The 60,948-nt window shown below is 40.5% G+C and overlaps 1 protein-coding gene across 3 annotated transcripts; it reads right to left on the reverse strand.

Moving 5' to 3' along the window:
- Positions 1 to 39,320: 39,320 nt before the first annotated feature.
- On the reverse strand, positions 39,321 to 59,954 carry PARVG (parvin gamma). 3 transcript variants are annotated; one of them, XM_052690732.1, is made up of 13 exons: positions 59,792 to 59,954; positions 55,221 to 55,322; positions 54,668 to 54,732; positions 51,871 to 51,973; positions 50,837 to 50,977; positions 50,321 to 50,436; positions 49,032 to 49,087; positions 48,194 to 48,216; positions 46,686 to 46,744; positions 46,512 to 46,580; positions 45,463 to 45,564; positions 41,566 to 41,638; positions 39,321 to 39,582 (listed from the first exon to the last, which is right to left on the reverse strand). In XM_052690732.1, the coding sequence occupies exons 2-13, from the start codon at positions 55,297 to 55,299 to the stop codon at positions 39,503 to 39,505; spliced, it is 966 nt and encodes a 321-aa protein (XP_052546692.1). In that variant the 5' UTR covers positions 55,300 to 55,322; positions 59,792 to 59,954; the 3' UTR covers positions 39,321 to 39,502. The 3 variants fall into 3 exon arrangements, with proteins under 3 accessions (XP_052546692.1, XP_052546690.1, XP_052546691.1); XM_052690730.1 differs by having other exon boundaries at positions 46,686 to 46,747; XM_052690731.1 differs by lacking the exon at positions 59,792 to 59,954 and adding an exon at positions 58,824 to 58,842 and having other exon boundaries at positions 46,686 to 46,747.
- Positions 59,955 to 60,948: the final 994 nt, after the last annotated feature.

Consider the following 60,948-nt stretch of genomic DNA (forward strand, 5'->3'; position numbering starts at 1 on the left):
CTCTTACTTCTTTCAGGAAAAGTCTCCTATGAAAGACCGCATTAGCTCAGAGTGTCAGAAAGTGGCCGCTGCAGGCAAATTCAAATAACAGGAAAGCTGTGATTAGAAGGGTCGTATTGTTACTGAGAATTTGCCATACTGATCACATACATCCTTGCATACTGATAATTAAGACACTGATACAGATTTCATGAAAATTTTGTAGCTCATGGCAACTGGTGGTCAGTACTGCAGGAGGGATTAGTGTGACAGAGCTGGGAAAAAACGGGCTGAGGCCCAGAGAGGTGCCAGGAGATGGGGTGGCCTACACCCTCATATGACTCTGACATTGCATATCACTTCTAACTATCATCATTTCAAGGGGAAACGAAAAAAAGAAAAAATATTTACTATATCCTAAAAAAGAAATTTAGGATCACTCAAATGCTCAGAAACTCAGCAAAAATTGAGTTATTTGTTTTTACTTTTACTTTCCCATTTTTTAAACATCTGGCATTTTCTATGTGCTTAAGGGTTGAGAATTGAATTTCTTCTTTTCTCTTTCACGTTTAGATAAGCAGTAGTTATCTAGAAACACACTATCCAGCCCAGTTATTTTTTGGTAAAGCAGTAGGTTACAGAAGGTTAAAAACAGCATGGAAAGAGTGCATAAGGGTCTCATCACAGGAAACCAAAATAACATGGCATGCACAAACAGAAGTGAGCAATGGGGACCTTTGCTATAGTATTGTGCCATCACGGATTAGCTTAAAAAATCACAGTGACAGCAGAAAGAGAGAGGAGAAATAGTTTTGAGATAATCTCTCCTGTAAAATGACATTTAGTTTAAAACATAAATTCAATCATTTCCTTTTCCATTTTCCAAGGTGACAAAGGGCAGTCAGAAGACCCCCACACTGGTGGGTACGGAGGCACGGTGGGATTGGTATTTAACATCACCATCTGTACCTATATTGTATATTTAATGCAAAAAAATCACTCCTTGCAGGTTAGGGTGCCCTGCTGGCATTTCAGATACTCACTGAGACTGAGTGCATTTACAGCAGAAGCCTCCTTTCTCTCCCTGTCTGTAAAGGGAGCCACAGCAGTTAAGAAAGGTACAGATACAAAAGGTGCCTAATGGGGCTGAGGTCCCACATGCAGTCTGGAAATGTTTCCAGGGTCTTGAGACCAGTCAGCCATCACCCAGAAGGTGCTTCCCAAGTTCTGTGTTGGGAGGAAAGGGAAGCCAAACACATCTGAAAAACTAGGACTCCCAACACAGGAGCCATTTCATAAAACATCATTCCCTTCAGAAAAAAAATCAGTAACATGTGACTCAAATTGTTTCTGGAACAATGTTTTTGCACTAGCATCCTAGAAGAGTTATTGATATACTTCAGGATCAATAGACACCTTCAGAATTTCCTTTGTCCACAAGCTGCTATGAGCTCTGGAAAGCTACACTGTAGAAATGTTCAGGTTAGATTCCACAGGCGTGATTACCAGCCCTGACCTTAACTGACAGATCACTTCACTGGAAAAGATACGGCTACTCCACATCTTCAAGCATTTGTTCTTTAAATAGATAAACTCTGCAGTTTTTTTCAAAAGTTTTCCAACAGAATATACCAAGTTAGGACAAGGAGATTTTTTAAAACCCGCAGCTCGAAATAAGGGAGATATTCCTTGCAAGATTTTCCACTCTTCTGTCTTCAAGTTTCTACATAAAAATCTAATCTCACTGTGTAGTAATTGCAACATGCACAACATTTATCACTGAAATTTTCATTAGTTAAAATTCATTCACATCAGTAAAAACACAGATGGCTCCTAAAAAGCAGCTTTTTCTATGCCAAATGTCCTATCCATCTTCATCACACACTTTGCAGGCAACTTAACAAAATTCCTGCAAAATCCGGGTTCCTTTGTGGTGCTAATGTGAACCACATGATAATGTATATGCTGCCATTAACTGTAGGACTACTGCAACTGTAATTCAGAGTGCTGTCAATTAGGGTTTTGACATTAGAGGGGTATCTCTACAAGCTATTAGTCAGTTTCATAAATCAGTTCACCAACATTTACTGCATCTGTGAGGGTATAATGAAGAGTGCTTAGCTCATGAGTTGCTTTCAAATTGGAAATACTATTACATTTCATGAAAAGTCTTTTAAATTTGTAGTTATGGCACAGTGTATTTGTCAGCTTACACAGTTTTGCAGGCTGGTTGTTTGACAGGATGCTGGTAGAAGACATGGCTTTTCTCAGCTGCCTGGCTGAAAGGACTGCTCTCTGAGCAGAAGGCCCTGACAGAAGGACTTAAGCTCCTTCACCTCCCTGCTGGTGGCCTCTATGCACCTTTTGCTTTTCTGTAGAAGCCTGGCAGTGAATTAAGCTTTCAGAACACCAGCTGCTGGGTGACTGGTTGCAGAGTGACGCAGCTACTAAGGAAACACTTAAAACATCCATTACTCTTACAGAGCTAATGAGAATTAGAGTGGAAAACTGAGACCAAATCATTCACACACCATGTACTGGTATATTTATACAAATAAGCAGCAGTGGTTGCAGTTCCACCTATTTAGGCTGCTCCTAGCAGCTGCTTTTTGTTAATGGGTGCTTGAGAACTAGGCTGAAGGACTATCTTAGAATGAGAAATGATGTACAGAATGATTAATCTTTTTTTACTTGCTTACAACACTTGTCCATGTAAACAAACATTTTTCTAAAGCACACGCATACTCCCATTCTTCCTTCCATCTAAAATACTAATTTCCTCAAGAGGTTCTAGCCACAAAACATTAGACTACCATCCATCAAATTTCTCAAAGTGCTACTGACCAGCCAAAATTATTTCTGCTATTCTAAATTAGCAGCAGACTGATTAATACATGTCAGGCTGAAATGCCAACTCTACAAAGAATGAATGGCCAAAATTGACACTAGGTGGATTGTCACCATACTTACTGGCACATCAGTGACAGTAAGGATGCCATCTACTCTCCAAGATTCAATATTTAATAGAACCAAAGGACCAGACCTGAGAAGTGGATTCCATTTTCCATAAAGAAGTTTTTCACCTTTGTGGTTTGTAAGACAGATTTTTTATTTTTTTTTTAAGACAAAAACCACTTCACTTATCAATACTTAGTCTGAGGCAGAAGTACCTCAGTGAAATTTCACACTGTAAAGAAAGGGACAGGGTAGAAGTTAGTTAATGGACTTGTTACTAAAAATGTGATAGAAGTACTACTCCCCCTCCTATTCTATTTATCTATTAAGCATAACAGGAAAGCTTGTGCAGTAGGTATTCTAATGCAAATGGCGGCTTATGAATATAATATAATCCAATGAAAACACTGCAAGCAGTAAATCTCTTTAAAAAAGGCTCCCTTTGTTTCTTTGAAAAATTGTTTCTACCATTAGTACTAATGTGCTAAATATGAGGCTGCTAAACACAACACATTGCACATCAATCACTGAGACTCAATCTTTTGGTCTACTTTAAGAGAATGTAACTTCACAGATTTCAGAAGATAACCTGGAAAAAATCCTTTGCCTTATATCTTCACATCAAAATTAAATAGTGAATTGGTTCTAAAAAAAGAAACTCATTCAAGAGCAAACCTGTGTTAAGCAAGACAAGCACACAATTGTCAGCAACTGAGATTATCATACAGACTAGGAAATCCCCCTGCATCAAAGCCTGGAAAAGTAAGACCAAAACTGCCCTGAATGGCACTGGCAGCTTCCAAATTCTCAGTCTAGTGAAGAAACCTAAGCGCGTGCCCCACTAACTTCTGTTCAACTACTGATTTACTGCAAGGTCAGCATGTGCCAGGCCATAACAGCATGTGGTCCCTGAACAAGATTAACCACTCACTGAAATAATTAGTGAAGAGATTTAACCTTTCCTCCAGTTCATGTACTGTCCAAGAAACAGCCATAAAACATTTAGAAATTTTTCATGCAAAGAAACACAAGGTCGTATGTTCCCACATACAGAGTGCATAGGAGGTATGAGCACTGCTATGGCATGGCATGCTCTCTGTTGGTGATTTGTAATTCATGCTGTATGCCTGATTATTTGAGTCACGGGGCAGTATTTCTCCCGAGAGGTTTCCAAATGGCCAATTAGCACTTCTAGAGCAAATATTTGGGGAAAATATTCTATTGCCTACACATCTGTTCATAAGCTTTTTTTTTTTTTTTTTAGAAAAAGGAGTGCTTTCTACAAACAGTAGACATTAAAGAAAATCAAAATATAAGAAAATAGTTTCAAATCTTGCAAGTCGGTATGTCATCGTGCTTTAACTTCAAGTAATAATGATAAGCAACTAATAACAACAGCATGATTGGAAAATATAAGAATCACAGAAATTGACATCATAGTTGTGGGACAATTGGAATCAGAAATTGAAATGATGCACTGCAAAAAAAAAATATTCTATGGAAAAATTATTTAGTATGTTACTTTATGCCTACAATAATGATAGTAAAATCCTCTATATTTTTCCTTGTTTTCTCTTTTCCCCGTGAGTCTAAAAAATTATCTAGTTTGAACATTAATTTCAACCAAAGGGATGCTGTGTTTTAACCAAAGACGATAAAAAGGATTAAGGCTTTATGAAGTCAGAGAAGAAACTCATTAAAGATTAAATTCTGCCAGCAATCCATCATGCTGCCTTCAAGGCAATTTGAATTAAGGTATTAGACTTTGGGACTATGTCTTTTTATCCAGCTCACACAGTATCATTTCCAGCTCTTGATTAGAAGCTATCCATGCTCATTTCTGCCTCCAGTGGCAGGGAACCACTTCTGCCTCAGGTATCAGGGCACAACCTTGGAGAGCTACCTTCCCTGGTGAGGCATTGTAGCAATTGGACAGATCAATGTGATGGGAAAGGTGTTACAACAAAGGTGCAATGGCAGAAGGACCAGCATGAAAGAAAGGTGCTATATAGAAAGGGAAGAAGATTGCTCACCCATATCAAAAGATAGCAGGTTCACAGGGGAAAGCTTCACCACTGAGGGATCTCCAACAAGAAACCCTTCCCCATTGGCAGTCAGCCCTTAAATGAGGTCTAAGAGAGGTGCAGCCAGTCTCCACTCCTTCTGGTCACACAGCTGAATTGGCTTCATCTGTGCTCCCAGGACTGACCCAGTCCTTTCCCCAGATGCTCAGCCAGTGGTTCAGGCCATGACTCAATATTCCCATACAGGTATAAACCAGCACATGACCCTTCACCACAACCCCCTGACTGCAAAAGGAACCAAGTACCCTGATACTTTAGGAAACACCTCCCACTTGCATTGGGAACGATACTGTGTAAAACACCACAACTTTGGGCATCTCAGTCTTCAGATGTCTCACTGCAAAGTGAGACTGACTACATGCTGTTCAAGACAGCATCTATATTAATTAAAAAAAGCAAGCTGAAGAGACATAATATCAGAAACCCAGCCAAAAATGCTGCAAAAAAAAAAAAAAAAAAAAGCAGAATGTGTAATTTGCCTCAGTTCAGAAGGAATACATAACAGAGCTGGGAATTGAAAGCAGAAAGCAGATCTTCTGGCCTTAACTTTGAAAATATCTGTCTTCAGCACTACCTTTCCCAAGTGAGACTTGATAGAAAAGCAGCTGTTTGATTTGTTCTTCCTTTGAAAGAAAATCTCACTGTAAACAAGATGATAAAGTGAGGCAGGACCTAATCAGGAATGGGCAGCATCTGGGAAGGCCATCCGTCAATCCTGCTGCTCTAGGAGCTCCCTAAGGACGCAAGGGAAGGCACTTGCTCTCCAGTCCGTGAATCTATCTCAAAGGTTAGCTTATCCAATAGCCGTGGTAATTGGATGAAGTGAATTCCTAGGGGGGCTGGGAAGGGGTGTTGGAGTGTGGGTGGAAGGGTACAATTTAGCTTCAGTAATAACGCATGTAGCTGAGCTTCAAAAGCCACGCTAATCTTCACAGAAAAGATGAAAAAGCCTCGATAATAAAACAACTTTAGGTTAAAAAAAAAAAAAAGAGGATGTCCATTTTAAGACAACCTAATTTTTTATGAGACTAGCGCCATCCTGTTGTTTACAACATTAAAGAGGACAGCCTCATAACAACAAAGTCCTTAGCTCCTTTTATGTTTTAGCAGAATTGCAAATTCAGTAATGTTACGATCTTACTACAACAAAACTGCATCTGCAACTTTTTTACACGAGTCAAGAGCCTAGAATAAATCAAGGCGTAGTCTGGCTCCATTTGCACTGAAAACTCTGCATAACACGTATTCTTTCATATGCAACTACCTACTACAGCTCTGGGAAGCAGTCTGTACAGTCACAATGCATTTAAGAACGAGTCTGTATCCTGAAACTTCTGGTCCTTCCAAGGGAGCCTTTTTTTTCCCCAGGTCCTCATAATCACAATTTCCAAGACATTCTGTTCTTTTTCAATTATTCATTTATTTCCTTATATATTTAGGGAATATATATTTGAAAATGTGACTACAGCAGTTTTTCTTACTCCATTGCTATCTTTCATGATATTTGTTGGACTTTAGCACCTTCTTTTCAGAAATCAGATGAACTTTACAGGTTTTTATCCAAAAAAATCTGAATTCTCTTACAATGTTTCATATTAATCACATCAGGACCAAAACACTGTGAAGAGGCTGAAAACAAAGAGAGCAAAGATTTCACTGGCAACAAGACATTACTATATAATACATAAATAGACTCAGATATTTGGAGATACTAGAGTACCCAGCTTTCAGAAACAGACGATTTCTTCTTTTTTAAAAATTTCAGACCTAAGCAAAACAGAATTAATGCCAATACACTGAACTTCCTCCTTGTGATACAGGTTTTACTACAAATAAGAAGAAGAGGAAAAATACAATTAGTGATGAACATCCAGAGAGATAACTTTTTCTAGAGATTGCCTAAGGAGAGGGCAGTGGAAATCATTGTACAAGGGAAGCATGACAATGGTTCAAGAAGCAGCAGGCCCAGCCTGACTAGGTTTGCAAGGAGCAACTCTTCAACACAGAGAGGTCTGTGTTTGGAAAGGATGCGGAAGCAAGGCACATTTTCAATAATAAGGCAGATTCTGGAAAATATCAATTAAAAGAAATAAAAAGAAATAAATGAAGAGCATTCAAAAAGATACAGCACAATGCTGTGTCTACCATTTGCATCTCCTCTGCTAAATGGTGGTGAAAGTGGAGGATCATGGCCAACTGAAGGAACAAAAAAATGCAAAGACTCATTTGCAGGAAGAGAATAAAAATGAAAAAGCTCTCCTTAGAGCTGAATAACATGCCAGATTGCCCAGAGAAGGCGGGGGGGGGGAGCACTCCTAGAAAAGCAGAGACAAAAGTGTTACGCTTAAAAATGAAGCAAAGAGCAGAATGAAGATTACACTGCCCGCACGGAGAGATAATGAGATGTCACTTCCAGTACAGAAGTCAAAAGAGGTCAACTGAAAGAGTAAGCAGAAGCCCAAAGAAAATAGAGGCAAGCTGGTGATAGCAGAGACAATGTGAACAGAGTATGTAAATTAATTTCTTACAATCTTGATCACATGGATCATGGGAAACGGTGTCAAGGAAACCAAATTTTATTTTTTAGCAGGATATAGTAGGAATGAGGACAAAACAAGCTAGTAACAAAAAAGTAAGAAAAAGATTATGTCCCGTCAAACTTCACCACAGACACTGTCAGAAGCCCAAGTGGAAATACTTACAGAGAATAATGTGAGAGTGTGAGGAAAATACCTACTACATGATGTTGAATAAAGGACCGAGAAGCACTTTAAAAGGTCAGATCTGATCTCCAACTGTGGAGAGAGTATCAGTTAGAGCGGCAATATAGACCCAAATACCCAAATACTTAGTCTGAAAAAAAAAAATCAAGAAATCATAGAATCATTTGTATTGGAAGGGACCTTAAAAGATCATCTAGTCCAACTGCTCTGCAATGAACAGGAACATCCAAAGCTAGATCAAGTTGCCCAAAGCCTGGTCCAGTCTGACCTTGAATGTCTCCAGGGATGGAGCATCCACCTCCTCTATGGGCAACCTGTGCCAGTGCTTCACCACCATTATTGTCAAAAAAGTTTTTCATTCCATCCAATCTAAATTCTCCCATCTTTTAGTTTGAAACCATTTCTCCTTGTCCTGTCACAATGGACCCAGATAAAGAGTCTGTCCCCTTCTTTCTTATAGACCCCCCCCCCTTTAGATACTGAAAGGCTACTTTCATGTCTTCCCAGAGCCTCCTCTTTCAGGTTGAATATTTTTTAGCCCCAGCTCTCTTGGCCTGTTATTGTAGGGCAGGTGTTCTTCTCCTTGAATCATTTTTGTGGCCCTCCTCTGGACACACTCTAACAGGTCTACGTCTCTCCTGTACTGTGGACTCCACATCTGGATGCAGCCCTTTGGGTGAGGTCTCACCAGCACAGTGTAGAGGAGCAGGATCACCTCCCTTGACCTGCTGGCCACACTTCTATTGATGCAACCAAGGATATAGTTGGCTCTCTGGGCTGTGAGGGCACACTGTTGGCTCATGCCCAGCTTGCCATCTACCAGTAGCCCCAAGGTCTTTTGGTCAGAGCCGTGATCCATTCTTTCACCACTCAGTTTGTATTGGTAGGTTGCACCCAGGTGCAAAACCTTGCAGTTGGCCTTGTTGAACCTCAGGAGGTTCTCTTGGACCAACTGCTCAGCCTGTCTAGGTCTCTCTGGATGGCATCCCATCCCTCAGACATGTTGATTGCACCACACAGTTTGGTGCCATCTGCAAACTTGCTTAGGTGCACTTGAACCCACTGTTGATGTAATTGATGAAGATACTAACAACGGTCCCAGTATCCCTGATGGATACCACTCATCACTGACCTCCATCCAGACACTGAGCCATTGACCACTACTCTTAAAATTTTGTGTGACATTGCCTTTTTCATTTGAACATCATCGCTCTTTAAATATTATTCGAAGTGGCTTGCCAACTACATCACCCAACTCTCTCAGGACTCTGGGATGCATCTCATTTATAGACGTCCAGGTTCCTCAGGTAGTCACAAAGCTCATCTTATGTTTACAATGGTAGGAACATTGCTCCTGTCATCCTCACCTTCCAAAACATTCACTTGAAGGATTTGTGAAGAGCAGTTGCTAGTAAAGATTGAGGCCAAAAAGTTGTTGAGTACCTCAGTCTTCTCTTTGTCTGTTGTTACCAGCCTGCCTGTATGCTCACTGGATGTGGGGGTGTACACTTTCTTGGACTTTCCTCTTCTGGACCTGAAAAAACTTTCTTGTTCTTCTTTACATTCCTTGCCAAGTCCAGTTTCAGTTGGGCCTTGGCCTTCCTGACCCCATCTCTACACAACCTAGCAGCATCCCTGTACTCCTCCCAGCCTACCTGTGCCTCCTTCCACTGCCCCTGCATTTTCTTCTTGCTCTGTTTGATAGCAGGCCCCGGTTCAGCCATGCCACTCTCTTGCCTTTCTTTCCTGACTTCTGATACCTGGACATGGGGAACTTCTGTGAACTAAGGAAAGCTTCCTTAAAGATGTGCCAGCTCTACTCCCCTCCCTTGTCTCTGAGAGCAGTTTTCCAGAGGAGTTTGTTGGTTAATTCCTTGAAGAGCTGGAAGTAAATATATATATTCTAAACAGACTTAAGAAAGAAGAAATATCAAAATTAAATCTGACAAGGCTCAAGAGGAAAAGAAAAGTAGTATTAATTAAGGACACTGGAACACTTGACTCGGTGCCCTGAGCTAGAGGTCAGAAAACAGGTTCTGATCCCAGGTTGGTCTCAGACCTGTCAGAGATTAACCTCTGCCCTTGGTTTGGTTTTACTGCTTACACAGTAAACTCTCTGGAGCTAGTACTACTCCTCACACACCAGACATACAACACTCCATTGTGTAACATTAAAGTAATAAAGTAGGGGCAGAGGAATGAAATAAAGAAGCAGATGGTTTACTGACTAGAGAAAACCTAGAAATAAGATTTTTTTAATATTTTATTTATTTATTTTTTAAAAGCAAGAAACAGAATAACCAGCCCAGAAGGAGAAACACTGGAGAAAGTAACAAAGGCTGTGGATGTTATCACAGCACATATGTCTTGACAGTGAGTAAATGACTGCAACAATGCAGAAGATGGAAGAGAGAAATTCATAAGAGTGTGGGAAGATGAGGAACACTGGCAGATATAGGCTGTGTAATGCACAGCCTGATGCACATGAATATTCACCGGTCCCTAATGGGGACAATGCCAGGCATGTGTCAGGCTATCTATTTGCTTTCATTTACTTTCAGTAGAAAGTCTCAGAATATTTCTTCTCCTGGATAAGCATTTCATGCACACATCCCACATGGTTGTACCAGAGGATACAAAGCCCTCACACAGTGTTTCTCTTTTCCAGCCAGATAAGCTTAGCTTTTAAACAGGTTTCCTCTGTCAACAGGTATTTCACATTTTTTTATATATTATGCATGTGCTCATTCAATCATTATTTTTTACTTGTGGTAAAATCTTCTTGAAAGAGAAAATGAACATGAACCAACTTTCGAATAAGTAGGGGAAAAGGCAGATAGATGACAAATATTCTGTATATTTATGCTTTAAGCTGCAGCACCATATGGAGAGATCCAGGCTCACTTTAAAGGAGTTCTCTGGCTGTGCAAGCTGCCTGCCAGCCTGGTGCACAGTGTGGCTCATCACCCTGCCGTTAGCAGCAGTGGTACTGGACTGCTCAGAGCCTGCTCATCTCATTCAGGCTGCAAGCAGACTGAATACTGAGCTGACACCAGGTTTAAAACTGCGTTCACAGTGTTTATTTTCTTTTAGAATGAGTGGTTACAGGCAAGCAGTTGACAGTTACAGGCAAGCAGAGTTGATGGGAAGGTCCACTTAACAGGTAGAGGCAAGAGCCTGGTAATTTCCAGCCATGTTTACACACAATGGGAAGAGTTTTTTCCTGTCTCAGCATCAGCCAGAATAGATCCTTTGAGAATGCCCTGACAGAAATCTTTCTGTCTCTGGGCTATATAGCACAGGACACAAGAGATGTGCCTCAAGCCTCCACTGTACAAAATCCTATGTACTTTCACAGGCAGGAAAGGTATCATGCAATATTCCTTAAGAATTATAATTAATTACAGTAGTGCCTTTATGTTAAACCTGTGCTTTTCTTTTGAGCTCCTCTGTGCTCCTTTCCTTCTCCAGGAGGCTGAGCGCTCACATTGTCATGGCCCAAGTGACATGGACTGAAAAGTGCTCAGCCCTAAGGGAGCACGCATAGATCAGACATTCTGCATGATCCCTTCACTATTTCTGACTGAACTAATGCAGTTTGCTTTTTCTCACAGGAAATTCATGGAAGTATTTCTTTCTGTAGCTTTAAAAGTTCTGGATACCTCAAGAGGGCTGGATACCTCAGTAGAGCATATTTAAACATCTCTGGCATACCTCAACTAGTATATCCACATCAGAATAATGTCCTGTTCAAAATTTAAAAAAAAAAAAAAGAAAATGGAAAAAAAAAGAAAAAGGAAAGTCATAGCTTGCAGACAAAGATCAGGAAAAAAAAAAAAAGAAAATATAGTCCTGAACATTGTTACAAGATAACATCTTGACTAATGGTACAAAACAGCGCTGTCACACTTGAGCTGTTGCTGATCCTTAACTGTATTATTAAGAGTGAAAAATTAAGAAGTCAAAGGAAAAGCTGGTGAAAGCTTCTAATTTAAAACCTTAACCACAAAGAAAAACCTAACAGTTCTAGCCCTATATCATATCCTTGTGAAGGAGCAACACATCCCCTTGTAGGGAACAATCAGCATGCTGAAAAGACTGAATGAGTCACAGAATCACAGAATTGTAGGGTTCGGAGGAGACTTCTGAAGGTCATCTAGTCCAACTCTCCACTAAAGAAGGTCCTGTAGACTACATTGGGGAGGAAAGCATGAGCAAACAACCTGCTGTGATATGAGCACTTGGTATAAAAGCAATCCTCATCTAGAGATTGCCACCAGTATGTACTGCAACCAAACCAGAGCAGACAAGAAGTGTCTCTCTAAGTTTCAGAAAGCTTAAACAGTTCATGGAAGATGGATTATTGTGGAAATAGTAAACATATGCAATTTTTCTTTTCCCAAGTATATCACCATCACAAGGGAAATATCAGTGAATGATGGAGGCTGGTGAAGGCCCAGGCTGGTGCCTGAATACATGCAGCAACGGACTGTGAGGCCATCAACCAAGGCGCTGTAATGCCAGTGAGAGATAACTGTGACCCCCGATATATATAAATTTGGGTACTAGCAGAGTCCAGCATGGGCTCATACCCGGACTCCAGTCAAGGATATCTGTGAGACTTGGATCACCAAACAAGGCCTTGATTGGGTTGTGCTGTGGGACTGCCAGCAGCAGCTCTTGCCTCTCTCTCTCTTTTGTAGTTTGTAAAAACTTCTGCCTGCTGCAGCACCAACAAGAGGAAAAGCCTTCAGCCCTCAGTTCTCCTCAGCTTGCAGCAAAGCTGGGGGCCATGGATGTGGCATCAGACTGGACCTGCTCCATCTGCGGGCAGAGTTGGGTTGATGCCACCTATGTGACCCTCTGTTTCCACCAGCTCTTCTATGGTGGCATTTCTGGCAGGCAAAGAAGAACATTAGTTGTGTGTGTGGGCACAGGATCAAGATCATTCAGTACTTGGTGTAGTTGGACAATGATCGTAGAATAACCAAGGTTGGAAAAGACCTCCAAGATCATCAAGCCCAACCAACCACCTGCCACCAATATTTCCACACTAAACTGTACTTAAGTATTACATATACCCTTTCCTTAAACAGATGCAGGGACAGTGATTCCACCACTTCCCCAGGCAGCACATTCAAATGCCTCACCACTCTTATGGAGAATAAATTCATCCTAATATTCAAGAAGAACCTACTACTCCACTTGGACTGTCACAAGTCCATGGGGTCAGATGGGATCCACCCAATTGTGCTGAGGAAGCAGGCAGAGGTGATTTCTAAGCCACTTTCCACCATCTATCAGTGTTCCTGGTCAAGCAGAGAGGTCCCACCTGAACTGTAGAAAGCTTATTCTCTTCCTCATCCCAGACTTACAGGTCAGATCAGTGGAGTACCCTGAGGATAATTGATCTGACTTTTACAGACAGATGTAAGGAAGGCATTGAGAACCTCAGCTTTATCCTCAGTGGTTCACATTCCCTGCCACATCCAGTAAAGGATAGAGGCTCTGCATAGCCTTGCTCTTACTGTCATTATATTTCACAGAATTGCACAGAAATTGAGGTTTTGGAGGGGACCTCAAAAGATCATCAAGTCCAACCCCCCTGCTAAAGCAGCTACCCTAAAATAAGCTGCACAGGTAGGCATCCAGCAAGGTCTTTAATATCTCCAGAGAGGTACACTCCACAAGTTCTCTGGGCAGTCTGTTCCAGTGTTCCATCATCTTTAACATGAAGAAGTTCTTCTGCATGTCAGTATGGAACTTCCTATGTTCAAGTTTTAGGCCTTTCCTCTTATCCCTACACACCACCGAGAAGAGCCTGGCCTCATCTATTTGCCTCCCACCTCCCTTTAGGTGTTTATAAACATTTATCAGATTCTCCTTCAGTCTTCCCCAGGCTTAGCAGACTCAGGTTACTCAGCCTTTCCTCACACAGAAGATGCTCCAGGACCTTTATAACCTTTGTGGTCCTCCACCAGACTCCTTTTAGGAGATCTCTGTGCTAATAAAACAAGAGTGAAGAGTGAACCTCAACAAATAAAAGATAGACCTCGTCTTCTTCTAATAATAATCCAATCATACTTTCATACTGCCAGGTCCAGGCCACATATAATGCAATATGCATTATATAATATGCAGAAAAGGTGCAATTTCTGTTGTTGTTTTTGTGTTGTTCTAAGAAAATATTGAATTTACATCCACAGAGAACGTAACGATGGTCTGACTTGTTTCTTTCTAAAGATTAAGCTCTTCATATTTGTGGGCTAAGATGACCAGCAGGATGATGGCAGGCAAGGAATGCTATGTGCTATACTTTGGAAAGCTAGAGGAAAGGATCAGGGAAATAGGAAGTAGAGCAGCTGTCTGAGCCACAGCTACTAATATCTTGATGATGTTACTAGTTTTCAATTCTGTTTAATCCTCATTGTGATGCCATGCTGCTTCAGAAGAGTACCAGTTCTTGCTCACTAACATTTAATTTATCCTTCATTACATTTTGACCCATCGCTGGGGTATTGGCAGTATAGATCTGCACAGTGACAGATCCTCTAGGAAGGACTTTGCAAAGGTATCTAGGCCTTGTACACTCTAAGGCAGAGATCCTTGCAAGAATCACTGATTTTGTACACATCCATTGGTCAGAGATTTATTCATCATATCATGCTGCATTTTCAGGAATGTTGGAAACTAGCTACCTAGAAACCATGAAAATTACAGGGTCAGATAAGTTCTGCTGATCAGACACCCAATCAGTTGATCAGCTCAAATTAATGTGGAGTTTGATATCTTAATTTTTCAGCCACCTGTTCCCAGAGAGATTTCAGCCCTTCTCAGTGTAGCCCTTTGCAGCTAGTATCCTTGAATTCTTCATAAACATCCTCCTCTCAAGAATTAAGTTTTGTGCTACTTGTTATATACACAGAGGAACAGAAACTGAGTGAACACTGCATTAGCACTAAACGCTCGTATGCATACTGAATAGAAAGTGTTCACCCAAGTTCTCATTCCCTGCATGTAACCAATTAGAAGAAACATAGCACTGTATTTACAGTTTGCCACAATGCTGTTTTGCCAAATGTTTGCATTCAGAAACAGACTCCTTTTTAGATACATTTGAACTCTCCCTGTTCTGACATGTCTTCCCAGGAGAGGCCACACATGATTTCTGCAGATAAATTTTCAAAGTTATAACAGAAAAGTAAAATCACGTGAAGACGCTTGAGAAGTGACAGAAGGTTGACAGTCTTTGGCCTCTGCTTAAACCACTTGAAATTAAGCATGATCAACCCAAACTCTGTGTGTTCCAATAAATTGCCAACAACAGAATGGTCACAAACTCTCACAGATACAATTTGAAATGTTGAGCTATTCCGTCTTTAATGCTATGGTCCTATATCTTTTTGATCTTTTTGATCATATATGAGATTCACGTTCAGTTCTTATGTATACAGGTTTTATAAAATTGTTACACTGAAAGAAATGAAGATGTTGCAGGTGCGCATACAGATGCCATATACCAACTCTAGGTAGCATTGCTCATTATGATAGAGGGGAAAAAACAACCACCACCATGTGTTTTTTTCCCCCCTACCATTTATTAAAGATCTGCCAAGTATTTAACCCTTTTTCATAGAGAAAACAAGAACAATTCACAAGTAATTAGAGATAAATGCTCTCAAGTGCAAGCTGCTATGGGGAATACAAGGTAGAAATACCCTTGGAAGTGCATAGTTAGCTGGTATACCCAAATGGTCTGGGCTGTTTCATTAGATCAGCCATGGCATAGACTCCTGCCATGCTTGGTATTGCCTCTCTGCAACAAGTCACGAGTGAGAAAGGAGAGAAGTTCTGTTGTACTGAATTCACTCAAGGTCAGAGAACTCAGCTGCCAAACTGCAGTGAGCCTCTGCTGATAATGTGTGAACTACAGAGGAGCTGTGCAAGATGTAAGCACATCTCTGGTATGACACTTGTCTCAGCATTCAATGCTGTGTTGATGCTTTCAGGAGGGAGAAGCTGAATGTCTTCAGAGTCTCACCAGGGGCAAAAGCAGACATTTCCCTCTTACTTCACTCTTTAAAAATGGCAAAAACCTTCACACTGAAACTTCCCCACAGGACAGAAAGAGGGGCTGAGACCAAGCTTGGCAACACCAGCCACAGTAGCTGAAGGCTGCAAATTCTTTAAAGCAGAGTCCACATGCAGGCATGATGACTTCAATATTCTGCTTACCCTGCCCAGTGCAGAGACCTAACAGATAATTAAAACATCTCACAAGAAAGTAAATACGCTGCAAAAGATGTTATGCATACATACAGATGCAAGTAAAAATACTTGAGGAGGTAATGTTTCTTTGAACAGATTCCACAAATAACATTATTTTTAATGACTCAACACACAAGTTCATGGCACAACATATATGCCTGAGTTACTAATGCATATGTACCTAAAACACAGAAAGACCACTGCTTATATGCCCTCAGCAGACCCTTGGGAATATACGCACACTTCTGAAAACAGAGGATTCATTCCTGTTTGATCAGGGCAAAAAAAACCCTTCTGTCAGCAGCAAGATCTCTGCCTGCACTGACTGCTCAGACAAGCACGTGTCAATATAATGTAAACAACACATGGTCAGCTCCACAGGGGCATTCTGACTCTCTCCTGTTTGCTCCTGATCAGAAGCATGATTGTGCTCCTGCCACACACTGTGTTCAGCTGTGCCGTGTGTGGTAAGGTTTACGCACTGTCTCTGCAACAAATATTCCCTAAGTGACATGTAACCCTATAATCACTTTGAATGACATTCTAATGTGGTATTCTTGATTTTTTAAACGTTAATATTGCTTGCTTGGCTCCAAGTACTGGCTTCTCCAATAAATAACGAACGCATACAAAGAAGCCCACATTTATGACACCTCTAGGGGCAAAGTACACTGGACTCTGAAGCAGCTGTGATATCTGTGGAGGAATGAGCAAGGGTTTATGTGGTCAAGAGAGTCTGTCACTTGACTCAGAAAGAAATTATGCACTCTGAGAGAAACACGTGCTAAATCTCCCACTTGTAAAGGTTTGTGTATGGAAAAATAACGAGGCACCAAATCTTCCTTTAGACACGTAGACAAGCAAAGCAGCAGCTCAGTGGCAGGGGCTGCTCTCATGCCATAGGTAGAGGCAGCATGCAGCATGCCCTGCTGTGTGCAGACAGGAGGTTAAGGCACATCGCACTCAGACTGCCCCCTCACACTGCTTGCTGCAAGGGAAAAACACCCATACAGCCAAGTATTAAAATATCCAACTTTTCTTTCAGCTAGTAAACTAAAATTGGGTTGTAAGTGTCTGTAAGCCCCATGCAACAAAAAGGCACTGCAGAAGATCACAGGCTGCATCAGGCTGGAAAGGCTGCCTGGTAGCCACCTAGCCCACCACCAACTCAGGAAGCCTGCTGTCTCTTTGTGCTTCCAATAGATAAGGAGTTGGAAAAGGCATATATCAAAATCAGTATATTCTGATTTCCTGCCAGGTAAATGTATGAGGGCTTTTTGGTTACATTTTTTGGCGCAGAACTCCTGCAATGTTGTGGGAGGACTGGAAGCAAGTTGATTCCCTTCTACCCTTGATTTAATTCCAGGATAACATACATTGAATTGTAGGAGTTAATTTTCCCAGCTAATATTTTGACATTTCTACAATATGATCAAATTAAAATGGTAATAACCATGTTTGGCTTGTTTATCCTGCAGGATGGCTGAACTTATGGGGGGGGGGGGGGGGGGGAGGGCCTAGAGGGTATATGTTAATTAGTGCTAATTTACATGATATTAAAGTATTGGTTGCCCAGAAGCCATGAAATACAGCTTAGAATCTTCTTGCTAGGCTGAATTTTAATTCATTCAGATTAACTAAATATTACATGTATTAAGAAGGCACTGACTGAAAACAACTCCAGCTGCACCTGGACTTACATAAGCTCACGTTGGTGTAGCCACATACAAACAGGCATCTGGTAAGGAAAACCCCTGACAGCACCTACAGCTCAATAAAAGGAGCTAAAACTGAACGGGAGGCTCTGCTCCAAAGACATGGCCCTTTCACCTGCTTCTGCAGCAATGCTCACATCATTTCACAAAAGTAAGCATATTTTTTTCTAATTATCAACTCTGCATGTTCAGACTCAGGTATGAAAATAAAACAGTGCTCTTTCAAGATTATTTATACAGCAGCCTGGGCAGTAAATTACAGACTTATTAGTGTATGTTTTTAACCATCAGTCTAAATCACTACCCAAGTGTGGTGATGTTACTGCTGTAAGACATTACAAGTCTGGTAACAGTGCTGCTTTTTCCTACAGGATTGCTCACATACTTGTTTTGGCTATCTTTCCCTCCTTGATTTATTGACTCAGCAGGTGTCTTCTCTGCTAGGAATACACTCTGTCATCTTTAGTCATGCAAGTAATGCACAACTCCAGTGACTTAATTAAAAATAAGATCAGAGATTAGAAGAGAAAAATCATAACACGACAAAGTAACTACCAGCACACCTCCTTTTGAAGCCAGCGGAAATGTTGGCATGCATACTCAAAGTTAACTCAGACATTAGAGAAAAATAGTATCCCAGTTACACGCCCTGTCCCCCTCCTAAGGTGCTTGGCTTCTCCAAAGGTTGCTGAAGTCGCCTGATTTCCACTTTAGATCCTAAGATCTGACTGATATTAGGTGCTCTCAGTTGCCTCACACTTAGAAATGTGCATGTCTTGTTGAAGAGATTATCACCTTCTTTCAGGAAATCGTCTGGCTTAGTTGCCCAAGTTTTCCCTGGATTTTTGTTTCTTGGACACATTTTAAAACTTATTTTAAAAATAAATGTACATAAATCATATCTTAGACCATCACAGTCTGCTTTCTGTCTAGCCTTGCCCAATAACCAAGATTCTGTGTATATGGATACCTGAATATATGTTATAATCTGATGCACAGTTTGTTTTTAAAATTCAGATGCAGTGTCCCAGCTACATCTTTACTGATAATACGAAATCTAAGTCCATTTCCATTTAAAAATATATACATTGTCCATATTTTTCCGGACTAGCATTTTCTTGTCTTAATGACAGTCTTATGTCTAGCACATAATGGAAATATCAGGAGATATTTGGTCAGAGCCTTTTAAAAGTCATTGTTTCTTTACAAATTGTTGACCAAAGCACATTAGAGGTCAGAATCATAAGGCCCTGACTTCTGCCAATCCACAGTAAACCTACTGCACATCTAGTATTTTAAAGCCCATCAAACCAGCCTCAGGAGCATCCTTGGCAGCACACCTGTCAGGGCTCTGGTTTATTAGGGCAGATCAGCCCCACCTCTGAGGCCCTAGCTCTGGTCAAACCTAAGAGGAAAGGTTGGGCAGGGAGTGAGGAGCAGGTTGTCAGGAGAAGTGTTGGCACCAAGACCAGGGAGAGCAGGAGCAAAGAAAATGAAAGAGACGCTGCTCAAACAAAATGCCGCTGGCAGAGGGCGGAAGGCAATCCTTAAGAGCTGCCAAACTCTGGCACCACAAGTAAACTTGGCCCCTTTGGACAGCAGAACACAATAGGAATGTTTTCAAGGGAAAATTCCAGAGCTAAGGAACATACACTGACATCCAACACATATCTTTTCTCACAGGAGACACGTTGAGCAGCAGCTAACAAATATTTGTTTTGAAACTAGTAGCATAAGGAAGCAGATCCTGCTACCTTCAACTAGGTCAAATAGTTACACCTATGCAGTCCCAGTGAAAGTAATTATTCTTTCCAGAAATCAAAATATTTCTTTACTTAGGAAAGCCAGAATCAAAACCTCAGTAATTTTCAAACACTGTATGAGGACACACACCACCGGCTCTGGAATGAAAAGAAAGGAAGAAAAAAATAAGTAAATAACTAAACAAACAAAAATGGGTTAACAAAGTGATTGATGAGAAAATGTGTTCCTTCGCCAGAGACAACGCAATCAGAGGAGAAGGAAGGGAGTAACTCCTGATTCTTCCCAGATGCACTGCAAGGTAAAAAACACCTGGCAGCGGTCTGTAGTGACAGTCAAATCAATATTCTCTTTATATTTTCCCAGGAAGAAAGGTCATTTGATCTAAGGTATGCTGCAAACATGGAAAATTATGATGAGATAATGAAGAGAAGACAGAATGACCTGCAGACGGAGCTAATATTGTCTCTGATGGAGAAGCTCAGGAACACCAGATAGTCGTGAATCCTCACAATTTGAATAAAGCTGCGCGTTGTTATGAATGTTTACTGATACAAATTGTAGACAAAGGGGCAGCAGAGGTTCACAGAAGCAAAAACTTTCTCTGTTTTAGACGCATTCCAGCACCGAGAATTAGATGAGTCAGTACTTAATTTGGTATTTAATATTCCATTGGAACGTTATAAATGTAAGCGAATGTTGGCATTCGGGGATGAGAGTGCAGAATGAAAGCAAAAATTACTTGTAGCAGAGTGCTACTAATTTTCATATCATTAATCTTCATGCCTCGTAATTCAAATGCACAATAACAGCAGTCTCTCTCTCTCTCTCTCTCTCTCTCTCTCTCTCTCTCAGCAACAGCTGAATAGCACTGCACTGTAATCCCAAATTGAGTATGGAGGCAGGGTTGATAATACCAACTATTACAGAAATTACATAGCACTGCCTGCATAGAGCCACGCTTGTTGTTGCTCATAGAGCTGTGCCTCACTTTAGCCATCTAGACAGATGTTGGGCATTTTCCTTAAGGAGATTTTTATGTTTTTAAAGCTTGAGACAAGATAATTTACTTGTTCCTGAAAACATGGACTTGTGAATGGAAAATTCTTTGTCTCTAGTGATATTTTTTTTTTTTTACAAATGTCTGCTTCTTGCTTTACGGCAGCAGTGGGACTCTTATTCATCCCATGTTGAAACTAGGGAAGGCCAAAGCACCTGTAATAGTTAGTCTGTGTTTCTCTCCACTATAAGGGGTGGAAGTGTACATTCTGATTTTCATTACTGCAGAAAATACACAAAAACAGACTAAAAAAGAAATTATGAGTCAAAGAAGCAGGCAGTCAAAATTCGGGATGTGTGAAATTGAAGGCAGAGAGGGCAATCTGAATTCATCTCCCTTGTGCATACAGATGAGGTTGGTGTCTCTAAATATCTGATCCCAGGCAGTTTTCCCACAAATCACCTTCGAAGGCTGCCTGCACAAGAGCCATCCTGCTTCTCCACCATTGCCTGTAGGCTCTGTGCACACCCATCGGTACAGTGGTTCAGCTTGGGCTTAACCCAGAGCAATTACTTCCCACAGGGGTTCTTTAGCACATTACTACCAGTGATTCCATATCAATTTTTAAATAAATAGCCTCCACTCAGTGAATGAATTAAAAAATTAATAATCACACAGAGTAGCTTGACTCCAGCTGTGCTCAGCAGCTCTGCAAATCCAGTCTGGAGGGCCTCAAATGAGGACACATTGACCATCTCTGAAAATCTGTTTTTAAAAGATCAAAGGTCTGATCAAAAGATCAGATATAAAGAGACCTGGGCAAGGAACAGCTGTTTGATGGTGATGATGATAATGATGATTATTATGTTTATTATTATGTTTTTGTATCTAGAGCTAGAAGTTGATATGTAAAATCAGTATTTCTTGGAATACATGAAAAATTTACATCAGTATTTTCAAACAGTTTCTTCTGGTCACCTTGCACTATTTCTTTCAGGGATAAATAATCTGCTTAATTATTTCAGGGGAAGTATTTTGAAAATCTTTTTAATTTTATTCATTATACATCAATTTTTAAACAAAAGTGCCATTTCACATTAAGAAGCTAATACATTTTATCTCAAAATCATGGAAACAACCAAGGTCCTTCAGTGTTTTGCCATGGGAAAGGACAGTATTGAGAGTGTAAGTACACTACACAATTAGACAGTCATCTGCTTCGCTCACTAACCAACAAATGGACAAAGGTCACATGCACAACTACTTCTTTTGCTCAAGTTCTACATTGGGGAAAAACATTCATGGGATTATGATAGCTTTTCTGTAGCTTGCACACAGAAACCAGCATGCTAATTCACCAAGCTTCCTAAACAAAGGCATTCCTTGACTTTGGGACTTTTTTTATTCTTAATCCCAATTTGGTATTACCTCAATTAGTTGCAGCTTTCTGATGAATTCTCCTCTTAACAGGAATCTTGACTGATCCTATTCTGAAACAATTTCTGATTTTACGAGTAAAGCTTAAAGATGAAACTCAATATGGACAAAAAACAGTTCCCAAGAAGCCGTAACTCAAGAAGTCTGCATACACCCAGGTACCCACCAAAGAAATTGATGGATACCCACACCCTTCAGCACAGGTTTCTGATACTCAATGCCTTTGCTGACTACACAGTCAGTGTGAAAGTAGCTGGGGAAAAGAACAGGCAGATGCAGTTAAAAAAATTAAGATAAAGGTTGCTTACATGCCTACCAAGATAAATATCACTGCCTTTACTTGAACTTCTGTAACCTAACTCACCGTGACCATTCCAAAATTTCAGTGTTTCACAGAAAAAAATAATTTAATCACACAAAAACTATATGTAGTTTGATTTTATATATACAGCATTCATTATACATGAGTTTATAAATATATGTGCATGTATACGCAAATAAACAAAAATTAATGACTGGCTATACAGAAATTGCCAAAAAGAGTGTGTCACAGGTTAAGCATCAGATTCACTGTCTAACCTGCAGATTAGGGAATGTGATCACCTGAATGACTGTCAGGTTTCACTGGACAGACCGTCATGCTGACCACCAGCACCTAAAATTTCTACTGATCATCACATCAGTAAGAATAGATTGAGAATTTAGGTGAAGAAAAGATCCTGAAGAAGCTATCTTCAGATGCTTTGGGCCTCTCGGTTTAGAGTTTCTGATGTTGCAATGGTATCTGTTATTACTTAAAATTTTCATTCCTCATTTCAAGCCATTTCTACACAAAACTGAGAGATCTAAGCCAAGATACTATTTCTGCAGCATGTTTATAAATACTTAATTCCACGAGACTGCAGATTCTGAAAGCACGCCAAAGGATTGTTCTGATTGAGACATAAGGCATCATCATAGAAATATCCCTTTTGCTGTTGAAGTGATTTCTTTGGATTACCAAGTGAGTAGATGCCAACAAGTTGGATGGATTCCCATAGCATGGGAGTGAAGTGTTTGAGGTATGCAAAGTTATGCTTCAGCACACGGTCCTACTTAAATATACACAAAAGGAAGTCCTAGCGATGGAAAGGGATCATTACTGATAGTACTGCAGCAATAGTAACTTCTCTTCACATGTTGAATACAAGCAATACTTTTCACTTTCACCCAAGTTATATGAAAATTAGAAACCTGAAAACAGATGCATGTGAACTGAATGCAAATCATTTCTGATGTCACCTGAAAATCTCAAAAAAGAGTAGGAAATGGCAATTCAAACTTCTAGCAGCATTCTGAAGTTCATTCATTTTACAAGCTAAGCAAACTGAAGTACCTGAGGTGGGCAATTTTTTTCAATAATTTACTGCAAATTACTAGAGAAACTGGACAGAACTTTGTCCCTAAGCCCTTGAAAATGCACAGGCTTTGAGGAAAGACTTTTATTATATCTTTCACACTATAGCAGATAAGCACTGGAGAAAAAAAAAGAACCAGATAGAATCCTTGGATAGTCGGCTTTGATTATGGCTGGATCCTTTTCACTTTCACCTCTGCTAATATGATAGTGAATGAGTGTACTAGCCTATTCTAAAGTGATAGTAGAGAAAATACCTATTTGCATGAAAAATTTGATGAAATAATGTCATTAGCTCAGCTATAGAAAGTGATTATGATTCCCGGCACATTTCACCCTCATTCCCAAGGTGAGGTTTTTCTCTGTAAAACAGTTCTATTTTTCTGTTGCGTTACCACAATATAAAAAAAAAAAATGAATATATATGAATAAAGGGTTACATCACTGTAAGGCCTTAAAGTATCTTGTAGTAATCCACCTCAAAATGCCATGACCACTACATCAGCTGTAATTTCATAATTAAACGGTCAAACAGAAAATTTCATTTTTAATGAGAACAGTCCCCTACAACAAATTTTTTCCTCTTTCAGGTGTTCAAAGCAATTCTGGTCCAATTATGCAATTTAATATTTCCAATTACCTTTCATTATTCTGAGAATACATGTTTTTTTTATCTCCTCCCCTCTTAGAGTCTCAGTTGAAGTACAAAGTCTCCTGTGAAGCAGGAATGAAATTTGTGATCGAGTTTTGAAGAAATTCAGAAAGGGACTGGACTTGTTTCTTGTGGAAAATTTATCTATACATATATATATGGTAGGCCCAAGAAAAGCCATAAACACATGTAAAATAACTGAAGACAAGCAGCAAAGAATTCCAGAAAGAAGCATGTGTGTGTAAATCTATTATGCTGTGAAGTTCTCTACACAGGCCATTTTCAGCAAAAAACAAAAAACAAACAAACAAAGAAAGCCCTGGAATAAGCTCTGAGTGGATGGTAGGTGTTCTGAGCATCTCTACTTAAAAAAAAAAAAAAAAGTGGGCAGGATACAAAATGGGTGCAACTTATAAGGTAGAGGAAATAGTAAGTGTATTCTGTCTACTGCAGGCTGCTAATAAATTCAATGTGGGCACACTGCTGGCTAACAACCAGGACACCCAAAGCTCATCTCCAGCAGGTCAGTCCTTAATCCATCCTGATGCATGCAGTTTTTTCTTCCCTAGGTGTAGGATTCTGCACTTGCCATTGTTGCAATTCCACAGTTTCCTCTTTGCCCAACTCTCCAGCCTGTCCAGGTCTCGCTGAATGGCAACACAGCCTTCTGGTGTGTCAGCTACTCCTCCCAGCTTCATACCATCAGCAAACTTGCTGAAGATGCATTCTATCCCTTCATCCATGTCACCAAGGAAGATGTTAAACAAGACTAGACTATGTGTCCTTAAAGATCATCAAGTTCCAACTCCCCTGCCGTGGGCAGGGACACCTTCCCCTAGATCAAGTTTCTCAGCCTCATTAACCATGAACAGTTTCAGAGATGGGGACACCCATAATCTCTCTGGGTAATCCATTTCAGTATCTAACTACCTTAAGAATAAGGAACTTCTTTACATCTGATCTATATCTGCTCCCTTTTTAGTTTAAAACTTTTACTCCCTGCCCTATCATTTCACACTTCAGTAAAGAGAGCCCCTCTCCATCTTTATTATAAGCTCCTTTTAAGTACTGGAAGGCCACAATGAGCTCTCACTAGAACCTTCTCTACTCCAGGCTGAGTAACCCCAGCTCTCTCAGCCTCTCTTCATAGAAGAGGTGCTCCAGTCCTCTGATCATTCTTGTGGCCTCTGTACTGTCTTGACCTTACAGACAATTCCTTATCCACTGAAAATCAAATCCATAAAAAAAAAAAAAAAAAAAAAAAAAAAAAACCATCAAATCCAAATCCCCAGATCTTTCTTTTCACTCTTTTGAAAAATGGATGTTTCTCCTTTTCCAGTTGCTGAGGACCTCACAATTTTTCAAATATGACTGATAGTGACTTAAGTTTTCCTGATTGCAGCTGGGTCAGAGTTCATTTTTTCTATGATGCTATGCTTTGGCCCTGTCACAGAGACAGTGTTGATAGCAGACCCATGTTTTAGTTGTTGCTGAGCAGTGCTGCACAAAAGGTACACTTTGGGTCAGGCTTCCTGCTTTTCTGAAGCATGACAGCAAGTTTTTGCTTCACCACATCCAGACCTCCAGCAGAGCACTCATTTTATGATTCAAAAACAATTTTCCACTCTGATTACAATATCATGAAAAGATCTATGTGTGTGATAGTTCCAGATATACTGGCTTTTCCTTTTAAACAAGTACAGCTATACAAAGTCCAATGATAGATAGCTGTGTAGCCAGCCATCCTCTGAAGCTGGCTGCACACAGCTCTACTTATCACTGCTTTCTAAAGAAGCTCATGAAGAGGTTCATGGGCTTTCTCCAGCCTTTTAAAAAAAAAAAACAAAAAAAAAAACAAAAAAAACCTGAAGGCACGTGGGGAGGGCGCTGAGATCAATGCCTACTACGTGGCTTCTGCTGCACTTGAAGTATCTGTTTCTTTCCTTACATAGAAATACCCTGGCTCTTTCCAGTCATGCAGGGCTTTTGTCCTGCAGGACAATGCTATGATCCAAGTGCCTCCCAGAAATAAATCTGTGGCAATCATCCAGGTCTGCAGTGTGGTCTATGGGGTGTTCACTGCTGCCCACATATTGGTGTAGGGTCAAGGCTGGGGTAGAGGAGATAACCTTAACATCCATTTCCTTCCCATTTGAAGTTGAAGGAAGTTCCTTCACATCTCAGTTGCTTAAAGTTTTGCAGAGGAAAGCCAATGCTGTTGTCATTTGTACCACATGACATAGGGGTCAGGAAGTGTAGTCAGACTGTTCCCATGCAGTTAATGTAGTGAAAATATTCCTGCAGGATGTGAAACGTGCCAGGAATTTCTGCTTGGGCAACTCCTGGCTAAATTCTTTTTTAATGAGATAGTTGGTCACTGGAGAGAGCTACTGAAAACATGGTCTACCCCAAGGCAATTAAGTCCATCAGGAGTCTTTAAATAACACAAAACTCCATTAAACTACAAGTGTCCTTCCTGGGTAAGAGTGCAAACCTCTTCCAGCAGAGTCATCTCCCTCCTTCAGATCTAGGGACAAGGCACAAAACTTCAGCCTATTATCTGTACAGACTTTCTTAGAAATGCTGTAAGCTACTATCTTGTCCATTCTCAAGCATGAGCTTTTGATGATTAGCTATCTTCAGATGAAGCCATTTCAATTACCAAATTCATCTTCTCCAAGCAAATAAATGTGAGGAAAGCCAGGATGAAAGCAGAGGAATATAAACCCTTGTTCTAGAGGCAGCACAGCACCCAGGACTGGAATACATACAGAGGAAGAATTTGCAGAGGTACAAAGGAGACAAGATGCTCCCAGATCAGCCCTAGGAGAAGCTCAGGACTACAGCATCCCTGTCAAACCCCTCATGTTACATCCACACTTCTTTCTCTGTTCCTAGTCTGCAAACAGCACTGAGAGGGAAGGACAAGACAAAAAAAGGCAAAAAATAATAAACTGTAACCAGATTCTGCTTATTAATGTATGTATTGACATGATCTAAAATTAGATGCAAAGCTTTTATTGAAAGAAAAAAGATTTGTTATAAAAAAAAAAAACACACAAATAGACTCATAGAATTATTAAGGTTGGAAAAGACCTCCATGAAGTCCAACTGTCCACCACCAATATTTCCCCACCATGTCCCTAAGTATCACATCTACCCTTTCTTTAAACAGCTCCAAGGACAGTGATTCCACCAATTCCCCAGGCAGCCTGTTCCAATGCCTCACCACTCTTTCAGAGAAGAAATTCATCCTAATATCCAACATGAACCTTCCCTGACATAACTTGATGCCATTCCCTCTTGTCCTGTTGCTAATTACCCAGGAGAAGAGGATAACCTCACCTCACAGTATCTAAGAGGCTAATCTAACCTCACAGTCTGCTTTCAGATAGTGTAGAGAGCAATTATGTCCTCCTTGAGCCTCTTCTTCTCCAGATTAAACAATCCCAGCTTCCTCAGATGCTCCTCATAAGACTTGTACTCCAGACCCCTCACCAGCTTTGTTGCCCTTCTCAGGACACACTCCAGGGCTTTGATGTCTTTCTTGTAGTGAAAGGCTCAAAACTGAACATAGTACTCAAGGTGCAGCCTTACCAGGGTTGAGTATAGGAGAACAATCACCTCCCTGCTCCTGCTGGCTACACTGCTTCTGATACAAGCCAGGATGCCATTGGCCTTCTTGGCCACTTGGGACACACTGCTGGCTCATGTTCAGCCAAGCATCAACCAACACCCCCAGATTCTTTTCCTCCACGTAGTCTTCCAGCCACTCTGTCCCAAACCTGTAGGATTGCCTGGGGTTGTTGTGATCCAAGGGTGTGTTTGCCTTGACTTGTGATTACTACAGTACATGGATTTGCATCTACGTACAACCTTTACAGTAAACTTGGTATCTCTCCTCCACCCCTAGGAAATTTTCTTTAATCTTGCATGCATTTGCTCAGATTCTCACCTCACACAGCTGAAAATGATTACTGAAATGTCTTATGTACTGGTTTGTTCATTATTAGTCTTCAATTTCAGTTAGATGCTTTGAAATGGGATTTCACAAAGAAAATATACAGAAAGACAGATGATTGCACTTACAGCCATACATGATGTCACATATTATAGATACCCGAGGGAAAAAAAAAAAAACATTTTAAAATTAACGGACCTTGAAATAACATTAAAAGTAAGTTACTTGACCCGTTTCTCTGGGTGCCCATTGAGACTCTATAGGTGGAAGACTGCAGCTGCTTTCTCACCCAGAGTACTCCCATCCCATGCAGACATATCAAAATGAAGTCTGCATGGACATACCAACGGCAGATTGAAGGCACTGCTTCTTAGAGGGGCTCACTGTTAGGGAGACGCTTCTCATTCAGCATGCATTGGGGATGTACTGCTGGACCCAACCTGGAGGATGCTACTCAGGGCTGCTTACCATCTCCATGTCTCCATGGTATTCTCTACCTTCACAGCCCTCACCATCAACCAAAAACACTGCTTGGCCTCCCAGCTGCTCTTGCCCCTGGGCAGGGCAAAGGGAGCATCCTGTCCATAGGCATCAAATGTCCTCAGCTGAACATTCTTTGCTACAGGAGGGGGGGGAAAAAAAAGAAAGAAAAAAAGAAAAAAAAAAAAAATCTGGTTTGCAAAGCACCTTTCTTTAAAAGAAGAAAAATTCTTATTGAGAGCAACAGGCAAAAGCAACTGTTAAAATACATCCTCTCAGACAGATAAGAATGAAATTAAACTAGCAGCAACTGGCTTACTAGAGCTGTCAAATCACAGAAATAAAACTTTTGGAAAGGAACACACCTCCAGCTATTAGTTAATTTTCCAGTACACTAAGAAAGGCTATTTGCAGACTGATTTTGCCATATTTGATATTCAGTCAGTTAAAAAACATTCCCCTTCTTCTGGGAGCACTAGTTGTCTACAGCCATTTCTCCAAAGATAATGCAAACAAGATTTCCATAAACTGTTTGCTTCAGCAGCCCGATACACAATTAATTCATAAACCACTAATACTGGATTTGCTGCTGTGCTTGGATGAGAGGAAGTCCAAGATACTGAAGAATAGCAAGGAAACATCCTTGTTCATGCCCAATACCCTTTGCTACATGCAAATGTAGTTAAGTACGTGAATAGGCTGCAGCTGAAAAAGTCTGCACTTAATCAAAAGTAGCTTATGAGCAAAATCAAAGTGAACGTTTTGTGCTGCTACTAGGATTGCAAATGAATGTTTCTTGGTTTGACTGGCTCCAAGCCAGCAACAAATGGGTCTTCTAGAGCCGTGAGGTTTATAACAGATTTTGTCCCAGAGGAAAGTTGTGAGGAGGAGGTGGGATCACCTCCAGCACCCACACCAGTAGCTCCCCCCTTCACAGGTAAGCATCCAGGTTCCACACTCATCCCACATTTGCTTCCATTTGTGTCAAATGGATGGAGTCTGTCACTCTCGCAAGCATTCCGTGACGGTCCTGTTTTGGCCTGGGAGCTGCTCTGGAAGACATCCAGACAACATCTCTCTGAATGACAGACTACATATTTTGAAAAGGATATTCCAAAGTGCTCTAATTTATCTTCACTCCCACTAAATTCACAGTTAAGTCAACGGTGGGTGTCTTAAAAAAAAATAAATATATATATATATATATATATATACACACACACACACACCTCCAAGACCCAGAAAATACAAATTTTGGACAATGACAGTTCTTCCTCTGGACAGAGGGAAAACAGGAGACGTTGCAAGTTCCACAGTCTCCTCTATTTCCTCCTGCACATGTCCACACCTTAGAGACTTCCCTCTCTTCTGCCTTGAACATCGCATGATCACAGCTCCTGTGTAGAGGTGACTGTGAATCATTACCCTTATGTGCTGGCAGCATTTCACACCCAGTTTCTGCAGGAGTAAGCTGACACAAAGCAAGGTAGTGAGAAGTCCGAGAATGGAGAATTTTCTGGTATATTAAGGTCATTTGCTGATGGATTTTGCCATGCGTGATTATAAGCAAGTTTAAAACGCCCTTTGGAAGCACTGGCTGTCTGCAGTCATTTCCCCAAATTATACTGTCATAAGCACACTGTAAAATTAGCTTATATGACTGTGGCAAAGGCTCAGCTGGGACACCTTTTTTGGGCTTGGATCAGCAGAAACAGTACAAGATGAGGACTGTAGAAGCAGATGCAAGTTGACATTAAAGCAAATTGCTTGATCGGCTGGTCACTAACCCATTGCTTTAAGGGAAAGCTCTCTTGAAGGTTCCCAAGCACACAGCTTGCTTCTGCTGGGTCAATATTTGGGCAGGTTTCCTGCCTGTATCATTGTGTCCTGCATAGTCACCATCTCCTTTGAGGAGAAAATGCAGAAAACTGTAACAATGCTATGAAGATACAGATCTTTTTTATATCCCAGTAAAGCATCTAAAACATGCACACGAGCACGAACTGAACTTTTGAATTGAAAGCTTCCTCAAGGTGTTCAGCTTCACTTGCTTGTCAGGTTCGTAGAGGTTCACTCTGCACCTGCCATCTTCTTCCTTCCTTTACCCTCTCAAAACACCGAGGATACATGGAAGGGGGTTCTTGGTGTTAGAGCCAAGGCATTGGTCTTAGCCCCGCTTTTCCTTACATCTCCCTCACATCTCCAGCCTTCCTCTCAGTCACAGCTGAGTGTCTTTCTCCTTCAGATCACCTGTGCCTCCTTACTCTTCTTTTCCAGGTAAGACATCCCACAGTCCGAAAGTCCACTGCCTTCACTGTGATACTACAGCTCACGTCTGCAGTGGGAGCCTGCTGCTCCTCACAAACTTTATCCTCAGAGGGATTTAATTATCATCTCCACTATTCCACACAAGCATAGGCTATGTTCTCCATCCCTGGAAATCCTAAGAGATTGCAACAACCACAGTAAAGAACTGAAGAAAAATGCACTCCCCTCACACCGTTGGTGATAACAAGAAATGGCAGGCAGGCTGAACAAAAGAAGAACAGCATATCATGATTAATAAAAAAGGCATGGTAAAACCATGCCAGCTGGAAAGAGTCTAGTCTGTCTGTCTGGATTTGCATGGAAGAAACCTGCTGTTGTCTGTCTTGGAAAAACTCAGAGGCCTGTGGGAGTTGGGTGTAGCAAGGATGCCAGCACACCTCCACCTCCTCCTTTTCCCATCCTTATCCTTTCCAACACAAGTCTTACCTTGCACCTGCAGACACATCACAGCATGTGACAGCACAACAGCCACTGCTTTATACAACTAGCAGCTGAACAAGTGGTGTGCAGAACAAAAAGGATGAGCTTTTAGGGCTCATGCTGAGGAAGTATAGGTGGTATTACTGTTTCTTGTTGTCTCAGCATTTGGCACAAAAGAATATACAGAAGATACCTCACCAAATGAATTTAATGTACAAGGTGTGCAACAAGGGAATGAAATGTGAAAGGTCCACTAATTCATATACTATGTTTTTTTTTTTAAAGAAGTCCACTTTAAAGACGTTATCACCATTTGGTATCACATACAACTTACAGTCTGCAAGCCTTTAATCTCCTCAGATTGGGTCTGCAAACACCACACTGCAAGCTGACCTCAGCACTAGGAGGACAAGCAGGTGACTTGATAGGAACTTCAGATTGTCACCCATCTGACAGAACTAAAAGATGACACCAAGAGACAGAAATGCTTTGATGTGCTTGCTGGGCACAGTAGACCAGTCCAGGTGACAGTCAGCTGAACCATGTACTTCCATCTGGATTACATTATGGTGTTTTCAAGAACTGTTTTAGAGAAGAGATAACATGCAATCACACACGGAAGAGAACTTGAATAAGCCAGTCTGTCCTAGGATCTCTGAGCAGTATGATCACCCGTGCTCACTGTCATCAAGCTGTACACATACACTTCTTTATTTTTAGTTTAACATCCATGTATGCTTAGCTCTTATGGGTTACTGAATCTGTGTGAACATACTTGGTGCAAAATCTAATATACCATCCTGCACAGACATTAAGAGTTGTAGAAATAGTATCTTTTTCACCAAAGTCTGTGATCTTTTTATGTCACTCCCACTTCAATATAGAAGGGAGGAACTATTTCAAAATGTATATAAAAAGATCATCAAAATACAATTTTGTACCAACTGGAAGGAGATTGTGGCTTTGGAACACGAATCAAATGTATGGATTCCAGACTACTTTTTCTACTCACACTCTCAAGACTTCTTTTCCCACCTCCACTCGCGAGCACAAGTAGGGACACAACTTCTAACATTCTTTTATTATTTAAGAAACTTTTGGTATAGCAGATGACAAAATGTGTTAGCTGCCTACTTTTGCATAGAGGCGCTATGAACTTCAGTAACATACCATGAGCTGAATTAAATTGTCTGCCAAAAGCAAGCAAACTTTTCCAGACAATCTGTTATTTGACACACTGCAACCAGCAGAGCCTGTTGTACCATCTGCTCTACATAAAGTGCATGGTACATGTTTTACACGGTTTCTAGACGTAGCAAAGAGCCAGAGTCAACACTTCTACAGTGGGGATCCCCTGCAAGAAAATTTTAATCAACAATTCTTGCCCTTTTGGCTTCATGTCCTAGAAAATCCCTTTCCATGTAGACTTCCTTGCCCTTCCTTACAGAATCTGTAACCTCAGGAGAACCAAAACATGTTTTAAACCATATCCCACTAGTAATCTCCCGAGCAACTTTAAGGTCTATGAAATCACTGACAACAAGCTTGTGGCTCTTCAAACTCTGTAAGGATACAAAAGCTTCACAGGTAGTTGTGTAGCAAATTACATGCTTCACTTTCTCTCACCTACAACCCTAATTTGGAGTAATCTTGTTGTGAGAACTGTAATCCCCTTGTCTGCACTGTAATTGTCCCAGTAATAACCTCAAAGCTGTGCCATGGAGATGTCCAGCCTTCTATCACTGATTGCTATTGATAAAGGCCCTTGTCATTACAGGACTTCTTGCACAGAAACATGGGAAAAAAAATCTGCAAAGTGCATACAGTAAACTAGAGGTGCCTCAGCTCTACACATACCTAATCCTACTTGCACAGTGCAAACCTGACGTTTCCAGAAGTTACACTTTGACACATAATAATACAGCATAGAGTATAGTCCCATCAGTGCCAAGTGGGAGACCAGCGTCCAGAAATCTCTCACACGATCACAAACAATCCTGGTGTACAACAGCTGCATCAAAGAAGTCTAATCTGCTGAAGTTCTCAAACACCCAGAATTTTTCAAAACCTTCCTATTCAACATCTTCCTGCCAAAAAGAGAACACATCAAAGAAACCTACATATACACATACATATGCTAGCTGCCTTGCATCAGAAAGTAAAACATGTATGGAAACTTAGTTTGTTATCAAGTTCTGGATATACTTCTACATCCCTAACGTACTGGGTGGGTCAAAATGCTATGATTTACACCTTTGTGGGCTTTTTTGTTTGTTTTTTTAAATGTTAGAGAAAGGATAAAAGAATTATTTTTGCATTTCACTGAGAAACATTTTAAATTCTTACACACAGCAGCCAGGTGGTGTTTCCAGAAATTTTTCACGGCTTTTTTTTTTTTTTTTTTTTGCATTGCATTGCATTGCAAATGTGACTTCTCCTGAAAATACCTTCCTAGGGACATCTCAACAGTGCTGAAAAGGGGGAGGGAAAGGAGCAGGCATTGCCAAAAGGCAGCTGTGCAACCACCCAGGCAATTAACACCACAGGCCACAGGAGAAGAAAATTGGGGAATAAAGAGTCAGAATGCTAAAGTACTGAAATAAGAAGGAGGAACACACAGAAAAGTCAGGTGCTAGGAGACTGTAATTTGAGGTTTTGTTGTTTGTTTTGCATGATTTTAGTTGTTCTGTTTGCAGAATAACCTGACAAAAATACATAGACCTTGTTTCACTAAGATGCCCTTACATTGCTTTGACAGTATCATAAATTAATGAGTTCAAAAATCATTACCTTTACATGCAGAGGTGAAATTGCATGAGAAAAACATTTCTTTAGAATTTAAGATAGGCTTATAATACTTTATTTCTAGTAGAAACATCCATGCTAAGACACACTTTGAGAATTGTGGCTTCTTGACTCTATACATTTTATTTCTCTTGGCTTTTTTCCCTAAAAGCCTGACCAGCACTGTGCATACAGAGCTGAAAATATTTCTCACATTCTCTGGCCTGGGACTGGCAACTGGCTATGCAACAGGTGGTCCAGAAGGACATCCAAGCCCAGAGACAAAGCGAAAGCATGTGCTGCAATTTAGAATCCAGAGACTGATTCCTGGCAGGAATGCAATGGTTGACATTTTACATTAAAATAAAATGCTTCCCCTATGGATAAAGTACTCCTTAAACACAGGAGAAGAAAAGAGAAGGGAGTCAACATGCAAAAAACAAACAAACAAACAAAAACCAAGAACAGTGGAGAAAGAAACGTATTTGCAGCACACCAGAGACATTTTAGTTCTTATGTTTCAAGTTTACATTTTTCCATCAAGGGCACAACTCTACAGTTGGGCTCCATTTCCCATGAAAAATTAGGCTATTCAACTGCAGTGGAGCCCCTCAATGAGGAGGAGAGTTCAGTGTAGGCTGCAGCTCTCCAGAGAAGACAGAACTTGGTGGGAATCTGTGATACAAGTGAAAAGCATGAAGCAACTCAACTGCAACTCCCCAGGAATTATATGACAAGATTTTAAGACCCAAATTGAGCCATTTCCCACCCTAAACAAAGAGCCATTCTTCTACAGATGAAATTCATCAGTCTTTGACCAAGCTCCTCCCTTTTCCTCTAACATGTATCTATTTCATATTACTTAATTGACTTCCTGATGAGATACGTGAAGTCAGTACAGCCTAAGAAAGGAGATCAGTAGATAAAGTTTGAAAACTTCAATTGAAGCTGGACCAGAATGGCTTAGGCATCTTCTCTTATCACGGCACAGAGGGAAAATGCTTATAAATCTGGATGCACTATGGGGAAGATGGGCAAGAGGTGCCCTGATGCACTGTTTTATTTGATTAGAAATGCTGAAAAAAATAGAGATGTAGGGTTTTTATTTTAAAAATCCAGAAAGTACAACTGACTGGCAGAGAAGATGAGGGGAAAGGCTGTTCCAGCGTACAGTATTGCTGGTTTTCACTAGTCTCAAAACATGCCTCTCCATATCTTACGCTTTGTGTCCTGCTAACCTTGTCACAATCCCAGCAGATTTAGAGTAGCACAGAAATCCCATCCATCTCCACAGAAAGTGGATGGCCTGCTGTGTAGTGTCTTGTTTGCTGTAACCTGCAAAGTAACACTTTCATCCCTTTCTCACAACATTAATTGACTAAGAAAAAAAAAAAAAACCAAAAAAAAAAAAAAAAACCAAGCATGTGAAAACTGACAATGGCTTTTATTCTTTAGGGAGATTTTAGGAGCTGAAAGAGCAGCACGATCTCTTCACACACATGCACACACACTTTGAGCTCACAGAAAAAAATAATTTGAATTAGCTGCTTTCACGGTTTGAAAGCTTAATTGCTGAAGAGCCTTTTGAAATTGACTGTGGGGATGTCCCCCTGGAAGATGCAGCACAATAGAAATCACAGTAAGAAAATAAGAGGAGGGAAAAAAGCAGCAGGAGAAAACAGACACGAAGAATAGGCACCCCTCAAGAACGTATAGATGCTGCTCCTTTCCACCAGCAGCATTTAGGGTCTGTCAGTGTTTTCTCTCTGAAGTGTAACTGCTCACTTCCCAATGAGGCCCACAGCAAGGTGCCCATCAGAGAGTTCTACCCACCCAAGGGCATGAAGAAACAGCCACATAACCCTGCAGGAGGAGAGGTCCAGACCCCAGGGACAGAGCTCCAGCTTGCTCTCAGGTCTACAGTCTGATCTCATACCTCAAACTGTCATGCATCTGCTACTTCCCTTGTGTCATCACGGTAACTCTGCCCTTGTACCCCCTCTTCTTTCCACAGACCTTCACCACTTCATGTCTGCTTTATAGGTGACCTATACTCTAAGCAGAGTACATCAGAAAGACAGGACAACAGAATAATGAAATCAAGCAGGAGTCAAAGCACTTCAGACCTCTTTCAATTCTCAGCCTTGTTATACGGCTGCAAGTCACATGCCTTTGAGATGAGGACAGCACCAGGAGCTCCTGCAGGACCCTTCTCCAGCTCAGAAATACCCAGACAAAACATTGGCTATTTAGAAAAGAAACAGACTGTATTTGCTTCCCCAAAAACAGTTTGACACAGCCAGTAAACCCTATCAGAAAGCTGAAGTCACTGCAGGTAAACTTGCTTACCAAGCACAGGGAAAGGCAATAGCACATCATCAGTTCTAAATCACCCAAAAAAGAGTGACAGTCACAAGCCAGTTAAAGAAAGGAGTCACTTACCTATCCTAAGGATCAGGATTCACCAAACACTCCAATAGAAGGGATATCCAGATAGAGATCCCTCTCTTTGGCAGCCAGCCCTTAAATGAGGCTTAGGGAAGGGTGGAACCAGAAATTTCACCTGTGCTCCCACGGCTGGCTGTGTCCCTTCACCAGGTGCTCAATCACTGGCTCAGGCAGTAACTTAGCTATCACCACACACCTAGCCACAGGCACTATAAATAAGAAATGCAATATCTTAATAGTCTACTGTGCTTTTCCATCAAAAATGGCTTCATAGACTCATAGAGTAGCCTGGGTTGAAAAGGACGTCAATGATCATCTAGTTTAACCCCCCTGTTACGTTCAGGGTTGCCAACCAGCAGACCAGGCTGCCCAGAGCCACATCCAGCCTGGCCTTGAATGCCTCCAGGGATGGGGCATCCACAGCCTCCTTGGGCAACCTGTTCCAGTGTGTCATCTGTCTTGGATTTCAGTGTGTCTTACTGTCTAGGATTTAAACACAAATATGGTAAACTTGATTACAGCAAGGAAATGGTTTGTACAGACAACTTAGTTCATTCAAATGATCACAGTTTATTTGCCAGATTAAACAGTAAGCAGCTTTATTTTTCATTAACTTATACTTCTAACAGAAAAGAAAAACAAGATATTTTGATGTAAGGCAAAAATAATAACATTGGAGAACAATATTGCATATTCCCATTTTCTCCAGCATCATACTTTTGGAATACCCTCCATAAATCTGTTTTTACAATTTAAACTATGCAAAGTCTGTGACTATCCCACAAATGTAAATAGTGTATTCTTGAGTATTCTGAACTGGACTATGAAACGGGTGCCTGCATGATGGATTAGGAATATTCTGCAGTGTATTTTAGTAATCAAAAATGGGCTTTTTATCAAAGCATTCAGAGACGTCAAGTGTGTTATAAATTGGCTTGCTGCATTAAAAAAAAGAGAAAAAAAAGATTAAAATGTTCATATTCAATTTTGCAGTATTTTTGATTCAGGCATATTAGTTGTCATTTTTTCCCTGGAATATTTTCAAAGGAATGACTTGTTTATAACAGGGTTTAGACAAACTGATGTTGGGAAGAGCATACGTCCCATTCTATTAAATACCAAGAACCAAACTTCCCCCAATAGGAATCTGCAGAAACACAAGCATCAGACTTACTTATACCAGAGGAGTAGACCATAAATCTCCAAGCATGCCAAGAAAAATCTGCATTTCCTCGAGCCCTGACATCCACCTAGCTGGGCAGCACCAATTCATCCCACAACACAGCCCAGAGGCTGTATAAAAGCCACACACTGGAAACAACTTGTGGTCACCAGCAGTGGGGAGGAGATTCAGGTTAAGCTGCTTGGTGGAGGAGGTAGTGCTGCATTTGCCCTGCCCAGAGGCACTCCTGCCCTCCATCAACAACATCCCCGTTTTATTTGCCTAGCAATGACTTACTGCACAATTCACTTGCAAAGTTACAGCCTCAGCAGAAGGGGTCTGCAAAGCAAGAACAAAACTTTAAGCCAATTGCTTGAGTCCCATTAAGGAATAAAGCAAGAGACATAAGAGAACTGCACATGAGAAAACAAGTATTTCTCACTTAAATCTTTAGAAATAGAAAATACAACTTTTGCTAGGGAAGCAACTTGATCTTGTAGTTCATTGGCAACACACACTGGATTTTTCCTCTGTAAAGACATAATGAGATTATTATTAGCACAAAAGGGATTACGTCGTAGAATGCTTTCCTTTAGCCGCTTTGGCTGGGTGATCAGGAACGAGACACAGCAAATCCTCATCTTTAAATGTCACCACTCACACTCAGCACGCTTCAGTTTCCCACTACTACACAGTTGGAGGATTGGATCGGAGATCAAGTATCAGAGTCACCGACTGCACGAAATTAAATCAACTTAGAGAGAAGCCAAAATAATATCAAAACTTTCTTTTAATTACATCTCGAGCTTTATGCAATACAAACATGACATAACGTTAAGGTTAGGGGAGCAGACAGAGGTTTTGAAAGAGTTCTGATTTAAAACACCAGAGAAAGAGAAGGGTTACAGTTCACACGACATGTTAGCAGGCTGCAGGCAGAGGGTCCTGATGGAATGCGTGGAGACTGTTGTCAGACAAACACTGCTAAGAGGGTCCCAGGGGAGTTTGAAAGCTCCCAGCATGCATATGCTGTTGGAAGTGGCAGAAACTGAGAGTTTTGTTCCACACATCCATGATGGCCTCTACTTCTACCAGCTGCAGAATTGACCAGCATCTACCACCTCTGTCTGGAGGGAAATGCAGTCACATCAATCTCTTCTGTAAAGTGCCCGGTGTGGCAATCAGCATTCCCACCAGTAACACATTACATTAGGGCTGCAACAGGCTGGAGCTGTCCAATTTGGCATTAACTTGTCAAGGAAACCATGGCATTCTTCCATAGCTATGCAGGAGATCCCTTTGGTTACTGCAGTCTCATGGCAGCATGTAATCCTTGGTCCCTTTTCCAGAGAAGGCAAGTGATGAAACTTTCATCAAATTCTATGGTAAATGCCAACTTCATTTTGACTACTTATTCTTCTGGTGTCCGGTACAAATGCTCCATCTGACAACAGGTGACCACTTGTGTAAACTGAATTTCTATAGTATCTGTAACCTTCCCAGAGATGCTATGGTGGGCCTTCTCCCTCTTCAGAGTAAACAAGAAGCAAAAAAGCGGGGAGGTTGCAATAACACCTTCCATGTTCGTCTCCGGGAGCAAAGAATCTGGAGTCTCACACAAGCACACGTTACACTTCCTTGCAGCATCAGAGATCTCAGTTGGAACAAACTGTTGCTCCAGTCACAGAATTACACAATTCACTGGCCCTGGACATGCACATACTTCCAGTTACTCAGGCGATCTATGTGAAACTTTGCACAAATACATACTCGCATATGCAGTGTTGATACAGCAAGTGTCACACACAAGTGCATGCACATACACAGTGGCAAACAGAGCTGGGAATCCAAAAACCAGACCATGACATGCTGGCACAAAAAAAAAAGAAGAAAAGGAAAGAGGTGGAAAAAGAAGAAAAAGAGGCAATCTAAGCTCTAGGCCTTGCTCTTCATGTTTCTTTAGCCTTGTATTTGGAATACAAGCAATACAGAACCCTCATTGTAGTCTTCAGATCTCCTTTCACAATATCTGTGGATACACAAGAAGGAACACAACCAGATGGGAAGAGTTAGCAATTCTAATTGGAGGACTAGAGGATTCCACCACTGCCAAAGCCAATCTTCCAACTTTCTCCGATTATAACGTAAACTTACATAGTTTAACTACAACAAGAAGCAAAACAGGAACCACAAATTCAGAAAAATATTTATTCATTAAATGAACATAAGAAAAAAGAACCTTTGCTGCACTATCTTGCTGGAAGACAGGATAAATAATGTATAGCAAGAAATAATTCTTATCTCTTGTTCCCTGATAGAACAAAGAAGATAATTTAATAGGACTTTGCACCTTTCATTTTTCATACACCTTTCATTGTTTTTGATTTTTCTATGGTATGAATCATACTGGGAATTGCCTGATACTATTTTTTTGTCATGTTCCTATCATGTTCTCCTGCTGTTGGTTGTTTCCTTTTTTGATTTTAGTTCTCAGCTTCCACTTTCTTGTTATGCAACCTTCTGTCGTGTTTAATAATTGCAACGGAAGATTGTAGCTAATAGAGAAGGTTTGCTGTTCTTCTGTTATTGTTGTAAATCATCAGAAGAAACAATGAAACACCAATAGATGTGATCCTCGAACAGTAAGTGTACATCTGTAGTACCCCTAAATCATATTAAAATCAATTACTAACTGACGATTTTCCCCATGAAGCTAAGGATCTGTGGACGTTAGCTCCAATGTTTTTTTTAATTATTAAATATGTATTTGAGGCAGTAGAGAATAGTCAGAGGAAAGAAAAAAGCAAGGCTTTAACTCTTTTCATATAAAAAGTTGATCCCAGCATGGAGATCTGAGCTCATGCCAGTTACTTGTTTCATATTTAATATAAATAGCTTTCTAAACTCATAGCTCTATGCCATATGGCAAAAGGCCCACAGTTCATACATGCTCATCACGCAAACTTTCAGAATCACTGAAGTGTTAGAGGAAAAAGAAAACAAAAATGAAAACAGAGGAAGTCCTATATTCTGTCATTCTCTCTCCTTGATGCACTAGGTTCCATACTAAATACAGACATAGACTTGTTGATGAACAACTAACAATGGAAGAGGTAATTCTTTTTATTTTTAACAAACACTTGATTTTCTTACTCAGTAACAATATTTTGAGCTTGTGGGAGCAATGACAGGCTGAGGTTGCATGCCTTGTCCTCTGCAAGAAGTCAGCCTGAGCAGACACAGCCCTCTCTTGTGCTATTTGAGAACTCATTAATGCAGCTGCATCCCACATCCCCGTTGCACATGGATGAGCAGCTGGTCAAAAATGTTCTGTTGGGCAATTTTTTAGTTAGAAAGCTGGACTCAGTCAAGGGAATTTTTTTGGCAAGGTGAGAGAGGAACAGGAACATACATCCCAGTAAAATCAGACACAAAGCACTGACTCAGCAATATAAGCATTCACTTGAATGATGGAGATCAAGACTCAACTTGAAGGTCTGAAGTAGGCAGAGCAACAACCAAGACCTATAAATGTCATATTCAGGTGATTGACCCACCAGCCACTCTGGATTTGGATAAAAAAATCATTCTTTCTGATTCTCAGTACATGTTCTGAAAGGTGCCTTCTCATATAAAACAAGTTTGGTTTTGTATCACCTAAGCTTCTTATGAAATAGGAAGATGGCTTTCCCTCCAGCTCAGCTGCTGTACTCTCAATAAGAACTGCCACTCTTCTAAATCAGTGACAATCACTGACTTATTAAACAGTTTAAATTCAGTGTAATTGATATATCTGTAATACTGTAACATCTTTAGCACAGAAATAAATTCCAAAAAAATCAAAACAATGTTCAGCTTTATTATTATTCATTCTGAACAAGGAACTATGGGTCATTCATATAATGAAATGCATGGGTGTCACATTGCAGAAGCTACTTTCTTCAATTACCCTGTTTTGCTAGCCAGGATGTTAGTAGAGCTACTCCAGACAATTCTGTGTGCCATGACTTACCTTCAGAGTTCACAGAAAAATTGAGAAGACCTCCATCCGTTAGCAAGTCCAATGCAAGGTTAACATTGTGAAGCTGTTGACAAGAGAAAGATATTAGTGTAACTGAAAATACTGTCCATCTAACAGCATAACAACCAGCATGGTTTTAGAAGTATTTCTGTAGTAGCTGGAATAAGATAGTGATTCATAAATACACACTAATATTCATCTCTTTACTTTTGATGGAGTGCTCTTCAGAATTTCTACCATTTATCATACAAAACCAGATGCGCAACCCATCTCCAGCAATATGCATCCCACCCATGGGGTGGGAATAACAATCCATTTATTTAAAAATAGACCTTGCATGAGAAAGTCTTCTGTTAATGGATGTTTCCACAGGGAAAGCAGAGTAGATTCACAACTGGATCTAACAAATGCACTGAATTTATTTCTACTTTTTTTTTTTTTTTTAAACAGTGCCCATATGCTTACCATATTTGGAGCAAAAAAGTACGCAAGTCAAAAGTTGTCTGTATTTCATTTAGTATTACCAAGATTGGAAATCTTCTGATCAGCTATATTTGTGAGGTTTATGCTTTAACTTATAAAGACGTATATGCATGTAATAGTAGTGATGATATCCCTTAATGTTACTCCTGAGAAATTAAGCATACCTCTATGAATAAAGGCTGGGCTGCTTTTCCCAGTTTTTCCTCACTTGTTTTTCTCTCTTTCCCACATGAAAGTTGCACCACAGGCATGTGCAGTAATGATGAATGATATTTCAACATAATATAACATTCAATTTACTAGCTCCTTACAGCTTAAGGGCAGCTATTTACTTGCACGGTAATTAGCAGGCTCTCTTCCTCTAATGATGTAACAAGGCCTATAAGAACTTCAAATTTTCTTTGTATGTTCCTTAGGCTACTGAGCAATTTATCCTTCAGGAGGTACAACATTAAATGCTGCCATGCTATTCCCTATTATCTTCTGACAAAAAGCACTGGGGTCCCACATGCATAAGCCAAGCAAAAACCGTGTGCTCTGAAATGAAGCGATAGATTTATGTTTTACCCGGTTCTGTGATTTACAACAAGTAACCGAGATTGACAAAATTTGAGCTTGTTTTCTTCCTCTCATGTTCAGCAGACAGGGGAGCTTAAGTTCATACCAATCTACACAATTTTTCTGATCAGAATGAATAAATCAAATGTTTTCTTATTGAATCAGCACAGGTGAAAGGATCTCATTTTCCTCCCTAAAGCACATGAGATTTGCAAGGAAAAGAAACTTGCAGATTTCAGTGTAAATCTTCAGACAGAAATACTGATAATTACCTAAGAAAGGCAACCTAGAAAAGTAAGTTGTTCCTTCCAGCTGCACTTCCAAACTCAAAAGAGATGGCAAATTCTCTAGGATTTACAATCTGACAGCAATCAGAATGCTTGGGATATTTCAGCTTTGGGACTGGTTTGACAAAAAAATACCAAGTCTGCACAGTTGTGATAAGCACAGGAGCCTTCCCAGGCCTTATCACCTGGCCACACAAAGTTCACCCTTCATTCCAGCCTGATAATTTCATAATTCTATCCCTTGTCTTATGATATATGATTTCCTATAGACATGAGCACCCAGAACCAGACCTGATTTACAGCTGCTTATAAGCCTTGCTGTTTGTAAGAGACACCCAGAACAAAAGTAACTCACTTGGAGCACAGACTTGCTGCACCTGCAGGCCAGTCACCTCCAGGATGTCATCCCCACTTTGTTCAGCTCTCCTGCCCCTGCAACATGAACTCCCATCCTCCCTATCTCCTTTAGTTTTTGTTTCTATTTTCCTTCTTGGTATCACAGCTTTCATTCCAGTTTCCCCTCCTTGTGACTCACGAGGCGCACTTATCAGTTTGGAACTACAAGCTTCCAGCTTGAGAGCAAGTTGGTACACTGCACTGATCTCAGTGGTGCGTGTGGTTGTCACACTTTTATTACATGAATGACATGTTTTAAATATCAGCAAAGGTTATATTTTCATACTTTACTGTACCAATTAACGTCTAAAATGGCAGGGAGTAAGACAGCACATGGGGATTGAAAGACATTTTATGTTCAAATGACAGCTGAACCATGGTAGTTCAATATTTTTAGTTGTACTGTCATCTTGCTTTCTTTCTTGTAATAAACATCAGACAAGAATAATAGTAAATAGCACTTTGGCAAAGTATTCAACAGAAAATACAGCTCTTGAAAATAATTTTGCTAAAATGAAATTGCTGGAATGTATAGTACTGAATTGAACCAGTGTGTAGTCCCATTATAACCTCATCTGGTGCTAGTGACCATTGGAAGCAGGGTAAGAACTAGGTATTCTAAGCTCGGTTTGTACCTAAAATGTAGTAAAGGCATCTCATTTCTTGAGATCCGTGCAAGTCGGAACAGGGCTAATACAAAAAGGAAAATATTATCTACAAAATCTTAAATGCAAAAATATTCATTGACTTCTTCTGAAGGAAGAAAAACGTTGAAAGTTTGTTCCTAATTCAGTGGACCAGAGCACACAGTTTCAAAAACTGAGTAGAGGAGGAGAAAGGGAAAGATTTTAAGCTTTGATTTTATTTAACTTTTCAAAATCTGTTTCCCATCATCTTAGATATAAAATCTGAATTTTCCTAATGCCTTTAACAGTCAACCAATTTTGAAAAAATCTGAACCTACATCTCAGACAGCTGTACTTTTAAATGCTTTGATGATCTCCACAGAAGTATTTATTATTGAAGAAGGGATCTCTGAGAATTTTCATCACAGATAAATAGTGCCTGGGGAGATGAGCTGCAGTGAGACTGGGAATCGACATTCATGTGGGAAACCCTGAATGCAAATCACATCAGAGGAGAGATTCCCTTCTCAGATATCTCTAGAGCACAAAGGATATGAAACATTTCATCTTCAGAGACCTGAAACGAATACAACCCAGGAAAAACATCCAGGGTTTCAACTAGATGATCATTGTGGTGCTTTTCAGCCTAGGCCATTCTGTAATTCTGTGATTTTCTGAGCCATTCGTTGACCCAAATGAAAAAAGTTTTTTTGATTTTACGGTGCGAAGGCATGCGCGTATACAAAATCATCAACGTAAATAACCGTTTTCATGGTCAGCTTCCTGGAAGTGTGCATGACCCACCAGCGTCAGCACCTGAGCCACATCAGAAACACCTAAGACCTTAGCAACATCAGAAACAATTTGAAAAGATCTCAGATGCCTCAAAACATTTCAGAATCCTGGATGTGTGGCTGGGGCATTCACACCAGCAACCCAGCATGCACTGCCTTCTGGCTGATACTACTATTTTCTTAGGAAGTTCTGATAAAACCTGCCTGGTAGAGGTTGAGAAAGGAGCCAGGAAGAAGGGAGGTATATTCTCAAGAGCTTCTAAAGTACAGAAGGGGCTTTCAAAATGTTCTGGTCATGTCTCAATTACGGTATATTTTTAGGATGACATAAGGAAAGCTATATGAATCCAATTCTGTTATGCAAGATATGTCATCCGTTTAACAATGTCATTTGTAGGACAGACTAGTAGGAGGATAGCACACCAATTCCTTGCTGCAGAGAGACTCTGATTTTAACTGGAAGGCTTCAGAAGAATGCATCTGCATAAATAAATGCAATTAACAATAGCTCACATCACATAAGACAATAGATTTTTGATGAAGATATGTCCCAAAGTATTTGAATAGCACCTAGTACCTGCGTTTGTACTGTCCCAAAGCATCATCAGCAAACACCGTGCGTGTATATGGTTTTATACTGCAGCAGCAGTTACAGCAAGACACGGAGCTCTTCCGACATATGGAAGCAATAAATACACAAGATGTTTGAAGCTTCGGGTTCTAAGTGATTAAATAACAACTTACCATCTCTGTGGTGCTAGCTGGAGTCAGAAAGAAATCCCTTAAATTCAGAAAATAACCTTCTAGTTGTCCAATTAACAGAAGTAAAATAACTCCATCTGCAAACTGGAAGAGGAATGATTTGAATATTATTTATTATGTGGGCTTTTAGTAAATTCCAAAGATAAACACCACTCCAGTGATAAGAGAATTGCAACGGTACTCTGGCAACCAGACAGCCCAGTGACTCATCCTCCTCGACCTCTCAGACAGCACGCTTCGTGCATACTTACATAAGGCTCCTAAGCTCATATTAAAAAAAAATACAACCTCGTGAAAGGATTGCTATTAAAACAAACTGTTCCAGATGTGACGAGACTTCAGATAGCCACAAGTGACAAACACATGAATACACTTGTGCGCAGTGCCTGAGATTTACAACAAAAGCCTCCCAGAACTTCCCTTCTCACAGGCTGATTTCTCCTGCTGCTATAGTGTATGTGTCCAGAGAAGCAAAGAAAAAAGGATCAGAGACACCCCTGAGACCTCCCCCCATCCCTTGCTCCATCCCCAAGAACAGTGGAGGTGTGATGGAGCCTCTCTTTCCTGTGCGTGGGAGTTGATCCTGGGCTGCCCAGCAAGTACTTCTGCAATTTGACAGACTCTAAGGAAGCTCGATGTTCAAAGGATGGAGCTCTGCCATTTAATGAAAATCAAGCCTTCCTACCCTGCAGCAAACCCTGCATTAAAGATCACTAAACACCAGCAACCAACCTATCAGTGTAATTCTCAGAAATCAGCCTTACTTCAGAAAGATGGGAGTTCAGTCAACTCTGAAAATGACTCCCTGTAGCATTACAAGGAACGTACAGTATTCAGTACAATGCTGTATTTTTCCAATTCTTAGAAGTTTCTCAAATTTCAGAGACTGAAGCCTGATATCTTAACCCAAAGCTAAATATAATCGTTATGTTGACAAGTTTAAAACTGATACAACAAAAAAGAGGGATCCTAATGGTGAAACACTCAAATAAATGACAGGAAATGATAAGGTTCAGTTCAGTGCAGGCTACCTGAGATTCCATGTCTTTCACATTTAATCCCAAATTTCCAACATGCTGGTTGACAAACTGCAAAAACACCTATGGAAAACAGGAGAGGAATAAAAGAACACTTTTTTCAGTGGTCATGAATTACGTTTCACCTAATATATTTTGATTCTGTTAAGGAATAAATAAATAAATTACCTTTTTTACATCATCCAGTCTTTCAGGAGCACGGCTAAATAATTCATCAAAGGCATCATCTGCTGTATCAAAACAACATTAATTGATACTGTATGGAATAAACTGTCAGATCACAGGTTTAAGATGGCTTGAGAAGGAGAAAGGCAATCACACCTTATAAACCAGGGAGGAAAAATGCTTTAGGGAGAATGGAAAAAATCCTGCTTTTGGATTTAACACAGGACAGAGGTAGAGGCTTCTCTTTAGCCTGATTATACCAAATTTAATTCATTCAGCTCTGTAATTGTTACCTGCAGATGTTCTCAAGATTTATACTGCACCAGTACTGGCAGCAAAACCAAATGAGGAATACATTTCTAGGGTGCAGGTAGGCAAATGCAACTCTGCTTAAGAAAGGTTCCTCCAGAAAGTCAGCAGCAAGGAAGCCTCTGCAGTGAAGGAGCTTAGCTGGTTTGCCCTCCCTCCCTGCTGGGAAGCAGGTGAATGGATCCCATCACATCTCAGAGCCAGTCTGCAACCTGCAGCAGTCTCAGAAACGAGAGAGCCCTCTTCTGGAGCTGTGCTATGAGACTCCTTTCAGCCTTTGTTAAGCAAGCCGTGTTAAAAATAGATGGAGACAGCATTCTGAAGAGTGAATTTCAGATTTCTTTTTCCAGCAGAATCAATCCTTTGGAAGAAATACTCAATTATAGTATTTTTCACTATTTCAGCCCACGCTAGAGGCCAGTCAGGGGAATAAGTGATAAACACATATTAAATGATACAGTTTGCACCTCTGCAAAGTACGAAATGCTAATACAAAGGGCGCAGCAGAGAACTAAAACAGTTGCACTCATTCACCAGGGATGAATAATGCTCCTTAGCAGCAAGGAGCAGCTCATGGTGTGCTAGCCAAAAGCCTCTAGCTAAAGCTTGGGCAGTACCAAGACATTCTGTGGGCTCTGCACACATGGACAATTTTCACCTCAAGTGTTTCATAGCCCTGAAAGGCCCTAAAGGTAAAATCTCCAAGGAGGCTGCTTGCTTTAGTGAGCTGCTATCCATAACTAAGCACCAGATTTCAGAATCCTATCTGAAAACTGCAGAAAGGAAATGACATTGCAACTACTGAGGCAAGAAGAAACACAATTCTCATGGCACTGTGTTCATAAGTAGTTCCAACAGAGAGAATGAGATCAGCACAGACTAATTATTTCTTTTAGTTCAAGGCATATTTTGTCCCCAGCCAGGGCTTCTCTGCTGGGTCATCAGTTCACTGCATCATTCCCTGTCTCACCTCCCACCTGCAGCCCACAGGCAAAGGGACTATCCAGCTTCCAAGCCATATTGTGCTGAATATACAGACTTTAAGAGAAGACATTTGCAGAAAAATGCTAGGAGAAATCAATGAGTCTCCACTAATTCTAGTGGAAACATAATGATTTTATCACACGGTAAAAATCGATCCCACTTTGGGGCATAATAATACTTAATGGAGAAGTGCTGGATTTGGCAAAGCCAGTACTTACTTGACTGCTCTTCTGAATTCTCTCTGGAGGTGCAATAAAAAAGAAAGAATTAGAAAAAGCATTCAACAGAACTAATCTTATTCATAAGCAAAGCTTATCTGGGCCATCAGGCACCTTGTAAAGCAGGAGATACAGTACAAAGTGCCATTAACTTTATGTCAGAGTAACTTTTCAAGAGACACTTTTAAGCACACTGTATCTCCGTGTAGATACTTGGAAACATGAAAATTTAACTGGCCCACAGACCAATGAACATTTATTTTATAAACACAACCCATAATAACCTCTCGCAATAAGCTGCTCATGAAATTAGAATTTGAAGGTGTTCTAGCATATAAAAGATGACAGTAGGAAAGTCTGTTTCTGGTTCTTGGAATGATGGCCATATTTTCTTGGTGTAAAAATGATATCCTGCCAGATCTTTAATAACCACAGCACCTCACAAACTCAGTAAGCCCAAACCTTACTTCATCAAACCAGAATAAGCAAAAACCTGCCTCCATTTTCTTAATTTATGGACACAATAGAAATAAATGAATAGTAGATATAAACCACTGTGGCTTTATAAAATTTCCTGTTTATTTTACAGTGAATTTAGAGTACTGGATGTTTATTACTATTTTTATTGCAATATTCCATGGCAATAACAACCTCATAAATACTCGTATACATTATTTTAGAGAAATTTAAATAAAAAGTAGAACATGCATATGCATGCCTGGTTTTATGATTTTTGTCATCATCATAATATCAGATAGTTTTTGTTTCTAAGGGGAAAAACACCCACAATATTTCTTTTCTGATTGACAGTGTACAAACCAAATATATCCCCTCTTACTTGCTTCCTGTGATATATTCCACCCCATTTGCTGTCTTTAATCCTTTGGAGGTGTTCTGTTAAACAGAAAATATGTATTTTTGGTTTTGCTATGCAAAAAAAATCTGAAAGCATTAGTGACACTTTCACGAACTGTCTGCTGCCTTAAATGACTACCAGAGAGCACTGATCAAGAAGCCCAGCACAATTAGTACAGGCACTTTGAGAGGTTGCTGCTCCTTTCTGCTCTCTTCAACCAAGAATGACCTGTTCCCTTCAGGAGCATTAATTTCTCTTGTGAAGAAACAGCTCACCACCAAAACCCCACCATCTCCATTACCACGGCCCCCCCTCTCTCAGGGCTAATGTTCATTTCTGATGCGGTGGTTTTATAGATAATCCCTCCTGATTTCTGTGCACTGAGGCACTTGCAGCCACACAGGGCACTAGTGGGAGGACTGCTTTATAAAGAGTCTGACTTTCCACTGGTGGGAAGGATTCACATGACAGGAGCATCTGAGCTCTGCAGAGGGACAAGTAATTAGAGTAATTCTAAGAAATCAAAGAGTCTACATGTTCCTGAGTGCTAGGCTGGGACACGGCCCCTAAAGAGGCTGTCCCTCCCTGACACTTTGAATCCTCCAGACATGAAAAATGTACTTTAAGCGTACGTATGGTCCCAGTTCCAGTTACCATCCTTCAAAGAGTGAAAACTCTAGGTAATGCCATACAGGGTGCAGGGCTCAAAACACAACAGAATGGCAACTGTACTGTTGAAACTGTGATGTAGCGGTGCTGATTTTTGCAACTGTATCTCAAACCGTGGGCTTCTGAATATTCTCCTGAAGTTCCAGAGCTGACTTAAAGAAACACAGTGGAGAAAGAAAGCATGCAAATCTCAGCTCATAGAGAAAAATATCCAAATGTGAAACCAATGGACAGACTCCCCCTAGAAAGAAACTAATGTCATGTTCAATAAGCACAGGCTTCTAATTTAAAGCATTTAGAGACAGCAGGAACAGAATTTCTTCTTTTGCTTCTTTACTTATACCAATAGCTGCTTTCAGATTGGACCATTCCTTTTTTTGATCAAAGAGAAAAAGTAACATAGTGTTTCTATCCTTTTAAAGTTACAGCACCTGAACTAAGCTCAAAAATTATGGTCTAGTCATTAAATTGAAAGATACAGTTCACAGAAAATAAGTCTCCCATTTACTGTTGCACACACATTTCTCCTCAATTATAAATAAAACTAAGTCTTGTGAAATGTTTTTAGGATACTCAGTGACAAATACTGAAGCCATAAATACCTCAATAGTGATTGTTTCCACATGAACATTTGGAGGAAAAGCCAGACTGGGTTGGAAGTGCTTTGCTATTGCGACCAGAAGATGCAGTGTGCTCAGTAAATCCTTTGCTAAAATCGCTGTACCATGTAAAGAAAGAATACAAAGTTTATTGTGCAGAACAATTAAACCTCACTGTAATATCCTAAGTTCTTCCTGGACAGAGCATCCCAAAGTCACAGTAACACAGATGGGACATCAAGTTGAGGTTTATATCACATCACAATTCAGCAATAACACGTCTTGAAAGTCCTTTTTGTGAGACATTCACATGGATGCTAAAGGCTGATAAACTACATATCTGGAGGACACAGCTGCACTTAGTCGGGGGCTAGATATTCTTGTCTCACTTGTGGTTCAACTAATAATTGCAAACAGGTCATTTAATTACTGTTCTGGCACTCCACTGCTTCACAGCAGTCTTACAGCAGAGGAAGCCTCGGGATGGTTGATTTTGTCCTGTTTCACAGCTGCACCTACCTTCCACACTCCATTTCAACTGACTTTCTTCCAGTTGCAAACACTTAGCCACAGCTTCCAGAATCACAGAGAGTTTCTGACGCTGTTTTTTTTCTGTTAATGCTATCTTGTCAACATCCAGCTTGAGAGATCCTAGATTTTCTTTGACAGAGAGCCCACATAAAGAAGATGGATGCATTTAACACCATCACAGAGAGGAAAAAATAAAAATAAAAATCAATATAAAATCACAGCAAAGCACACAAAGTCTTGTTTTCAATGCCCAGTACTATTTAGCAGCTTCCACACCTCAGACCCACAGCCCGTCCACAGCATATGCCTTATCAAACTCCCACTCTCTCTGACAGCCTCAAGTAAACACAGTAAAACTCTGAAGGTCAGCCCATTCCTTACAGCAGCATCTCCATCCCCAGCACTCCACATCACTCCTTTTCCTAGGGGAACATACAAGAATTCAACACATTAATCCTTCCTGTAGGTACTGCACAAAGGCCATACCAACTCACACATAAAGAAGAAATACCAGCTCATTGCTCAGACAAACAATCTATGAAAATAAGCTAATCCTACTCACTCTGCTGTCTTCAACTTTGAGGAAAAGGAGATGGGATTTGAAAGGAGTGCCCAAAAAATGAAAAACAAAGCAGGGACAGGGAAAATGAAGAAACAAATGGACCCAGAGGCTGTTCCAAGAGATCACATCTTTAATAAATTGATATTCATCAATTCAGAGTATTAGACCTGAAACTTAAAAACAAAACAAAACAAAAAAGCTGGAAAATATACAAATCATTGTGCTGATCCCATTTGATATTTCTGGTAGCATCATAATTTGCCTTTGTGCTCTTGGCTGATGCTAAAGACTTTCTGAGAAGACAATATTTGTATAAAACAACAGTGGATCACCAGGCATCCATTCAGAGTTGCCTTTATCACAACTTACCCACAGCACTTTCTGTTCAAGAGTATGTTTATCCTACCTTTGTAAAGGTTTTCTGTTACTTATTTGCAAGCTTAACTCAGAAGCAGCTTACCCAAGAGATGATGAAGTACCAGCCCATCATACAGATCTTCTTCCAAACTTTTCACTACTATGTGCTCCTCTTTCAGAGTCGTGTTAATCCAGTCAATCAGCAGCTGTGGAGGGAAACGAAACAACTGACAATTATATTTTTGTTTGGACAAGTACTCAGTGCTATGCCATGCTTTACCTCTTTCTTTAGTCTTATTTCATGTTTCATTTTGCTTTCAACCTCTACTTCCTTTTTCCTTCTTGGTTATTTTTTAAAGAAACTGGAAGTTAAGTGTCAATTGGTTCTTCCTAATAATACAAGGCTCATTAGCCACGTCTGGGCAAAGTTTTAAGTGAGACAGGTACCTCCCAAGTTATATTCTCATGAATTTTGTAGAATTAGCTTCACAGGGAAGAAGGCAGATCCTATTGCCACTTCCATTAGGGAGAAGGCAGTACAGTAGACCTCCAATCCCTGCCTTTATTGGACATCAGAGAATTCATACAGACAAAAGTTTGTGAAAGCTTTCTCTCATTCTGTGGGTCATATCCTGCATGCACGACACCAGAGGAGCTCCTCAGCATTTCTCCATTCCTTATTTAGTCACATATGCTAATACAAAGGCAAGATGACTGGCTGAAGTAGAACTAAAAAGCAGCAGTCCCAGCTGGTTACCAATAAGAATCTCCTGAAAAAGGACACGTATTGCTCATATTGCTATTTTTACTGCTGCAAGTGAGTACTTGGAGTATGTTGTATGGGTGATCTCCTTCTCGTTTGATGTAAATATAAGAGATAATTCATAGCAGGTCCCTGTAAGTTAGCCAGCAGTAACAAAAATATAAGAAACAGTTTATAAAAATAGAAATAATGACCTCTGGGATGCTTGAAATTGCATGAGAAAAAAATGCCCAACTTGGGCACTTTCCTGAACTGAGGAGCTGACAAAGCATGTGTAAGCACACTTCCTCAACAACAAAGTAACTGGTGTTATCTAGAGCAGAAAGCTCTGCTCCTGCAGCCTAAGACCTGGTGATGTCTAGGTGGGCAAGGGCTAGACGTGTACACCAAATGTCATGCTACAGGCAAGACCAAAAAGCAGAAAGTACTGCTAAGCATAGATTTATGAGACTCCTCGTTGGGTATCTCAGCTCTTCACAACCACGACCGCAGCCTGCAGCTCAGACTACTCTTTCAAGTCCTGTTACTGGGGTCCCATTCAGCTGCAGAGCAGTGTATAAAAATGAATAAATTGAGAAAAGAGAAAAGGAGTACCTAAAGATGTTTGCTACTGGCTTCTAAAGCAACCATCTTCATTTTTACACATTCTTCAATATTTACAGTAACTACAGCAAGCCATTTCACACTTCTTAGCTCCCAGCTTCAGGACAAAAACGTAATGCAAGACTGTCTTTTTCCAAGTTAAATAAGGATCTCCACAGCTCCCCCTCTGCATCCCAAGCTCTTCTCCGAAAGAGCCACAAACACTTTAGATCAAGAGGGCAAGCAGTAGCAGTGATGGCACATGGAGGATGCCCTCCTTTGGGTCTGCATTTCCACCTCACCATCTTCCACAGAGAAGACAGACAGCGACAAACATTCTTTCAGGAGTTTCTGAGAGGAAAAGAATCAAGCACTGGAGCTCACAGAAATCTCCATATAATAAGGAATCTCTTTATTTTTGGCAGTCTGGAAAGAACAAATGCAATGTCTCTGTAGACAACATAATTGCATTTCGCAGCATCACCTTTCAAGATTTCCTCTTTCATATAAAAACATTGTGAAAGCCCGACATAGAAATTAAATATTTTTTATCAAATGTGCATGAAGGTTTAAGAAAACATAATAAAGAAGCACACATATTTTAAGAATTTATTAATGCCATATAACACACACAACAGCACAAAGCCTAAGCTTGTTATTGTAATATTTCTAACACTTTTAGTATCTCCATAATGCAAGAAGTGCCAGTCTCAAAAGAGACACACCACTTTTCTTGCAGGAAATTTCAGTATGCTAGCCTTCCCCTGGGCTATGCCACTAGAAAAACACAGTGATTGAAAGCACAGGGGGAATTTTCAAAATTACTTGGAAATAAAGCACTTTCCCGTGAAATAGGATTCATCCGTCACAGCCACCTCAAGCAGACAATGAACTGCACAACAGCTTGAGGGCTTTTCTCTTCAATTTCACTGGTGACTTGCACATCCTCACTCCTCCTTATTCTGTTATTTATTAACCCATAAGGCTGCACCTTAGCTTGCGCCAAGCTTGCAGCCTTCAGTGATCTGCAGACGTAAGGCAAAGGACAAGAGAAAACTGCTGACCATCACCACAGCAATTCCACAGCCTGTTATCATAGGATCAGGAGAACCAACTTCAATGTACTTGAACGTCTCCTGTTAGTCATAACAAGTGTTGACACAGATTTCCTTTCAATCACAGCTGGCTGTCCTGGATGGATTCTTATTGCCATTACACTATTGCTACAGCCGAGTACCACCCGGCTACTTCATACACATGTCCCGAGTTATGTGAGAAATCATGTAAGAAGAATCCCAGATTTTAAACCCGCTCTCCACTTTACACACAACAGAGACCACTCTGTGGGGTGTCAGCACATAAAGCTTAGAACTTGATAAAGCCCGAATGCCAGCATCAGAACATGCCCATGCCCTTACAGAGTGAGGGTCTGGGGCCAAGGAGCTGAGTAATTTACATGACTGAGCAGCCATGTGGCAGGGTACATACAGGGTACATACCTGAGATGTCTTACATCTCAGGTAAGAGTTAAACACTATAGTAAAAGAAATTGTACCAGTTTTAATTCCTCCAGTTTGGGATTGTTGCTTGAGGTGGGTTTTATGAGTTTCCTCTTCTCTCCTATGAAGGAAAGAAACAAGATCAATTACAATTATCAGATACGACTCGTGCAAGTTTTCCATAAAATCTGCAGTATCACTAACTGACATATGTAGAAATTGCCACTTTTTATTTCAATTGATTCCCCATAAGGAAGAAAATGACTTATCAAAACATTAAAGACTGCTGTCAGAAGTTATATTCCAACATAATTCAAATCAATAAATCTAGAGGGACAATCCTGGAAACAAACAAAAGTTAGGCAGACCTTTATGTATGAAATTTCAATTTCAGTTAAAGAATCAGCTAGGACTTGTGTTGCTTCTTCATTATCTGCTTCAAGAGAGTCAGAGGCCAAACTACATGCACAGCACAGCATTTACTTGCTGCCGATGAAGCCAGGAGACTACTGTTGATAAATACACCATTCATTCGTACTACAATTTTTCTGCTTGTTTCTTCACGTCATTCCTTAGACCTTTTTCTGTCTTGGTTTACGAAGTACGTACCTGGAGTGATGACATTCTCAACGAGGAATTTATTAAGAGCAGCAGGCTGTGTAAAGGCATTTAAGAAGTCTGCATCCATTGTATTTTTTCAGTCCTGGTTACCTGATAAAAGATACAGAGTAAAAGGAAACATAAGTAAAGAAGGCATGAATAGAAGAAAATAACTGTTAGGAAGAAAACAAGTGAAAGGGCTTTTTTTTTTAGTTATTATTTAATGACCTGTGAATTACTTCTAAAAACAATCTGAAAATAATATTTAAATGCGTATAAAAAAATGTAAAGTTAAAAAGAAGCTTCATTTTTTCTGTTAATAATCAGAATGTAGGGAAGGAAGCCCTTAAGCACAAAAATTTGCCTTAATTCCAACCAATTTTTTCATCTGAATCAATTAGTAAAATCATTTTTCAATATCCATTAAAAAAAAGCTTTTGGCTTCTAGATACCAATACATATAAAAATGATCAATACTTAAGAACTATTAAATCAAGAATGCAGTAGTTAAATTAGACATGAGCTTACAGATACAAGCAGTTTCCTTTACTAGACCATCTGGTACAGTTGTGTAAAAAAAAGCAGCTTCCTTCTGGGTATGCAACCTCAACTTGATGTTAAATTAAGTTGCACAGCTTCTCAACAATTTGTACCTTAAACACAGACTGGAGAATGACTTCCCTTTGCAGCCTAGCCATCTTTGAATGAAAGCAGAACAGCAATACACACAACACAGAGATGCAAATAGCCTGTCAACAAACAATACTAGAGGCAGGCTTTTCTAAAATGGCTAGGAGCTGCACAGAGGACAGCAGGAGCCAAAGAATGGAGCTGTGGGAGTAGGGTGGGGAGGCTGTATAACACTCATCTGTCGTACCAAACTGAAGTTCACCCTGATACCAGCCACGACCTATGAAGAAGGGTCTGGCAAAGATGTCCCCTAGTGTTCTTGAATTAAACCACAGTACAAGCAAAGACAAGTCTGGTTTTTTAACCACGCATACGTAAATCTGTTCCATGTTGCCTACAAAATACGAAAGACAGAACTAGGCTCTACAGGATGCTTAAGTGGTAGGAAAAGTTCCAAGTGCTTGCTTTTGCAGTCTGTGTGTTTATGTAAAGGTTGATCGGCCAAGTCCACAAGACTAAGAAAACCAGGATGTTTTAACGTGGCAGAGAGTAAAGCAAGGAATAGTACTAGAACTTGAGCAGCCTCTTTTAAAAGTTTGTACAAAAAGGATAGCTCTTCTTTAAACCAAAGATCAGTTAACTTCAGCAGATCACAGAATCGTGGAATATCCCAGGTTGGAAGGGTCTGACAAGGATCACAGAGTCCAGCTCCTGGCTCCACAAAGGACTACCCAAAATCCAAGCCCTATATCTGAAAGCTTTGCCCAAACTCTCCTTGAAGTCCGGCACTTGGTGCCATGCTCACTGCCCTGGGCAGCTTGTTCCGTGGCCCAACCACCCTGTGCTGCAGCCCCTGTCCCTGACCCCCAGCTGCCCTCCCCTGACAGCTCCACGCCGTTCCCTCGGCCCTGTCGCTGTCACACAGCAGAGCTCAGCGCTGCCCCTCTGCTCCCGGTGAGGAGCTGCAGCCACCATCAGGCCTCCTTCAGCTCCTCTGCTCTGGGCTGAGCACACCAAGGGGCCTCAGCTGCTCCTCAGACGCCTTGCCCTCCAGACCCTTCACAATCTTCATAGCCCTCCTTGCTCCTGGAGCAAGAGAGCTGCTGCAAATGCCATTGCACAACTGCCCAGAGACAGTTTCCAAAGTGGCATTTCTCTGGTAGTTTTTCACTCAAAAATGTATAATCCTCCTTTGCAGACTGTCTCAGTGTTCATTAAAGATTCCAGTCAAAGTCCACTATGAATATGTATTTTAACACAGATCTTGCCAACGCACAATTATTGCTAGGAAGTGGCAATTAAATACTTTTGCACATCAGTCTTGCAAACAAATTAGATACAAACCCAACAGACAATCAAGGAAGAAGAGTCACAAAGCGATAACTGTCATTATGGCTGCAAAACTGAATGTTGTCACCTGAAAGGTGGATAATAAATTAAGATACTTAGGAGAAATTGAGTCACTTAGTGCCTGGGGAGCAACTGAACTATCTGAGATGAGACTGCTAGAGGAGGAAACTAGGAGGAAAGAGGTAATTAATACAGAGAAACCTAAGTCCAACTTAAATTAGATTTCTGGCACTTGTTTTGTCTTGGAAAGTTCTACTCTAAAGCCCTATGTAATAATTGATGTAAACCACAACTTACCAACTCAACTTCACTGCAATATCCAACTTGCACATCCCTTACACTTCCTTTGAATATTTACACATTAAAATAAGGCATATTGCCTGCCACATCCTTGGTATCTTTGGCCAAGGAACCCGGGCATCAGAAAGCTACCTTTAACATTTGGAAGCCTATAGGAAAGGGTCTGAAATTAAGAATTTACACTAACGAAAGGTAATGTACTCCAAGGACTAGGTCTTGTGTGTTGTACTTGGACAGAATGGTAAAATGGCGATCCTGGGTGAGACAAAATGTCCTGTCACCTGATATCAGAGATCATTTGATGCTGCTGGTCCCTTACAGCACCCAAAGTCAGATGCTTAGGGGAAAAGAAAATAGAGCAAGCATTAACAAGTTACTTCCTTAAAACACGCTCACAAGCTTCAACACCCTGCTGCTCACCCTTTCTAAACCAAAACTGGAGTCCTAATAATTTGATGCTGTCAAAATACTTAGTTCTCATGAACTTCCCAGCCTGCCCAAGAATGCATGCCTCTCTCACCATTCAACAGTGAGGAGCTGAAGAGCATAGCGCCAACTGGTATAAGGAAACACTTCCCTTCTGCTTGCTCTGACCCTAGGCTACTTCCTCTGAAGCACCCCACTACACCTAAGTGGAGAGCCATTACTTCATTTTCTTCACATCTTTATGTTACTATGCTGCTACAGTACACCCTCAACAGTCATCTCTTTCCACAAAGAAGCACACCCTACATCCTTTGCAGAGATGCCATTCTGTAACTTCGATCATCTGAGCCCCGATTTTCAGAGCCTTCTCCAACGCTTTTCCTTTTTCAATGGCTAGGAAGCAGAATTGCACAGGTTTAGGGCGGTGCCCTCTGCATTATTCTGCATGCCTTTCCTCCTAATTCCTAACATCATTTGTTTTACTGATCACTGCTGAGCCGATTGAGCTGGCACTTTAACAGAACTGTCTATTAAAACTCCAAGATCTTATTCCTAAATACCAACACCCTGCTCTGAGCCCATCACTTATCTGTAGAAACAGTATTGTGTTTTCCCACTATGTGTTTCATTTTGCATTCACCTATACTGATTTCCAATTGCCATTTCAGAGTCTAGGAACTGCAGCTCCTTAGCATTTAATAGACTCATTACTTGTTACTAATAATTAGCGCTCTTGAGTAGCCTCTTGTGACAAGTTTCATTGCTGCAAGGCTTGATCCTTGGTAGTGGCCTTTCAAAAGGTAACCTGCTGCAGAAACAGCGTGAAACAGAACAAAATGGGATTTGGACTCCTCCTTGGGTTTAATTGCTTAATGAGAAATCGGAAAGGATGGGAGATTTGCTCACCTGCAAGCTTCCAGGCTTCCCATAACCTCTGCAGTCTAGCGCTCAAATTCACTATCCAGAGCTCTTACTGACATGCTATTTTCCTCTGGCCTCCTGCATGAATTATTTATCACTATTAGGAGGAGAGATCATTCCAGGAGACAACTGTTTGAATATTGATTGTAGTGGCATTTCACAGTGGGATTTTTTAATAAAATTGAGCTTTAATTATTGACTATTCAAATGAAATGGCTTTATGTGGTCCTTTGTTCTCTTTTTCTGAGATGTCACAGCCTTGTTCACTTTAAAAGCAACAGCTGCTGTATTCCTCTTGCACCACCTACCGTGGTGAATTTTTGGTAGGCCGAGAACTGGATTATTGCATAATGTTGCAACAACGACAGATAAACCAACTCATTCTCTTAGTGAGCCACATCAGCTCATCTCACGTCAGGTCTTCTCACAGTCTGACGCCCAGATATCCCTGACATATGATATGATATGATATGATATGATATGATATGATATGATATAAAGCACTGGTGAGAGGACATCTGAACTGACTGTAGGATACACACAGGCACTTACCGACATTACCAAATTGTTTCAACTACTGAACTTCCTGTTTGAACAAGACAAAAGCCCTGCTCTGCATCAGCACGAGCACATTTCCTAGGAACAGTTTTCTAAACAGATCACACAAACAGGGAACAAAACCCAATTCTGAATGCTAGCGATAACACTTCTGCCTTCAAAAAAGCAGAATAAATAAAAAGAGAGAGAGAACACGCACTGTGCGCTCAGTTTAAAACTTATTTTTACTTCCTTGTTCAGTATCAGACTTTTCAAGAGTCACTAGCATCAGAAGAGACACTGTCTCAGCAAGAACAATCCATGTGAAAGCATTAAGAAGCATGAAGTCCTATAGCTGAAAAAAAAACCCCACCAAAACTCCCCCTGAAAGAGTCCCAAACTTACTGTTCAATTACTGTTCAATTCTTCAGTATTTCTCTAGAAGCTTTTCTCACAGCAGCATGATGCAATTGCTCAGGGGCTTGGTTCCATTGCAGCCCCTGCACAGGGCAGCACGAAGCGCGCACACTGTGCGTGGTGGAAGCTGCACCACACAGCACTGACAGCACTTGAAAATGAAACCAGAGTCATAAGCGGAACTTCATTGTCTGCGTGCTCAGTTCCTGCTGGAGACTGCAATAAACAGAAATACAAATGCAGGAAACATGCATCCTCACAACTCCTGAAATGCCAGAAGGTATTAAGCAAGATACTGTCATTGTTTCATAGCACCACTTCGTTTGCTAATACACACCGCTGCATGTTTTCTTTGCCTTTAATAAAAGATCCAGTGACAGATAAAATCATCATGCTACATTACACAACTTACTCATGGCCCTTAGAGCATTTTGTAAGGCAGATCAGCACTTTTCTTCCTACCTGGCAGAAGTAGAAAGGCAGAAGGAAATAAGCTCATTTGTCCTTGGACAGCTAATTAGTCACACCAGTGCCCCAGATGCTCATCTGATACAAGAGTTACCTCTGCTAGGCAGATCTGATACTCTGCCTCCCCTTTTTTTACCACAGATTAAAGAGAGAAAGCTTTCCACAGCCATCACTTTCCCTGGACATCACCTTCAGGTACCGCTTACAGTTGTTAAGTCTTCTAGAATAAAAAAGCAACAGCTCTGCAGTCCTCCATGAAATCCCAGAACAAGACAGGAGACAGCCACACTAATTAAGCCAGTCTGTTTTAACACTATTAAGGGACTGACTTCTCTGTTTAGCTCCACACTATAGATGAGAACTAATAGTTCAGCATGAGCTAAATAGGGTAAAGGAAAGTGAGATGAAAACAGACTTCCAGGTGCTATGAATTCTTAGTAACTGAGAAATTAACTCCAGAACTTTCATCTAGGGGTCGAAGTACAAACTTAGCATACTCTCTAAGCAGAAAAAAAGCACATTATATCAATTCAGAGAAGACCAAGAGTACATTCTAACCTACACAGGAGTGCATGCCACAGCCTAGAAATGTAGGGAGTAAAATCCAAAAAAAGGACAGCTGGAAATGCTGCACTTCTGAAATCCAGTTTCTTGTCAGCAGGCAGAGCGAGCAGGAACAACTGAAATT

Source organism: Tympanuchus pallidicinctus, unplaced genomic scaffold (assembly GCF_026119805.1).
Source record: "Tympanuchus pallidicinctus isolate F22 unplaced genomic scaffold, pur_lepc_1.0 scaffold27, whole genome shotgun sequence".
Taxonomy (NCBI): domain Eukaryota; kingdom Metazoa; phylum Chordata; class Aves; order Galliformes; family Phasianidae; genus Tympanuchus; species Tympanuchus pallidicinctus.

Bases quoted from the DNA above. Each gene is read 5' to 3' on its own strand.
- PARVG (XM_052690730.1), bottom strand. From the start codon at position 55,299: ATGGATGCAGACTTCTTAAATGCCTTTACACAGCCTGCTGCTCTTAAT. The intron at 51,974-54,667 runs GTACAATTTCTT...TTCCCTCCACAG, and splicing joins AACTGGAGGAATTAAAACTG to CTGCTGATTGACTGGATTAA. The intron at 45,565-46,511 runs GTAGCCTGCACT...TTCCTCTTCCAG, and splicing joins TGAAAGACATGGAATCTCAG to TTTGCAGATGGAGTTATTTT.